Raw genomic sequence first — 52,057 nt, 5'->3', positions numbered from 1 at the left:
ACATTCTTCTTAAATTCACAATATTAAAAAATTTTTTTATATTTAATTTAATAACTAAAATTTAAAATAGTGATTTTCTTTTAGACTGTCACGAATAAAATGTTGTTTTGGTAAGAGTATAATTTTTATTTGGACCGAATAAAATTTATTTGAACCAAATAAAATTTATTTGGACTAAATAAAACTTATTTGTACCGAATAACATTTTATTTGAACTAAATAAAATTTATTTTGGTTCAAATAAAATTTATTTGAACCAAATAAAATTTATTTGTATTAAATAAAACTTAGATGAATCAAATAAAACTTATTTGAACCGAATTAAATTTTTTTGAACCGAATTAAATTTCATTTGAACCGGATAAAATTTTATTTGAACAAAATAAAATTTTACTTGTATATCAAATGAAACTTATATGAACCGAATTAAAATTTATCTGTACCGAATAAAATTTGTTTGAAGGAAATAAAATTTTTTTGAAGCAATTAAAAATTAATTTGTACTATAATTATTAAAGTTTATTTAAATTTTTATTAGGCATCAAGACAGGTACATCTTTTCTCTCGTTTTTTATTTTCACTCCCATCAGTGTTACCCGAGTCAGAATTTGCACCATTTCCATTTCCGTTTATCAGGTTTCCATTGCTGTTGTCATTTCCGTTACTGATGCTGTTATCTTTGTTGCTGTCACCCGAATTATTGATAATTCGGGGCAAAGCTCTTTTATTTTTTGGTCTCGATATATTTCCGGATTCGGTATTGTTGCCATTTCCATTTCCATTTATCAAGTTACCGTCAGAATTATCGTCTCCATTGGTTATGTTGTTGTTCGCGTTGTTGCTACCCGCGTTGTTTATGATAAAAGTTGCTAATGAGGATCCTAGAATTGTAATAAAATTATGTTTTATATTATATCTTATTTATAAATTATTATTATTTGTAAATTGATCATTTGCTTTCGACTTAATGTTAGATGATTTTATTTTTTTTCTTTGTATAAGTGTAATTTTTATTTTTCTTCTATGTACCGGAATCGATGTTTCCAGAATTTTGGTTGTCGCCGTTTCCGTTTCCGTTTATTAGATTTCCACTAGTGTCGTCATTACCATTCAAAATGGAGTTGTCAGTGTTATTGTTCCCGGCGTTGTTTATAATTAATGGCGATAAGATCGGACCCTCGCTCGGACCATCTGTAATAAAAGTATAGAAATGATTGAAAATTTACACTTTTATACGAATTGGTAAATTTTAATATTTTACTTGTTGGATATGTTTCTTTTGGAATTATTTGGTTAGACTTTCATACGAATTGTAAATTTTTTGTATTATTCTACTTGTTAGGATTGTTTCTATTTGGAAATTTTATTTGCAAATTTATTTATTTATTCTTCGCCTTTCGAAAAATGATTTTGAAAAATTATTTCGAAAAATGATTTCGAAAATTGTCCTCTAGAATTTTTTCTCTCTGGATATTTTTATTTTTCTTCATTTTTCATTCACCAAGTTCTCGTTCATCGAATTTTATCATTTCTGTTATGTATATTATTGTTATTTTGGATATTATCGTCGATGTTGTCATTTTCTGTTTTTAGAACATTGCTTATAATTTTGTGAATAATGGCACTTATAGTTGTAATTATTCCACCGATTATGGATTTTTTGGTGTTTTTGTCATCGTTCGTTGGAGTTGATGATATGAAGGATGTACCTGTTGATGAGGATGAAGTGCCATCCGATTGAGAATTTGTAGTAATGGGAGAATCTTCATCTGCAGTAATTGTTGTTTCTAGATTTGAAGTGGTGGTAGGTTCTTCATTTAGAGCAGTTGTTGTCTCCGAAGAAGCTGATGATTCACTTGCCGAGGATGTTGGTGAAGATTCTGCTGGATCTTTGGATCCATTTTGATTATTTTCGGTTGTTGGATTTGTTGATGTAGATGAAGTTGATTGTTCTGATGATGCTTCGGTGGTTGTTGAGTCAGTATTGGAATCTGTTGTTGGATTTGTTGGTGTAGATGAAGTTGATTGGTCTGATGATGCTTCGGTGGTTGTTAAGTCAGTATTGGAATCTGTTGTTGGATTTGTTGGTGTAGATGAAGTTGATTGGTCTGATGATGCTTCGGTGGTTGTTAAGTCAGTATTGGAATCTGTTGTTGGATTTGTTGGTGTAGATGAAGTTGATTGGTCTGATGATGCTTCGGTGGTTGTTGAGTCAGTATTGGAATTATCAGCCGCTGAAGGTGTTGATTCTTGATTATTATTGTCGTCATTATTTCCGGTAGATTGTGTAGTTGAAGGTTCAGAATCGGGATTTGTCGATGATGTGGAGTCATTGTCAGTTGATGTGGGGTTATCATTATCAGTTGACGTAGGATTATCATTATCAGTGGAATCACCATTATCAGTGGGATTTGATGATGGAGAACTTGATGAAGGTTGAAGATCATTTGAGGTTGTAAGATCTGTCAAGGGAGGAGGATCAGTTATACCTGATCGAGGAGTAGATAATGTTGCAGATGACGTTGAAGCTATTGTAGTTGTTGTAGTAGGTCGAGGTGGAGGTTTATTAATATTTCCAGAATTGGAGTTATCTCCATTGTTATTTCCGTTCACTAGATTTCCACTGATATCGTCATTTCCATTCGAAATAGTGTTACCACTGTTTTTACTTCCAGAACTGTTGATGATGAATGATGACCACTGAGGAGATTTTGATCTTTTGTCTCTGTAGAGAACGTTGCCTTGTGCCAAATGTATTATAGAACAAAGAACCTGAAATTGTTTTATATTTTTGAATTTTTTGTTAAGTTTTCTTCATTACTTAAAAGAATATTTATCGCGTACAGTCGAACATCGATTTTCGAAACTAATTCTGACAGAATCCAGTTCGGTTAATACAAATTGCAAATATTTTCGTTTGTAATTTTAGATTTTTTTTGAGTCTTTACACTAATGTTGAATGAGGTATTTATATCTTTTCTTTAGATATTTACATTAAAATCAAAAGATTTTCAATAAAATTGCTTAATTTTCGAGATTTTTGTACGAATAGTTGTAAGAAATTAAATTTTTAGTTAAGATGACAAAAAAGTTCGGACAACAGACTTTTGGGTAATCGAGGTTCCACTGTAAATAATTAAGATCGTAAATTAAATTACTTATTTCAAATTCAAATCTTTTAAAATTCAATAACTTATAAGAATATTATTATAAAACATGAAGAAGTCGATCACTCCGAGTCTTCGACTCGGAGTAATCGATTTCTTCATGTTTTAATAATAATAATTAAAGATTTGAATCCGAAACCTTTTCAAAATTCAATTATTTCTAAATATTCCCCCCTAATGCTTTTAATATTTAATTATCATCTAAAATTTTAACTGAAATTATCAATTTTTAAATCAATTTTTATGACTAAAGTTCTACGAGAATTCAATTAATTAAATACAAAAATAAATAATTTACTCAATAATTGAATGTTTCTCAGAATTTAATTTTTACAAGGAATTTTATTAACAACTTTTGAAAATAATTTATTTCTTTTAAGGAATTGAATTAAAATTTTACTGAAATTTATCATATTATAAAGAATTTTATAACAATTTTTGAAAATAATTGAAAACTTTTTGAGGAATTTTATTAAAATTTTTTAAAATAATTGAATTCCTGAGAAGAATTTAAATAATAATTTATGAAAATAACTGAATTCATGCGAAGAATTTTGATTAAATTTCGTTTAAATAATTTATATTTTGCCAAGAGTAAAATTATAAAAATTTTTGAGAATAATTTTATTCTTGACAAGGTTTTCGCTCTATTTATAAAAAAGGTAATTTAATTTTTAATGGGAATTTTTTAAAAAATTTGAAAATATTTTAATTTTTGGAAAGTATTTTATTAGTTTTCAAAGGAATTGAATTCTTATGATGAATTTTAATATTTATCGAAATAATTGAATTTTGGAAAAGAATTTTATTAAAATTCCTTAAAATAATTGATTATATGTGGAAGACATTGTTGTTGAATTACTTAAGAAATTTTGAAAATAATTAATTTCCGAATGAAAAGTTATTTATGAAAATTATTGAATTATTGCAACGAATTTTATTATTTTATTGAATAATGGAATGTTTCTTAAATTTGAATTTATTTAAAATCGTATTAAAAATATTGGAAATTCTGCCATGAAAATAAAATTGAATTCCTAAATGAAATTTTATTATTTATGAAAATAATTGAATGTTTACGTAAAATTGTTTAAAATTTTTTTTTTCAATAATTATATTATTTGATAAATTTTATGATAATAATTGAATAATTGAATTCTTATGACGAGATATTCGTTCAAATTTTTTTAAATAATTGAATTTCTTCGAAGAATTTTATTACTTTTGAAAATAATTGAATTCTTGTGATGAATATTGTTATTTGTAAAAATAATCGAATTTTGTAAAGAATTTTTTTTTAAATTCCTAAAAATAATTGAATTTTTGTTATTTATCAAGAATTTTGATTCGTTTTTTGTCTCAATTTGAAATCAGCAGAAAAACTGTGTAATTTTTATTATTTTTTTATTTCCCTTTTTGTTCATCCAATATTAAAAGTTTGTTTCATTCCATAAAAAATTGATAGTATATTACTTTTAGACGATGGTAACTTACCAGAAAACCTGTAATGAACACAGTGCACTTCATTTTTGGGAAATGTTATAACTATTTTCTGCGAATAGATCTTTCTAACTTTTCATTATATACATATGCGTGTAATAAAGAAGTAGGTAGGAATTTAAAATTGTGACGCTGATGGTTTGATAAGGGCTTTTTTTCGCATTATAGTAAATCAAAGTTGTAAATTCCCGATAAGCAATTTTCCGCGAAATATATTTAACAACTTAAGAAATTCACTTCCTCGCACACTGGTGATATTGTAAATTAATAAATCATAATCGCAGTGATAGTAAATTTTTGTTAAATTTATTATTAAAAAAAGAATACTCTTCAGGAATCATTTTAAATATTTATCGTGCTTTGAAACATATTATCGATAATGAAAATTCAAAATGATTTTTAATTTTTTTACTTTCATTATATTTCATAAATAATTAATAGCAATGAAAATAATAGTAAGAAAAATATTAATAAAAATAATAATAGTAATGATAATAATAATAATAATAATAATAATAATAATAATAATAATAATAATAATAATAATAATAATAATAATAATAATAATAATAATAATAATAATAATAATAATAATAATAATAATAATAATAATAAAAATAATAATAATAGCAATACGAATAAAATATTGAATTTCGATTAAAATGGTTTAGTGAAAATTGTGCTCGATATTGATATTAATTATAAATGTTAAGAGATTTTTCGATGCATTGAAATTCGACCTTGGTATTGAAATTTACGATTTTTAAAGCCATCGGTAAATTCTGAAAAGCTTATAATTATTTGCCGAAATTATCTTGTTAGTGTATTGAAACAAAGATTCAGAAATAAAACCTTTTCAAAATATTTGCATAAATATTTGCAGTTGACTGAAAAGAAACGCAAGACGTTGATTGATGGACTCTATCTTTATCAGCTTTCTATTGTAGATGTATAGGTCTTGTTCTTCGGTTATTAGTATAGCTACTTTTCCCAATTTGAAATTAAATTTGTTCCAAAATTTTGATAGGGTAAGTCCGGGGGAGATGGCCATAGTTTTTTTAAAGTAGTGTAAAATTTATAAAGAAGCTTTTTTTGTCTAAACTTTTATTGATAATTAAACATTGAACACTTAACTTGAAAATAAAGAAACATAAAATAAAATATTTTCATTGCAACAATCTTAAAATTTACATTTTCGAAAAAGTGCATTTGGCCATTTCTCTGGAATGTCCGGGTGAGATGGCCACTACCTATAATTTTTGGCTTTTATCTTAAATTTAATTTTTAATCGTTCACATCACTTTCCTCTTTTTCTGGTCGCATTTTGAAAATTTTTCATGGGGTTCAGAGCAGTTTTTATGTAGCCACAAGTGTCAAATTCTGCATTGAATTGAATCTTCAATTAATGTCGTTCGGTTGTAACTTTTAGCACAACCTACAAATAAATCTCCATCTCTGGTGTCAATTAGATCAATTATTTTGTTCTCAGACATTTTTAATTTGCTTTTCTTTAATATTTCTCAAGTATCTAACATTAACATAAAAAAATTTTAAATAAAAGTCATTAATGGCCATCTTACCCAAAAATTCATGATAAAAGTAAACATCAAAATATTAAATAAATAAAATAATTTTTCCTTTCATTTTTCGTTTATATCGAAGCGTGGGTTATTGATAAATCGTCCAACGTCCTTCCGGCAGGACGAAAAAGACTCAGGTGAGTCCCTCCGAAATCACTAAAGAAAACTAACATGGATTCAGATAAATAAAAAATGAAATATATCATTGGAAAGGTAACGAAACAAGCTTTCAGTGCATATAAATATCGAGCTTGTAAGTTCAAAACTAAGGGCTGGGTAGTTTGAAGAAGTTACATGTTCCAAAAATTCACATAATTTTTAGTCACAGAATGACGAAGCCCGGTCCTGCCGGCAGGACGCTTTTCGCTTTATTTAAGAGACTACCTAGCCCAGGTTAATAAATTTAAAGACTCGATATTTTCATCATTTGAAAGCTTGTTTCATTACCTTTTCAACGATATATTTAGTTTTATATTTATCTGCTTCCATATTAATTTTATAGAGCAATTTCGAAGGGACTCGCGCCTGAGTATTACTCAGATATACTGAACAATATTAAAAATGAATTTTTTTTTAATTGAACAATTAGGTTTCATTCTTTGAACGTTTCTGAAGAGAAAGAGACTTGTCCGGTCAAAAAATATTGATTTTTGGGGATTTTACATTAAATTTACGAAAAAATGTTTTTTTCACTGTTTAAAAACATAGCAAGTTTGAAGGCTTTGAAAAATGGTTTAAATTATTATTTTAAAAAGTCAAAAATATGGGTTTTTTCGTCTTTTCGTCTATTTTAATCCCAAGGAGTGCCAGAAAAGAAAAGTTGAATTCCCTTTTTTTAAAAGCCTTTTTTTCGGAACGTCCTTCCGGCAGGACGGGCGTTTGGACGATTTATCATTATACACTACTCAATAAAACTTAAATTTAAAAATTATGTTAACAAATAACAATATAGCAACAAGAAATCTGAAATTTTCAAATTATTTTGGACCCATGCAAAAAAAATAAACAAGGATTACACTTACAGCTTCATTATTTTTCATCAAATTATTCCTTAGATTTATTATTAATCACAAAAGGTTGAAGAATAACCCATATAAAGTGATATTTCTTTACAAATTCTGTAAAATATTCGAACTGGCCATCTCTCCCATATGGCCATCTCCCCCGGACTTACCCTATTTAATTGAAAAAATAATAAAAATAAGAAATAGAAATAGATTACATGTCGGAAATATTATTGTGAGGATAGGAGAAGATTAGGGTTTTTCATCTTTAATGACAACATTTGGAATTGTTCTTCTGTATAATAATATATTTTGTTCTATTTACAATATATTTATTTATATATGTACACATATATGTTTCTATATTTAGATATAAGGGAAAATTTTGGCTTTTTCTACAAAATTAAAAATTAAAATATTCCACCAATGCTACGATGATAATTCAATTGTGCATGCTGCGCGTATTCGTAATTTTGATCGTACCATTCTGTGGAAGGTGTAGTTGCGCTACTCGTAACTTGAGCACCGTGAGTTGTGTGGGAAGCTAGTTGATGACTGGCGTGAGATGAAGGGTATTCACCACCTTGGAAATGATTAAATTGACTCCATCCTAGTTGTGCTCTCGACCACTCACTATTACCTGTTAAACAAATCATCATTTTATTTAACTTTCAATTTTTTTATAGTATTTTTTTATTATATACTTTATACTTTATTATAGTTTATTTTTATTATAATTTATTCTTATTGCTGTTTATTCTTATTACGATTTATTCTTGTCACGATTTGTTCTTATAATTTATTTTTATTATATTTTATTTTTATTATAATTTATTTTTATTACGATTTATTCTTATTACTATTTGTTTTTACTATGATTTATTTTTAATACAATTCATTGTAATTTGAAGAAAAAAATTAAATCTGCAAAAGAATTTTATCTGGAACAACTGCAAATTTTACTATATTATCGAAATTTAATGTTAGAATTTTATTAGTCGTTAGTATTATTAGTCAAAATCTTCATTCGTAAATATCGAAATTTGTTGTTTTTTAAATGAAATTCAATGAGCGTGTTTATACGTACCACTGGAATGAGAAAGAGATGTGGGTGCACCATGAGCAACAGGTGGTTGAATCCCAGGAACCTGACCGAGTTGCATTCCATTCGAGTGTCCTGAGAGTGAGCCCAAATGTCCTGAGAGGGACACGTGACCTTGTAGAGCACTGCCCATAGTTGTGGGCACATGGGCCATTGAATTGGCCATTTGAGCCACTGAGCCGGACACTTGATGCAGACTCGTTGGGACCTGATGCAGTGTTGTTGGCACCTGGGGAATACCTCCTGGAATTTGGGGCACTTGTGGGATTTGACTTAAATCGTGACCCGTTGCATATTGACACGGAGTCAAGGGCAGACTGTTCATTGAATGCGATACACTACCCGCGTGCTTTCTCAGTCTTGCTCGTCGATTGCTGAACCAGACCTGAAACAAAATTTTAAAAATTGAATTTTTTTGGTTTTCTTTTTTTATTCTCTGATAAAGATCTGAGTTAAATTTTCAGGGTTGCCACAGGTCTGGAAAACCGGGAATTGTCAGGGAATTTTAAAATAGAAAAACTGTGTCAACCCTGATTTTATTTTGCTTTAATTTGAATTGAATTTGAACTTTTTAAATCTGAATTGTATTTTGATCTTCTTGAATCTGAATTAAATTTTAGTTTTTTGGAATCTAAACACAATAGTTTTTCTAAGGATAGAAAAATTTAGACAAAAAACGTATCAAAACGCAGGCTTCGCACTCATCTACTAAAACCTACTATTTGGGTACTTTTCTTTAGATTTCAGCCACTAAAAGCTATACTATTTCTGTCTTTTTTACAGAATTTTTACTATACTTTAAATTCGCTAATACTAGAAATCAAAAAACTATCCTTAAAAATTATAATCGAATTCTTTAAAATGATTCAATTATTATTTTTTAAAAATATTCGAAATTCAGTTATTTTCAATATCTAGTATTCTCATAAAATTTCGCAAAAGAATTCAAATATTTAATTAAAAAAATTTATAAAATTCATCCAAAATTCAATTATTTTCATACATTTTTCGCAATAATTCAATTATTTTTATAAATAATGAAATTCTTCTCAGGAATTCAATTATTTTTGAGAATTTTAATAAAATTTTTAGCAACTATTAAATTATTTTAATAAATAATAAAATTAATCGCAAGATTTTAATTATTTTTAATACAATTTTACAGGAATTGCTCGAGAAATGTAATTATTCTTAAAAATTAAATTTCAATTCATCATAAAAATCAGTTAATTAAAAAAAATGTTTTCTTTAAATTTTTTTGGAAGATTTCAATTATTTAGAAAAATATTAGAATTTTTTAACAGGAATTTAATTATATGAATAAAATTGTTCGAAAGAAATCAATCATTTTAAATACAATTTTAATTAAATTTTTTTGAAATAATTTAATTATTCTTTTAGATTTTAATAAGATTCTTCACAAAAATTCACTTATTTATATAAATAATTCTTCAAAAGAATTCGATTATGACGATAAATAACAAAATTATTCCCGAAAACTCAATGATTTTTCGGCATTTTGATAAAATTCTTTGCAAAATTCAATTATTTTCATAAATAACAATATTCATCACAAGAATTTAATTATTTTTAAAAGTAATTAATTTCTTCTTGGAAATTAAATTATTTCAAACAATTCTAATAAAATCGTTTCCAAGAATTCAATTATTTACAAAAATATTAGAATTTTTTTTACAGGAATTCAATTATTTTCAAATATTTTAATAAAATTGTTTGAAATAAATCAATTATTTTAAATACAATTTTAATTAAATTTTTTTGAAAAAATTCATTTTTTCTTTTAGATTTTTATCAAATTCTTCCCAAGAATTTAATTATTTACATAAATAGTTCTTCGAAAGAATTCAATTATTTAAAAAAATTCTAATAAAATTGTTCGCAAGAATTCAATTATTTCCATGAATAATAAAATGCTTTTTAGGAATTCAATATTATTTTCAAAAATTTTAATAGAATTCTTGTAAAATTTAATTATTTTTAAAAACTCTTCGCAATTCAATGATTTGCAATGTTTACTATTTATTCATAAAATTTCCAAACTGAATTCAATTCATTTAAAAAATTGTTTGTAATGATCTTCGTAAGAATTTAATTCTTTTCATGAATAATAAAAATTTCTCAGGAATTCAATTATTTAAATTAGAATTTGCATAAAATTAGTCGAAAGAAATCAATTATTTAAACATTTTTATAAAATTCTTCGCAAGAATTAAATTATTTTTATAAATATTAGATTCTTTCATGAATAATAAAATTTCGTTGCAAGAATTGAATTTATTAGCTGGATAAGAAAGAAGTAAATATTTTTGATGAAAATTAGGAAAAAGTCAGGAAAATGAAATATAGAATGGAATTTTTGTCAGTTTTGTGAAGTGTCTAAAAACGATTTTTTTGGTTGTCAAGTTTAATTTTTCGGTAACTTTATTTACTATTTGTTTTAGTTTGAAAGCTATTTTTTCTACTTTTTTAAAATTAATTATCTATAGTGCGAAGTCTGAACAATTTTGATACATTTTTTGTCTTTGACTAATAAATAGTAATTACTAATTTCTTGGTAAAATTTACTAATATTGTCATCTTTGTGCAACAAGAAACAGAAATTAACGTATGTTTATATCTTATTTATTCTCTCGGGTGATAAACATGTTTGGAATTAAACTGAAAATAAAGTAGTCGAGGAAATAAATTTTTGGAAGATTAATGACTTGAAAATGAACTTACTTGTATTCTGGCTTCAGTGAGGCCTGTCCTTTGAGCGAGTTCCTCTCTAGCATAAACATCCGGATACTGAGCTCTTTGAAAAGCAGCCTCCAGTTGTTCGAGTTGTTCTCCAGTAAATGTTGTTCTACTTCTCCTCTGTTTCCTCTTTAGAGGAATTCCTGGTTCACTTTCAGTGTCCGAATCCTCTCCACATCTTCCTGTTGATGACAAGAAAAAAAAATTTGTTTAATAAAAAATATTGTAAATAATAGACATTAAAAGAAATATTTCAAATAATATTTTAGAGAATTGTAAAATTTTTGATTTTGGAACAATTGTAAAATTTTTAATTTTACAATAAATTGTGTTGAATTTTATTCAAGGATATTTTGAACTAATTGTAAAACTTAAGGTGCGATACTCGTTTTGAATATAAGAATTTCTCGTGTAAAGTTGTGTGGTGCATATGCGCATTAGGGATTATAATGAGGCTTTGAGAGTTTTTATTTAGTAATAATACTTTAACTTCATTCGTCAGTTTCATTCGTTTTATAGTTTTTCGAGCGTGCTTCTAATACGTCTGTCTGCATTCAAACATTTCGCTTGAAATTGGTTCCGTACATTCGTTCTACGCTCATTACAGGGATCCATAAAGTTCTCGTAAAATTTGCCCACCATTTTGAATTTGACGGCCATTTTGTCGGTGATTTCATGTATACGATTGATGTGTTTTAACGATTTTAGTCGTTGAATATATACACTATTGTTGTATATACATCATATGCCAGTAATTTCAAAAAGAAAGCTCATTTTCCTTTATTTAACCGAGAAGACATTATCGCACACGCTTAGCACCTTTTTATACGCACGAATTCTGAGAAAAGTCTTTTTTTTCATTCCACGAATGGTATAATGTCATTTTTTCATTTTTTATTCAATTTTTATACTTTCTGCTAAGCATGATAATAATAATTTAATTAAAATAATATTAAAAAAGAATATTAATAATAATGAAAATAGTTTCGCTTTCATTTCGCGATTCTGAGTACAATTCATTCTTCTCATCAACAAGAATATAAATTGTGTATTCGGCATAATGATGCGCTTTTTAATGGACCTGCTTTTCTATTATTGAATTTTTTAAAAAAGCAGTCAACTGTCTCTAAAAGACTCTCATGTTTATTGTTGTTTACTTAGTTGAGCAATTCTGCGATAAAGAGGCTAAAAAAACCACACAAGTACTTTTTCTTTATCCTTTTGCTCCTTCTTCTTCTTTTTTCTTTTTTTTTACTATTTTGTATTTATACAGTACACATATAATGAAAAAGAGGAAAAAATGAAGATGCAGAGAATAAAAAAAAGAAGAGAAAAAAAACTGGTCAGCGAATCGCGTATACAAATATTTGCGCTAAGTCGACTTTGGTCCATTGTCATCTTCTGTCCCTGGTATTATCCTATCTTCGTCAGTTGTTAGATCTCATTGTCCTGTCACTAGGATCAGAAAACTGGACAGTTGTTGTTCCTATTCTCCATTTGGCTTCCGCACTCCCTCTTCTTTTTTTTCCCTTTCATTCATCGTCTCATAATGTTTTCTAAAATGGTATTTAATTTCATGCTTCACTGTATCTCTCGTGTAAAATCAATGCTTGATTCATGGACAATTGGAAAAATTGTCTACACCAATGGCGTAGTCATTTGTTATAGGTATGGCATAGTGATTGGTCCACTTATTTTCCGAACAATAAAATTGCCGATTGGGTAAATTGAATTGTATTTCCATTATTTGATTATTATTGTTGTTATTATTATTTTCATTTTTATTATTTAAAAATATATTAGAATACTAAAAAAAAATTATTAACAATTCAAATGAGTTAAAATTTTAACTGATTTAGATTTAGTTTTTTTTCGAATTTATATAGAAATTTTGTTTGTATTTTTTTGGAATACTTTTTAGAATAGAGACGCTATGCTATTGCGGTGTGGATGTTTTTTTAGGGGCGCAAAATTTTTTCACGTATTAGGAATGAGAATCTTATTTTGACATATAAAGTGTACCTGTTCTTTATTTTCTTTATAAAAGTTTGTTGGCGTATCGACAGTGCGGACAATTTGATAATAGTAAAGCTAATTCCCTCCTCAGGGAGGTAAAACGATTTTTTACGTACACAAACTTTTCGCAGCGTAATGTTGTTCATCGTCCATGTATAAAAGGCTTATGTGCTCATTCAGAGAATACAATTCGTGAAAATAGATTTTAGGGTTCTTTTCATCCTTATTTACGTATACGAATGTTGAAAAGTGAATTCTTTTGTAAAAAATATACAAGTACTCTAAAATAATTCTATATGAATGAAAGTTTATAAGATTCATTGAGTTTTCTGTATTTTTATATTCAAAATTAAACATTTTTAAATTAAATTTATTATAAAAAAATTTAATTTTTTGAATTTAATTTAAATTATACTTTAGTTTTTCTGCGGATATCAAATTGAGACAAAAAACGAATCAAAAGGTTGCTTCGCAACACTTTTGTTGCTTAAATTTGTTAAATTTATTAAAGAATTTCATTAAAAACTTTTTAACAAATGGAATTTTCAAAGTATTTTAATTTAATAATTGATAAATAATTGAATTTTATAAAGAGTCACATTCTAATGTATTCATGTTTCTTAGTGCGAAGATTAATAATTAAAATTTTTATTAGTTAGTTTAAAAAAAGATGCACACTTAAAATTTTTTAATAAAAATAAATATACGCAAAGTTTTTTTTTTGAAAATTCTGAAAAATAAGATTTTTGAAATTTTTTAATTCTGTTGTTTCAAGATAATTGAATTTTTATAAACAAATAATTGAAAATTTTTGAAATTATTGAAATTTCTTTACATTCTATTGAAAAATAATTAAATTCTTTATTTTATTTAAAGAATTTTATTTAAATTTTTCGAAAATAATCAATAGGGAAGTTAGTCACCGTAATTATAATTTTATATTTAAAAATTTCTTCGCAATATATTCAATTATTTTCATAAATAGTAAAACTCATTGCAAAATTTCAATTATTTTTAAAAATTTTAATCGAATTCTTGGCAAAATTTCAATTATTTACAAAAATTTTAATAAAATTCTTGGCAAAATTTCAATTATTTTCAAAAATTTTAATCAAATTCTTGTCAAAATTTCAATTATTTTCAACAATTTTTTTAAATTGAAATCGTGTTTATTGAGAAATAAGAACGAATACATTTGCTATGGGACTTATTTTCAACAATTTTCCTCAATTTATAATGATTTTCAATATTTACTATTTTAAAAAAAACTTTTTCAAAATAATTCAATTTTTTAAAAAAAAATTTAATAAAATTTTACAAAAACATTTAATTATTTTCATAAATTATAAAAATTTCAATTGAATTCTATTATTTACAAATTTATTTATGAATTTCTTTGCAATAATTTAATTATTTACAAAGATTTAAAAAAAAACTCGTCAAAATTTTAATTATCTTTATAAATAATAAAATTCTTCTTCAAAATTCAATTTTGTTCAAAAAATTTTTTAAATTCTGGTCAAAATTTTAATATTGTCTTTATAAATAATTAAATTGTTCTCCAAAATTCAATTATTTTTAAAAATTTTAATAATATTCTACGCAAACATTTAATTATTTTCATAAATATGTAATAACATTCTTTAGAAGGATTCAATTACTATTTTGTAAATAGTAAAATTCTTTGCATAAATTCAATTAGTATCAATACATTTTATTAAAATTGAATTAATTAAATTTTCAATTATAATTATGAACAGAAAAGATTATTTAAAAAAATTGAAATAATTCTTTGTTTAATTTAATTATTTTCCAAATTTTTAATTAAAATTAATAAAAAAAAAATTTATTTTCAAAAAATTTAAAGAAACTCGTCATAACAATTTAATTATTCATAAAAACTGTAATAAAAATTTTTGAGGACACTTCTTGCTTTATTCATGTTTGAATTTAAAGAATTTTTTTTAAATTTAAATCAAAAATTTAAATTTGTTAAAAAAAAACCGGGAAAATTTAGAACAAAGCCGGGAAATAACCGGGAATTTTGTTGAACGAAAATAGTAGACAACCCTATGGCAAAGGCTTTTTTTGTTTATAAATAGTAAAAAGTACATTTTTTCGTGTATAAAAAATAAGAGAAAATATACTTTATATTCTTTTTAAAAAGAGGGGAGAGGGGATTATTCGAATTAACAGGTTGAATATAACCTAATAAATTACTGTAATGAGCAATCATTAAAAAAATCCAACTGTTATAAAATTACACATATAAATCATAATATCATCACAACTATCCCTCAGTTCTCAAATTAATCTCTCCTTTATCTTTTTGTTCCATTTTCTCTTCTTTTTTGACTTTCTTGTATATACAAATGGCCCCATAATGGTGATATTAGTCCCGAGGAAAACTCCCACGTTCATCAAAAAGGAATTCCTCCATTAGCATTATATTTGGTGCCTTTTCATGTATTTTTTTTTTTTTTTTTTTTGACAAATGTGTCCAAAAATTCGATGTATCTACATGTGTATAATAAACTTTTGAGTTTGCTTTTGAGCTAGCTTTTTGAGTATATTTACATAAGGTATATATATAGGTGAAAATGTCCTTGCCCTCGGGGAAAAAAAGGCATCAGAGAGAAACCACATTGAAGCGGTATTTTTATATCGAAAACACTCAATATAAGAAATTTTTTTTGGCCTTCAATCAAATCGATATATTTCCTTCTCTTTCGCGTTATACAATAGAAGAAGAAAACCGCACCTTCGAAGGTGCGGTTATACATTGTTGTGGGACATCAGGTCGTACTGTGCTCGTAGGGAAAACAGGAAAACATTGAGATTTCTTTGATGCTATGCCGACACAAGTTTTGCTTGACCATATAGGAAGAAATCCGGTGAAAAAAAGAAGAAGAAGAAGAAGAAAAGTCGATGTGATTTTGGTCAGAAGCATAGCTCTTTTACCTTAATAGCCCCCGCACCCTATGAAAAAGAGAAGTATAAAAGAAAAACGAGTAAGAAATGAGCTATCCCATGATGCCAAATACAACATGAAACGAAAAGTCGTAAAATAAGAAATTGTAAACATAGTTTTGTCAAAAGAGACCGATACACATATATTACGGAGTCCTTGCGGAAAAAAAATAAATTCGTTTAACAATCGTTTTTAGTGTTGGTCATCGAAATATTTTTCCCACGTTTAATATAATGAATGGTAATAGTGGGAGTGTAGCTGTAATTTTTGTGGTTGCAATGGGAAAAGGAAATAGTATTTCTTGTGTGTTACACTTCCGCGAGGAAAACTTCCGATTGAATTTCGCCTCTTTTTTTATTATTGTAATTGTCGTATTGTTATCGAAGGTAAATATTTTGCTCCGTGAAATTGTTGAAGGTGTCAATACATGTTGTATTATATATATCTTTGAGAAACTGCGTGAGATTTATTGAGGAGATATAATGAACATTTGAAAAATTCTTGGAGAAATTTTTTATTTGAACTAATAGGAGTTTGATGTTTGTGTTGAAAGTTTATTTTATGTTAGAATTTAGAAAAACAGTGATTTATAAATTTCATAAGTTAGAAAAAAAAATTATAAAAAGGATAAAATTTTAATAAAAATCAAACAAGTTATTGCATTCAACTAATTTGTTTTGATTCTTTAAACAAATATTTTGTTTTATACAAGAAAATAAAATAAAATTTTGTTTGTTTTTCTAAGTTTTTTAATATAAAATTTATTATTCACTGTGAAAAAAATTGTTTCAAACAGGGAAATTTTTGTTGAGTCAACAAAACAAATGCATTGCTATCAAATATTTGTTTGGTTCAACTAAAAATTAAATTTGTTAATTAAAAATTTTAGTTAAGTAATATAATTGCGGATCTACAAAACTGTTATTTGGTTAGTGATATAAATATTTTCCCTGAGTGCGAAAAATACCAATTCTTTTTTATATTAAATTAAATGTTTTCAAAAATAGTTTTCAAAACTGAGACATATTTCTTATTTTTCGTAAGTTTCCGAATTTTTATCTTGATGAACGAAATAAACAGATGAGGTATTTCATTTGAATTTATAATTTTAGAAAGTTTATGTCCCACATCTTCAAAAAAAATTTTTTTTTTGATATTCTAAACCAGTTCGACTAGTTTATAATAATTAGGATTTATCTCGAAAAAAATTTGTAAAAAAAAAGAAATATAAATTAGAACAACATCTGTTAGTTGAAAATAAATTTAATTCGTGTTTATTACAAAAATTAGGGTGAGGAATAAATGTTTAAGTTTATTAACAAAGTTTATTTATTCGACATTTTTTTATTTATAATAAATATTTTTTTGATTTCCATAAATGTTTGGATTAGTTTCATAATTTTAATATTTTTCATATTAATAGATTATTTATATTTATGTTTCTCTTTAAAAAACATTATTTGATACAAATTTTTGGTTGAACAACAAAAAACAAACCAAACAAATATTTATTTCACTTACACTATGAACTTTAAATTTTCAAATTGCAACGAATTGATACTTTAAAGACAAATGGGTAAAAAACAGATTTGTAGATTCAATAAAAAATTTGGTTCATTCTAATAATTGCTATTTTGAATTTTGAATTCAAAAACAAATATTTCGTTTAGTAAGAAAGTAATAATGCAAATGTAAATGTTTAAAAAAATTTCGGTATAGATAAATGCATTTGTTGGTTTTCAACTAAAATTTAGTTATTTCAAAGTCGAAACAAATTTTTCCGAGTGAATAAGTAAAAGAAAAAAAAATGACAAAAAACAAGAAGACAAAATTGATTCCTCGGATTGTAATGATATACATTTTAGTCATTCAGCGCGTTTATGTATATAAAGACTCAAAAAAATTTAACTTCTTAAATCCATAAAGCTAATAAATTCCATAAGGAGATTTCAAATGGGAGTGTAATAAATAAAAGGAGGCCAAGTCTGAGGATTACGCATCATTTTAGGGAAAGATTGTATTTTTTCTTCTTTTTTCCCCGCACTGTGTGTGTGTCATATATTTTTGAATGACACAAGAGAGAGAGAGAGAGAGTTGAGAGTGTGACAGGTGCATATATTGAACGCGTAGGTGCATTATTGTATATACATACATATATATATATACCGCTTTTAGGCGTGTTTTGAAATATTGCCAAACATATTTCGGCGTCCTGTGTCGTTGGCTTTTTCGAAGGAGTCGAAAGGTGACAAGAATTTAAAGGGGCCCGCCACCTTTATTGAAGATGCAACTTGTCTCCGAGTCATTCTTCCATTCTTTCGATTGTCATACGAGTAATGTGAACACACATTCAAAAGAAACCGCTTCCCCACGCCTTTTAAAGATTTTTTTTTCGTCATCATCATCATCATCATCTCAAAAGGAAGCTTTGTTTTTCAAAATCATTATAAACCGTTGTCGCATTATTCTTTCTGTAAGTGAAATTATATACTCTACTCAATTGAATAATATATGAGTGTTAACACACTGTTAGTTCATTCGTACGAAAATTGAGTAAGTTTTCGAAATTTAGTCATTGTTTATTAAATGATTGCATTAGTGTCCTTAGTAAATTGAGAAATTGAAGAACTTGAGGGAATGTCAAAGTCGATGCGATTTTTACATATGGAGTTTCAGTGAAAAAGTCGCATCAAGTTTGGTATCTTTAGGATAGTAGAAAAAAGGATAATTTTTAATCTGATTTTGGGGTAAAATTTTGCTGTAACCTAAGATAATTGCTAACCTACATCCGACAAGAGTTTTGGTGTCATGTTGACTTACTAAAAAGAGGATGAAGATGGGTCTATCCTTTTCTAACTAATGTGATTCGTTAGTTAGTCTACGAGATCCTTGCCGGATTTAGGTGAATTATTTTAGCTGTAACGAATTTTCTCTTTTAGGTTTTTAGGTGAAGTTAGGTTTACTGTGAATAATTGAGCACTCGAAGAACAATTGCGTATAAACTCTCAGTTTTTAGAGAATTAGCAACTTTTTTCAAAAATGCTATATGTTTGGAATGCACACGGGCGATTTGAACAAAATATCTGCGAGTGGAAAGAGAGGAAACCGAAACGAAGTTGCATGGTCGATAATCTATAAAGCATTTCATCGAGTGCCGCCCTCTTGTCTTGGAAACTGAGCGTTCTCTCATTACAAGTCCAACATATGAGGCCCCTAAACGATTGCAAGCGGATTTTTTTTCGCGCTCTGGACTCGTGATGAAGAAAGAGAGAGAGAAAGGGATATGAAACGACGAAGTGAAAGTAGAAGAAGAGAGAGAGAGAGATCCCTTTTAACCCCCTTCCCCAACTGGCCCTGAAAGTGTCAGAGGGCGAGCAGAGGAATGCCGACTTGAATCGAGTCCGAACGTCCTCCGACACGTAAGAAAACGCACACCTGGTTCCATCGAAGGTTCACATTTCGTGAAGGGTTCAGATGAGTTTGTGCAGGGTGGGGGGAAAACCGGATGTGAGAGAGCGAGAGGTCACACCTTTCCCGATCAGCCTCCAAATTGCGATAATTGATAATTATCGGCGACCATCAAACTCACCAATTGGCTCTTTGGAATTATTTATTATGCCCCCTTCTCCCTGCGCTCGTTTCGCCCTTTTGCTTTTTCATCTTTGACGAGCTGCAAAAAAATATCTCGCTATACATTTAAAGGGTTATTAAATTATGTGGCCCCGCGAGTTTATTGTTGTGATGATTTGATGACGACAAATAGGGTGAGTTTTTAATATATTTGTACTGCTGGAGTTAAATTTACGAATTAGGATCTTCCTCTGTTTCTAAAATCCCTTTGTGGTTTTTAAAACTACTGCAAAGATTTCAAATGCTTTTAAAGTGGACTTTAATGTTTGATAAAAATTAAAATCTGTAGAATTAGCCTTTTTGATGCTGATTATAAATTCTTGTGTTGTATTATATTTTTAATTATTTATTTTTCAAAAGATGTTTTCCGGCGAGATTGTTAGTTGCTGCTTGAGCGAAGCGAGAGCAGTAACAAACAAATTCGTCGGAAAACATCTTCTTTCGGCTCTTGGTACATAATGTACTTTAATGAATTAAAGAGGAAATCATAAACAATTGAAAGGAGAAAACCAAAAATAACTAAGTACGAAAGGAAGATTGTCACCCAACACCCACACATGAAGAGAAGTAGCCCTCCGGCAATGTTGCCTTCCTTTCCGGAGAGCTTTTCGCGTGTCGAATTGAGGGTTCAGAAATCTGAATGCTGGAAAAAGGTGCCGCACCTCCGAAGGTTATAAATCTAGCCTTGGGCCCTCTCGAATGGGCCCCATACACTCTCAGTTGCTCCACTTGGGGGTCTAAGCGTGTGAGGTCTATAGCTAAATGGTAACAAATGTTACTCCGGATGGGCAACAATGCCAGGCGGTCTGGTTGACATCGAATCACAGTGTGTCGTCCTGTCAACGCCCGGTGAGCAATGACAGCGATCGTTTTCGAAAAAAAAAGACCACCAGCTTCAGTTTTTGGTTTGATCTATTGATTGCAACTTGCAACACACAATGATGATCAAGAGAAAAAAGGAAAGGAAAAAAGAGATGAAGGCATGCCAAAACCACTTGTAATAGTCATATATTGTCACCTGCCAGTGGCAAAAGCTATTATATTAATATACATGGATTTAAAATCCATGTATCATTAAGAGCGTCGATGGTGGTCCTATACTCTTATATATATATGTATGCGATTTGAACGTGCCTCATCCTAGAGAGAAAGATATGTCGACAGTTCGATTCCCTTTCCATTTGGACATATATAACTGTTCCACTGGCACGTAATTCTTACACGTTCTGACGCATTATGATATATTCACGAGCGCATAATTCTTTCAGGTATTAGCAACAGACAATCCAAAAGAGAGAAATGACGGCTTGCTTGATGTCTACTTTGAACTAAAGACTAAAAGGCTTTGTTTCAAATGGAAACAATAGACCGCAACGTGGATGGTTCACTTCCTATTAAAGGAAATTGATCCCTTATGTAATAATTTACATCAATCTCGTACAAGAATATTCATTATGCGAAAAAATTTTGTTCCCTTCTCAAAAATATTACATTGATTTCAAAAATGGACACTGTGGAGAAAAAGGATAGGTTATTAATTTGGGTCTTGATACAGAACTATAACAATAGTGCATTTACCGCAAGAACAGAAAGAAGTTTTCCGACGAGTCAAAAAATCGTTTTTTGGATCAATTTAATATCCCTAGAAAAATTGTGGGCATAAAAATCATGTATAATTTTTGTTTTATTTCTAAAAAGGTATGGTAATAATTAATTTTTTGTTTGTTTCAGGTGTATTCGGTTTCATCTAATAGGATGTACTCTCGATGGGAGAAATTCAAGTGCAAACGGAAAAGTGTTCGGTTCATCGTTCGGTGAGTCATTTTTGATTATTTAATAATACACAGTCACAATAACAAAATGCTTTATTTATATATTTTTATTAAATATTTTCGGGTGGAAATATTCGGATCCGGTCCCAATGGTCCTGATTGTTACTTTGTCCCATTCCGATTCCGGTCAAAATTTATTTATATTTAAACATTTAAATTTCCCTGAGCTGTATTAAGACTACCCTGGTAATGTGGAATAGTTAAATTTAGGAATTTTTGCTCGAATTTCGTTACACAGTTTTCTCGAAAGTATCAAATTGATACTAAAGTATGTATCATATCGATGATAAAAATTTGGATCAATTTTTAATTGGATCCACATTTTTGGTATCAATTAGTTGCAATTTGATACTTTTAAGGGGGTGTCAAAGTCGATGCGATTTTCCCATTGAAGCTCAATGTAAAAATTCAATCAACTGTGGGACCCACTTAAGTTAACAGTGTTAAAAAATTTCCAAATTGTATTAAAAAATTTGGTTTATAATCGTAATCGTTCCCTAGAATTCGTTTTCCCAGTATATTAATTTCCAAGTATATAAAAATGGTCTGACAATTTTTCAAATCGAAGATTTACGGACCACCGGGTTCACTAATGAAATTAACACTGTGAGGACGGCTTTTACAAATCATGTTTTAAGGACACGAGACAGACACAATTCAGATGATGCGTGTATATATGCGAGAGCTGGGTTTTGCTTATATTCCTGATGTCGGATGATGAGCCGAAAAGGTATATCTCTGGCAATAATATTACGCACGACGGCAACGAGCAGGAGTGAGAGAAAAAGAAAGAGATTTTGGAGAATTAAAGATGTAAAAAATAAAGAGAAGAGTTTTGTGTTGGTCGGCGAATCCGACGTTTTGGAGAGAGAGATAGAGAGGGCATCAAAGTGAGCTTTTAACCTCCGGGTTTCCTACCGACGGAGTTTGACGTGCGCAACTCACACGTGAGGTAGAGAGAGAATTTCTCTCTTTCTCTGTCTCTCTTCACAAAAGTGAAACGCTTTGCTCGACATTTCGGTTTGGTTTGTATTCAAGTTAGTATATATGTATATATATATATATATATATATCCCCCAATGAGCTAAATAAGAACCGGCAGAGAACGACTTGCGGGATTTTAATCTCCAGTGGGCGTGATCCTGTAGGATTAGCTTGAGTTGCCCACACGTCCCGACAAACGGATTACAGGAGTGTCAATATCTTAAGATGCAACCATTATCCTTGCTGTCCCCTATGTGATTTTTTTTCGGTTTTGATTTTATTTTATTTTTTTACTCTGACGCAATGAATGAGATCTGATCAACATTTTTCCATTAAGTTTCTTTATAAACTTCAAAGTTATCTGGAGTTATTCAGAGGAGTAACTTCTTTTTTTTTAGTAAGGAAAGTACTGAGAGTACTTGAAATATTGTTTGACAAGATTATTATCGGATTGACTTCCTTTTTGCTTCCTTAGTTTACTTGTTTCCTTATTTTTAAATTGTTTTCAATTATTTTTCTGTTTCAATCATCTTCGGGTTGGAATTTCAAGTATAAAAGAATTGTAGATAGCAGCCATCACAATTGATCCCCTTTTGTGCCTTTATTTCAATTTTAAAATTCTTCGCCAAAATTCAATTATATTCAGGAATTTTTATAAAATTCATTGAAAAATTCAATTATTTTCATAAACAACGCAATATTCATCTCAAGAATTCAATTATTTTTAAAATTAATAAAATTGTTTGCAGAAATCCAATTGTTTTCAAAAAATCTAAAAAAAAATTGTCGTCAACGTTTCAATTATCTTTATAAATGAATAGCAAAATTCTTCAGCAAAATTCAATTATTTTCATAAATAATTATAGTATTCATCAAAAGAATTCAATTATTTTCAAAAATAATAAAATCCAATTATTTTCAAAATTTTTTCTTAATTCAATGATTTTCAATGTTCTACTATTTTAATAAAAATCCCCAGAAGAATTCAATTATTAAACGAAAATTTTGATAATATTCTACACGAATATTCAATTACTTTCCAAACAAATAAAAATTTTACAGGAATTCGATTATTTAAAATAGAATTTGCATAAATTTTTTTGAAAAATTCAAAATGTTTAAAAATTTGGCATTAAATTCTTCGCAGTTATTCAATTATTTTCATAGACTTTAAAATTCTTTTTAGGTATTTAATTTTGAAGAAGTTTTAAATAATTTCAAAAATTCAATTATTTTCAAAAGTAATAAAATTCTTCGCAGAAATTCAATTATATAAAAAAATTTTAAAGAAATTCTTGTCAAAATTTCAATCCTCTTTATAAATAATAAAATTCTTCTTTTAAAATTCAGTTATTTTCAAAAATTTTAATAATAGTTTTGTCAAAATTGCAATTATTTGCAAGAATTTTTCTAAATTCAATAATTTTCAATATCTACTATTTTTATGAAATTTTCCTAAAGAATTCAATTATTTAAAAATTTTTTTTATTAAAATTCTACCCAAACGTTTAATTATTTTCATAAATAATAAATTTAATTATGTAAAAATTTGTAATTGAAGAATTTACAAATATTTAAAATTTTATAAAATTGAATTGTAAACAAATGGATTTGAAACAAGAACTTTTTCAAAAATTATTAAAAGTAATTCATTATTATAGAAGAATTTTAGTTAAAAACACGAAAAAAAATTTAATTTTAGAAAAGTTACAAATTATTTCCGAAATTTAATTATTCTCAAGACTAATAGTATTCTTCGCAAAAATTAAATATTGTTCAAGAATAATAAAATTCTTCTTAGGGATTCAATTATTTTCACAAATAATAAAACTCATCGCACAATTTGAATTATTTTTAACACAATTATTATCAAATTTCTCGAAGAATGTAATTATTCTTAAAAATTTTATTAAAATTCGTCAAAAAATTTAAATTGTTTAAAAATTTCTTGATAACATTTTTTATGAGAATTCAATTTTAAGAAACAGTCGATTATTTAATAAATTATTTATTTTTGTATATTTAAATAATTATATTCTCGTAGAATTTTCTATAATAAAAATTGAAATAAAAAGAATAGAATTGAAATTGAATAAAAAAATTTTAATATAAAAATATTTAATTGAAGAATTTCCGAATAGTCGAAATTTTGTAAAATTGAATAATTGTAAAGAAATACATTTTTGAAAATTCTCAGAATTTCTTTAAAAATCTCTTTCTTAATGTTTTGTAATAATATTCTCATAAACTGTTGAATTTCAAAAAGATTTGAATTTGAATGTTTCGAAAATCTTAATTCCTATGGAAAAATAATAATGATTAAATATTTTTTTTAATCAGAATATTCTTTAAGGTCGCAGGAAAAAAGTCAGAGAACAGTCCGGGAAAAACAAAATTAAATTTTTTTTGGCAACTAATTAAAATCGAATCATTTTTAAAAAATTTTATAGAAGCTATATGATAAAAAATTTGAATTATATATGCAAGTTTTATAAACAAATAAATTTTTGTCCCTTTTTGAGGAAAAAAATTCCCTTTTTCACCTTTTTTGAGGAAAAAAGATTCTGTGGTGTCTGAGATAGAAAAACGTTTGGAGATTTCTTTCTGTTAAAAAAGAACCCTTATTATGGAATATTCCGTTGAGATCTTTGGAATATTTCTTTGGATTCCTTAGGAATATTCGAATATTTTAATTATTTTGTCAAACTCATGAGTTGGAAATTAGGAATAATCTAATTGGGAAAAAGAATATTAGGAATAATCTCTGGACTATTGCTAATATTCCAGGAATGTGAGTGGAATATTCCCTGCGATTTGGGTGAAGAGTGTTGAAATTAATGACGAACATTAGCAAAAATGTCATGTTTTGTGTTTGACTAATGAGAAAAGGAGCATTTAATAAAGTGTCTATTAATAATTGTTGCGGCGATATAAACGATGAGATATAAATTATTTGTCGAGCCGTCGATGGCGAGAGAGCTACTCGTGTAAAATGTTGGTTTCTATCTTGTAAACTGTCTCGTAGACATGAGAGAGGAATGTGTCGGCGTGTTATACAGGTTTGTCGTGCGGAATCCAAAAGGCGGTTCAGAAAACGGATGCTAGCTCGGGAGAGTCGCTCGATCTCGTCGAACGACGTGAGAATGTGAGTAAAGAGTCAAGAGAGCTATATGGTAGAGTTGATAGAGAGAAAGAGAGAGAAAGAGAGAGAAAGAGAGAGAGAGTTATTGTGGGGTTCACATGGGGCCCCGCGAGGGTCCCGCGGAGATCAAACGCACCGCCTGCCACACGTCCACAGAGGTTCTCAATCAATGACCCCCGCAACATCAATGTAAACACTTTTCTGCCTTGTATCTTTGGCGTACACAATATTCATTTGATATTTCACGAAAAAAGAATTCACTGAGATGAAGGGGGCTTTGGATTAATTGTTTACGGTTCAGGTGTAATTGCGTCGGGCAATTGTGGTAATTAATAATCGTCTGCCACAAGGTCAGGGAATTCAGGGAAAAATCAGGGAAAGTAGAATTGGTCAGAGAAATACCACTGTAAAAAAGGGAGTTAAATTTTGACTCCCCAGGGGATTCTATAAAAGTCGCACCCATTTGGGAGTTAAAGCGAAGGGAGTTGAATGAAGGGAGTTAAAATTTACACAGTAAAAATAAGGATCAACTCCAAAAGGGAGTTAATTTAATAATTATTAAGTTATTTAATAATTTAATAATTATGAAATTAACTCCCTTTTGGAGTTGATTTTTAACTTGTAAAATTTCACTCCCAACTCCAGTGACCGTCAACTCTCTAAATTTTTTACAGTGTACTATCAGGGTTGCCACAGGTCAGGGAAATCCGAGGGGAAATCAAGAAAAACTCAGGGATTTTTATTAAAAGTACTGGAAAAAATTAAATGTTTAGAATTTATAAGAAAATTCTGAATTTCTGGAAAACCCTTAAATTTCTTCTATTTCTGACAAGAATTGAAATTTTAAATAAATTAATTCTAATTGAAGAACAGACATAAAGTTATTACTTACACTGTAAAAAAATGGAGTTAAATTTTAACTCCCCAGGGGAGTCTATAAAAGTCGCACCCATTGGAGAGTTAATGCCAGGGGAGTTAAATAAAGAGAGTTAAAATTTAACACCCAAATGCTAACTCCCCATGGAAAAAATAACTCGCGCGGGTGTTGAATGAAGGGAGTTAGAAATTAACTCTCTTTTGGAGTTGATTTTTAACTCGAAAAATTTAACTCCCAACTCCCGAGTCCGTTAACTCCCTAAATTTTTTACAGTGTATTATAAATCATTTCATGAAGTACCTACACTGTAAAAAAAGGGAGTTAAATTTTAACTCCCCGGGGGATTCTATAAAAGTCGCACCCATTGGGGAGTTAATGCCAGGGGAGTTAAATAAAGAGAGTTAAAACTTCACACCTAAATGCTAACTCCTCAAAGAAAAAATAATTCGCGCGGGTGTTGAATGAAGGGAGTTAGAAATTAACTCTCTTTTGGAGTTGATTTTTAACTCGAAAAATTTAACTCCCGAGTCCGTTAACTCCCTAAATTTTTTACAGTTTATTTTTTTGAAAAATTTTTCATTCAATTCTGTTAAAATTAGTTTCGATTTTAAAAATTTTAACGCAATTCTTCGAAAGAATTCAACTATCTTAATAAATATTAAAATTCTTTCCGGAAATTCAATTATTTTCAAAATTTTTTTTTTTAATTCTCGTCAATATTTTAATCATCTTCACAAATTAGAAAAATTCTTCTCCAAAATTCAATTATATTCGGAAACTTTTATAAAATTCATTAAAAAATTCAATTATTTTCATAGATAACGCAATAATATTAATCTCAAGAATTCAATTATTTTCAAAATTAATAAAATTCTTTGCAGAAATTCAATTATTTTCAAACATTTTAATAAAATTCATGGCAAAAATTCAATTATTTTCGAAAATTTTAATTAAATTCATGGCAAAATTTCAATTACTTTCAAAAATTTTAATAAAATTCATGGCAAAAATTCAATTATTTTCGAAAATTTTAATAAAATTCATGGGAAAATTTCAATTATTTTCAAAATTTTTCTTAATTCAATGATTTTAAATATTCTAATATTTTAATAAAATATCCCAAACGAATTCAATTATTTAACAAAAATTTTAATAATATTCTATACACGAATAGGTATTCAATTATTTTCCAAACAAATAAAAAATTTTACAGGAATTCAATTATTTAAAATAGAATTTTAGCATAAATTTTTTCGAAAAATTTAAATGTTTTACAATTATCTTCAGGGATTTAAATATTTTTATAAATAACAATATCCATCACAAGAATTTAATTTTTTTTAAAAAGTAATAAAATTCAATTATTTTTAATAATTTTAATAAAATTCATTGCAAAATTTCAATTATTTTCAAAAATTTTTCTTGATTCAATGATTTTCAATATTCTATACTATTTTAATAAAATTTCCCAAATTCAATTATGTTAAAAAACAATTTTGACCAATTTCTATTCAATTATTTTATAAAATAATGATAACTTCACAGGAATTCAATTATTAAAAATAGAATTGCATAAATTTTTTCGAAAAAATCAAATGTTTGAAACTTTTTTTTAAAAAATTCTTCGCAATAATTCAATTATTTTCATAAATAATAAAACTTATTGCAGAATTTCAATTTTAATACAATTTTAATCGAATTCCTTGAAAGATATAATTATTCTTAAAAATGTTATTAAAATTCGTCGAAAGAATTCAATTATTTAAAAATTTGTTGATAAAATTATGTACAAGAATTGAATTTTAAGAAGCATTTAATTACTCAATAAATTATCTATGTTTGTATTTAAATAAAATGTTTTAATATAAATTGATTTAAAAATTAATTTCAGCTAAAGTTTTAGATAATAATTGAATTTTTGAGAAGTTACTAATAATTGGAATTTTTGGAACTAATTCTGAATTTTGTAAAAGTTTCAAATTAAAATATATTTGAAAAGTTGAATTTTTTCATACTTTTAATTATAAAAATTCTATGGAACTAATTTTTTTAAAAAGCTTAATCGAAAATTTTAAAAATTATTTCAAGTTTTTATTTTCTAATGTATATTTAATTGAAGAATTTCCGAATAATCGAAATTTCTTTTAGGGTCAGGGAAAAAGTCAAAATTTGGCTAGAAATCAGGGAAAATGAAAATTAAATTTTTGTGGCAAACCTTGATGACTATTCTTATCAAGAAATTACTTCTGAATGTATTGATATTTTGTAATAACAACTTATTTGTTTGTTGCTAATAGAAATAGCATTTTGTCGTTAGCGACCGTATTATAAATGACTAGGAGTATTAAGTACATTGTAGATAGGTACCAATTACGATTGAATGGTACGATATTTGTTCGCTTTTGATTGATACATATGATTGCTTTTTTATGTGCGATTTAATTATAGACTTTCATTTCAATCATTGAATTATTATTGTCCGCACATTGAAATGTGGACTATAGGAAGTGAATTAGTATAGCTGGTTTTTGCTTATGAATTAGTTACCTCAGCAGCATCCTAATCCAATTAGATTTAATTTTGGTTCATAGGTATAAAACAGTATATTAAAATTAGATCTAATTTTAGTAAATAGATAAATTGGTTCTAATTTTAGTAAATACGTATTAAAACTAGATCTAATTTTAGTAAATAGATAAATTGGATCTAATTTTAGTAAATACGTAAACAGTACATTTATTTATCAAGAAAAAAAAATTGATGATAGTAAGAGCACCTCTGGTGAGAAATAATGTCGTATCAAGGTATATATGTGTATATATATAGCGGAAAGTGTCTGTTCTGTATAGGTGGTGTCGGCGAGCGAGAAGGAATGACACGTAGCCTGTGGCTTTCTTATTCCTTCTTATTCCCTTTCCTTTGGCTTGGACCGCCGACGAGGGATTAGCCTAATGGGTCCTGCCGCGATCCCCCTTTCTTCATCTCACTACTCAATCCTTCTCTCTTCCTCTCGCCCTACAACTTGACCCTTTTTCTCTTTCTCACCTGTATGCATGTATATTCCTACATCTGGATTTAATACTCACATGCATACAATTCGTTAAGAAAGCCACTCTCACACACTTATTTTTAGAGTACAATTCTAACAGCCGATGACCACTAAGTGATTCACAATCGGGATTATTGATTGTATCGATCCGTCGCGAACACTTCTTCTTCTTCTTCTTCTTGGCATATGATATCGATAAGTATACAAGTGCACTATTCAGGCACTGACATTTATCTGACGAATTGTATATATATTGTGTGATGGAGAAGGTATTTTTATTCGGGAGGTTCTTCTATTGATGGAAAAATCATCTTTATATTTTTTATTTGGATCCTTTTATTTTTGGAAATGCATTTGACTGTTTGGTGAAAATTTATTAGTTTTGAGGATTTGGCCAAAAAAAGTTGTAAAGCATTGTTTTATAAAAAGTATTTTAAGAATTCTTCGATTTTATAGTATTAGATCATTATTCTGATCAATAAGTTAAAAACTCTGGTAGTGTGACATTCTCGCTTGGGTCCTGTTTTTAGTAAACTTTTAGAAATCATTAAGTGACATTATTTAAATTTGAGGACAGTATTAGATGCGAAGAATAATTGAGTGGGGGAAAAGAAATGACTTTCTTTTCACTATAATTATTCAGTTATTATGTAACTGAATTGTATGCGCGATTCATAATAGCGAATATCCTTTGATTGCGATATAATATATTGCTGCCGATCTTGATTCTTCTTCAACTTTTTATAAGTTTACCGTTGATAGGCACAATCAATGAGGCACTCAAGTTTTGAAAGGCACACTCGATTGGCCGAATAGATCGCGTGAAAAGATGCGTGTAATCAATTAGAGGTGCCCGCAGAGTAGAGAGCAAATATCACCTCTCAAAGCATCGTCATCCAGAAATGTGCTAGTCAGCAACCCCGCTGAGCTTAATGCAGAGAATCTTGAATGCAAGTACCAACTCGCGAGCGAGTGGCGCAATTTCAATATCATCAAAATCACTATTAACGAGGAGAGTGAGAGAGATGGGACCTTATATAGGAATCATGTGACAAGTGACCCCATTTTGGAACTGTGTTTTAGAATTCTTGTAAGTGGTGAGAATTATTCTTTGGTTCTTTATTTTTGTGGTTATAGTTAGCTTTTAATTTTTTATAATTAGCCAAGTCCGGTTTGGAGTTTCTCTACCAGATCTTCTTTTCATTGTTTACTAAGTTCCGATTTTGTTATATTTTACAAATGTTTGATACTGTTTTGTTGCTTCGCAACAATTTTTATACGTTTTTTGTCTCAATTTGACATCCTTAGAAAAACTGTGCGTATTCATTATTTAGATAATTCTTATTTTATTATATTTTGCAACTGTTTATTTACAAAGAAGGATAAGAATAGAGGATGCGAGAGGTCGATAGCCTTTTGTAATTAGAAAATAATATTTGAAATTGATAAAATGTACTTACCACCTCCGAGAATTCCATCGATGGTGTAATCCTTCTTTCCATCTTCTCCCGGTCTTCCACCACGAAGTAGTCGACTTATGGAACTCACGCTCGGAGGGTCGGAGAAATTTTCCTATTTGAAAAATTTTAGTATTTATTAAATTACTTTTATTTATTACTAAATTGTTATTTTATTTATTATGTTTAAACATTTTTATAAATTCTCGTCAAAATTCAATTATCTTTAAAAATAAAAAAATTCTTCTCCAAATTTCAATTATTTTCAAAAATTTTAATAAAATTCTTTGCAAAATTTCAAGTATTTTCAAAACATTTTCCTCAATTCAATGATTTTCAATATCTACTATTTTAATCAAATCTTTAAAAAAAAAATCCAATTATTTAAAAAGAAAATGTTGATAAAATTCTAAGCAAACAATAAATTATTTTTATAAATAATAAAAATTTCACAGGAATTCAACTATTTATAAATTTTTTATAAATTTCTTCGCAATAATTCAGTTATTTTAATAAATAATAACATTTTTTTTTAAAAATTCAATTATTTTCGAAAATAATAAAACTGATCATAGAATTTCAATTATTTTTAATACAATTTTAATTCAATTCCTCAGAAAATTTAATTATTCTTGAAAATTTTAATTGAATTCCTCGAAAAAATTCAATTTTGTTGATAAAATTCTTTATGATAATTCAATTTCGAGAAACATTCATTTATTCAATATATTATTTATTTTTTTATTTAAATAATTGAATTCTCGTAGAGTTTTCTAATTAAAATTGATTTAAAAATAAATATCATTTAAAATTTTAGATAATAATTGAATATTAAAAGCATTATAGCATGAATTTTCAAAAATAATTGATAATTGAATTTTTTCGAAGAATTTTAATAAAATTTTTTGAAAATAATTACATTTTTCGAAGAATTTACTTAAAATTGTATTAAAAATAATTGAAATCCTGCAATGAGTTTTATTATTTATGAAAGTAATTGAATTCTTGCACTAAAATATTTAAAAATTTTTTTTAAATAATTGAAATAATTTAAAGAATCTTATTATTTATGAAAATAATTGAATTCCTACAACGAATTTTATTACATTTTTTTTAAATAATTGAATTCTTTTGAGAACTTTCATAAAAATAGTAGATTTTAAAAATGTTTGAATTTCAACGAAGATAATTTCATTATAATCGTGAAATGTAATTAAATTCTTGCAAAAAATTTATAAAAATAATTCCATTTTTCTAGGAATTTTCTTTAAATTGTATTATAAATAATTGAAATCCTCAGAAAAATGTTATAATTTATTAAAATAATGGAATTATTACAACGAATTTTATCAATTTTTTTTAAATAATTGAATTCTTGTGGAAAATGTTATTACACTTATAAAAATAATTGAATTCCTGCAACGAATTTTATTACATTTTATTTAAATAATTAAATTCTTTTGAAAACTTTTATTACAATAGTTGATTTTGAAAATTTTTGAATTTCAGCGAAGAATTTTATTATTTGTGAAATGTAATTTAATTCTTGCAAAAAATTTTCGAAGATAATTTTATTTTTCGAGAAATTTATTTAAAATTGTATTAAAAATAATTGAAACCCGGTGAAGACTTTCATTATTTATGAAAATAATTGAATTCTTGCAGCGAATTTTATTATAATCTTTCTAAATAATTTAATTCTTTTTTGAAAAATTCTATGGAAATTTAAATTTTTATAAAACATGAGAGATATTAATTACTCTGAGTTTTCGACTCGGAGTTTTTGATATCTTCATGTTTTATAATAATATTCTTATAAGTTGTTGAATTTTAAAAATGTTTGAATTTGATAATGCTTTGAAGAATTTTAATTCCTATATGTAAAAATAATAATTAAATACTTATTTAAAAATTTAGTTATTGTTTGCGAATAATTTTACAATTTAAGAAATTCGTGAGTATAAATGTAATATAATATTTTTTTGAGTAATCTAATAATTTTTAGAGTAAATCAGAATATTCTTTAGGGTCAGGGAAAAGGGCAAAATCAGTCAGGAAAAAGTCTGGAAATCAGGGAAAAGTCAGGGAAAAACAAAATTAATATTTTGTGGCAACCCTGTTGATCTTAATTATTAATTAATTAGTTAATTAATAATTAAGATCAATGATATATGATTAATATTAATTAATTATACATTAATATTAATAATATATAATTAATATTAATGTCTATGAAAAAATAACTTCGTAAAATTCTACACAATATTTACTTGAACAATCGAATAAATAAATGTTTAAATTCATTTAATTATTTCATTTTTGCATTCTTGTACTCGCTAAATTAAGTAGGCGATTCTACATTATTATTCAGATTTAGAGAATATTTTTTGAAAAGAAGTGAATTAGCACACACGTATAGTGCGAGAAACAATTGATATTGTAAACACGTTCGATGAATAATAGGATTACGTACATATACATAAGTAATGTGTATGATAATACTTTGTATTTTTTCAAAAAAAAAAAAAAATTACACTGCGGACAGTGGAATATAATGATAGAATAATATATATAAAGAAATTTTCTTATTCGTGCAATATTTTTCAAGAATAGGCTACTGCTTAACAATTTGACGTTATTATTTTCAAATATATAATAGTGGGATGATATTTTGTTCATATACTACTATTATTGTCTGTACGCGAATTATATTGCAAACTGGCATTTTTGCATACCGTTATCTATCTTTATTTCCCAAGGGTATATTCGAAGAATTTGAATAATCATTGGTTATTGTAAACATTACGTTACTGGCCAGTGCGCGCACGTATATACATGTATACTGTCATTTTGCATTTTATAGATCCTAAATGCATCAATGATTGCCATATTGTTATTTTTCCTCGTAAATTAAAGGAGGATTTTTTTTCCATTTTCCGGGGATTCCAGGCGGAAAATGGGATTGTTTTTGAATTATTCAATAAATATATTTGATTCAAATAAAATATTTTCCTGGCTATATAGAGAAAAAGTTAGTTGATTGCATAAAATTAACTAAATGTTTGTTTACACCCAGGAAAATAATTGCATTACTTATTTACTCGATTCAAGTATAAAATTTGCTTACTTCAAATCAATTTTTTGCGAGTGATATAATCGCGATCTTAGTTTAACGTTTATTTATATATTGCAATCACACTGAATTTTTGAGATGGCAACAAAGATTATTATATTAAAGACGGGAATTTTTAGCATATAGAAAAATAAAGGAGGGAAAAGAGCGCGCCTCATACAAAAACAATATAATTAATGATGACCCATAAAATACAAATTGACGGCGTAAGTTTGTTTGGTACTTTTGTGGGACTCTGCAGGAGAGAGAGAGAGACTCCGTTTGGCGATTCCTATACGATAAAGAGATAAATTGCATTCCTAAAAACGAAGAGAGAAAAAGCGAGAATGAGGGACGGAATTTATGAATTAAGAAAGCGAAAAACTTTTTTGAAAATATATTTATGGTGTTTATATGTGTGTGCAGAATGTGCTAGAATAATACACGTGATGATGCAAAAAAGAATGGAATGGAAAGGAAAGTAAAGTAGAGAGAGATCCGCCCGGTAAAAGCGTATAAGGCGAGCGTGGCGGGCATTAATACGGCATTTAATGTTGGAAGGGGGCGTTTCTGGGCCCCGGGGCCCTTTTCTCCGTCTCTCTTTTCCTGTCATCGCCCGGGCCTTACTGCGTGCACCCAACGGGGTTTGCCCTGACACACAGGATCGTTATTGTTTCTGAAAGATCCGCGATCGTCGATCCACACGAGATAACGATCGGAAATATGTGTATGCATGTGTGTGTGTGTGGAGTTTCGAAACACGCCGCGTGCCCAACAGGCGTTACATTATACTTTACTCATATTTTGCACTCAATATATTTTTTTAAACTTTCGAGACTTTTAATTTTTATTGCTGAGATGCAATTTTTTATTGAAATTATATGTAGTTGCATAAACTGTTTGGAATTTGGTTTTTTTAAATTAGAAAGTAAAGGTTGTAGTTTTAAATATTTAGGTTAATTTAGTTTTAAATATTTATGTTAATTTAGTTTCAAATATTTAAGCTAATTTAGCTTAAAAATATTTATTGTAAAATTAATTTGTTTAACTATCTAAAATGAATTTTTTTGATGCTTTTGTTAGCGAAAGTTACCTTCAGCAGAGGGTATAAGAAAGAGAAGCGGCTCCCCACCAAGTCCTCCTTAAGAAGACATGGTGGGGGGCCGCTTCTCCATAGACTTGAACTCATTACCTCTGCGTTATAAAATACTAAAATATTATTATAAAATATTTTCGTGGTTTTAACAGAAACACTGAGCAGAAGAAATAAATAAAATCAGGAAAGAAATTTTATTTATAAATTTAACAAAAAGATTATTAAACTTGGGCTATTGGATGTTTGCTAAGAGAAGCGGCCCCCCACCATGTCCTCCCTCCCTCGGAGGGAGGGAGGACATGGTGGGGGGCCGCTTCTCCTAGACCTGCACCTAGCTCAGTAGTTTTAAATTCTAAAATTAAAACTAAACAGAGATTCGGTCATAAAAAATAGAAAAAGTCAGTTAATAGTTGAAATAATAAAGAAATAGTTAAAATAATAAAGAAATAGTTAAAATAATAAAGAAATAGTTGAAATAATAAAGAAATAGTTGAAAAGTAAGACAAGTATTAATAGTTGGGTGCAAAAAGTAAGTGATACTTCCGGTGGGGTTTGGGAAAAATGGAAAAAAAGGAAAAAATGCAGAATGTATATGTGTGGGTGTAGTCGGCGAGAATAATGTATTAGAGGACACGCAAGTCGCCAAGGGCTACTCACGTACCCCGCTACACGCCTCTTATACCGCGCCCCTTGCTTGCAATATTAAAAATCATTCAGTGTGATCGCATTGCGAGATATAAGTATTACCTATTGCGGTCTGAGACGTTCAATTGGATCGAAAGGTCAAAACGTTGGCCGCCAGTACTCACGGATATAGAAAATATAATAATGCGCCAGGACGAATACACCGAATCGTCCGTCCTCAGGGTTGTTGATGCGCGCAAAAGGAAGCTATGCGCTCACCGCTCAGATTAAAGATATTCCGATTCTCAAATTGACGTATATATTTCTATACTGATGCTACTAAAAGATCTTCGGCGAATATAATATATCTTAATATTTCGCCACTGACTGCGCAAAAGAGCGTTTATATTGTACTCGCTTAACTCTCGAAATCTGAATTTCACTGAAATTAAAAAACTAAGACTAAAGATTTTTATCACGCATATAGAAATTTTTTTTTTTTAATTGGACAATCAGTGAAAAATGACTGAAATTTAAATAATTTTTAACTGATTTTCAGGGAAATTTCACTGATACAAATCGCGAGAATAGAGTCACTGAAAATCAGTCAAATTTCACTGATTCAGTTTTAAAGAGTAAATTTGAATTACTCTAAATTTGAATCAGTTAAAAATAACTGATTTAGAAGCAAAAAGTCAGTCACTAATTCAATTGATAATATTTCTACTGACAATTAGTTAAAAATAACTGATTGATGTCAGTTAAAAGTAACTGATGTTTCAGTATATTTTTTTGACTGATTTAATTAGTCAAGTTTAACTAATTTTTCAGTTATTTTTTTTTTACTGAAAATCAATTACTTTTAACTGATTCAGAAGCAAAAAGTCAGTCACTGATTGTCAGTCAAAATCATGATTTTTGACTGATTCAAATAAGGAGAGTACTAAAAATGTTTACTAATTTGAATTATAGATTGACTTTATGTTTTTGAATTAATAAATTTTACTATTAAATAGTAATTTCTAATAATTCATTAGTAAAATTTTCTAATTTTAAAAACGAAAAGTCTACTCTGTAAATTTGAATCAGTTAAAAATAACTGAGAAGCAAAAAGTCAGTCACTAATTCAAATAATAGTAATATTTCCACTGGCAATTAGTTAAAAATAACTGATTTTCCCATAAATTTTTTTTGACTGATTCAATTATAGTCAAGTTTAACTAATTTTTCAATTATTTTTTTTTACTGAAAAACAGTTATTTTTTACTGAAAATCAGTTATTTTTAACTGATTCAAATTAAGAGAGTACTAATAAATAGTAATTTCTACTAATTTCTTAGTATAAAATTTACAAATTCAAAAGCAAGAAAAGTCAGTCATTAAATTAGAAAACATTTTTACTATACTCTCTAAACCTGAATTAGTTAAAAATAAATCATTATCAGTAAAATAGTGTACTGTACATAAATCTAAATCAGTGAAAATTTTACTGATTTCAATTAAAATGGCTTAGTTTTCTTTGATGAATCAGTGGAATTTCACTGAAAATCAGTGGTTTTTTTTTTTACTGATTTTCAGTGAAATTCTACTGATTAATTGATGAAAACTGGGCCACTCTGAATTGAAATCAGTGAAATTTTCACTGATTTAGAATGGCTGCGATTTTTTGCTTCAGCAATTGGTAAAAAATAACTAATTATTTGTTTATAAATTTTTTGTTCAGTATTTGCTTTTTATTGAAAAATAAAATTTTTTCTTAATTTCATTTCCAAAAAAAGTAATAATAATTTTTTTTTGTTTCAGGTGTGTCCGATTTCGTCTAATACAGATACGGAGTTCACGTCGTGTATAATTCTGGAAGGACGAAAATTTAAAGACGGCCAGACAATCAGTTCATCGTTCGGTAAGTCTTTTTTAATTATGTTTTATTTATGTAGCGACACAAAATATTTTCATATATTTTTATTCAATATTTTCGTGTGGAAATATTCGGAACTGGTTCCGATGACCCCAACATGGCCCTGATTTTGGAATTTTGTCCCTATTCGCGGTCCCGATAAAAATTTATTTGTTTAAACACTTAAATTTGTTTGAATTGAAAAGCTTAGATATTTAAAATTTTTTTTTACTTTTCTTGATATACTTATATATATTTTTTTTAATTAATTACCTCTTTTATTTTCTAAATGTCTAATATTTTATAAAAATATTGTTAATTAATTCTTGTCAAAAAAATTTGGAGAAAAATATTTCGGTATTTAATTTTTCATTCATTTTTCTGTTTTTTTGTCTATTAATTGATTGGAATTTTATAGTAAATTTTAAATATTTATTTATTGATTTTTTATTGTTTACATGAAACTTTATAGTAAATTTGATTAAAAGCAATAAGCAAAAGTTTTAGGAGTAAAAGTTAGCAGAGTTGAAAGGAATATATATTAAATTTAAATAATTTAAATAGTGTGATATTTACAACATTTATCGGAAAGAAGGTAATAAATATTATATTAAAAATTGTAGTTTAAATAAATGTACGAAAGTTATAGTATATAGGTACAGCTGTATTAAAATTTGATTAATGTATTTGATATTTGTCGTTTTTTCTCCCCAAATTGTAAAATATTATAAGATTTAATTTTTATATTTTTCCGTTTAACTCACACCTTTTTACTTCACATTCAAAAGGGTGTGACTATTATATATTGAATCCTATTGGGGGTTAAAATCCAGCCCCCCTTATTTATTACTTTTAGTTGAACTCACATTTATAATCGAAACGATTTAAAAGAAAAAATAATTTTTCTGTTAAAATTTTTCTTTTAAAATGTTTAACAATACTTTCTTGATCAATAGTTTTTAAAAAGAAAAATTTGCCATTAAAAAATCATATTGTTTTTCTTGTGAAAAATATTGTTTTCTTTCATTAGTTCTAATTTTTGTTTTAAAATTTGTAACATTCTTTATTGATCAATAATTTAAAAAAGAGAAATTTGCCATTAAAAAATTATTATTGTTTTTCTTGTGATAAATATTTTTTTCTTTCATTCGTTCTAATTTTTGTTCTAAAATGTGTAAAATTCTTTCTTGATCAATAATTTAAAAAAGAAAAATTTGCGAACAAAAAATCTTATTGTTTCCATTGTGAAAAATAATTTTTTCTTTCAATCGATTAATATAAAAGTTCGAAAATTCAGTGTCTTTGTTTATTAGTGTTAAATATTTTGCATGTGTAGTGTGTCGCTATATTAGCTTATTGTTTGCATGTGAATGTTTAGTTAAACATTTTGGGAGTGAAAAATATAGAAAATGAGTAAAACTTTTAATATTAAAAATCGAATCTAAAATGTCATATTCGGTATTTTTACTTTGCGATTATTTTTTAATTTATAAAAATAATTTTGTAATAAATTAAAAATATATAAGAATTAATTATATATTTTATTATAATATTATATTATTTCATAATTTTTATTATATTATATTAATACCCGTGTGGAAAAGTGAGGTGGGCCCACGGTGGGTCCCAGGTGGGCTTCCCAGGTTCTAGGTGGGTCCCAGCAGGGATGGCCCAGGTGGGCGATTCCTTGGCTTGTAACGGTGAATCCAGCCACAGCCCACCTAGGAAAAATCCAGCTGGGGCCCATAGATTTAGTGTTCATTTAAATTAATGAATAAATTGTTTATTAATAACAAATAAGTCGAATTATAAATAAATAACGTTATTATTTAACGATTTTTACTTTTTTTAATGAAATTGTGACCAAAAGCAAATTCATAAATAATGTTAGCATATATGTGGGAATTAATATATATCCTTTCATTTATAAATTAAAAATTTATAAAAAAATTAGAAATTTGTTAATTAAATTATTAAACGGTATATATAATCACTAAATTGCATACTTATACGAATACAATGCAGAAAAATCGGAATAAACGCAAACCTAAGAAACAAATAAAATTTAACGCACGCGGGGATTGAACCTATGACCTACGGACTACTAGACTAACGCCCTAACCACTATACTACGGAGACTAACTACTGAACACCGACGTTTTATTGTCAGTGACTTGTTGATCTGCTGTAATGATTCAATAAAGCACTTACTGATACGAATACACCGTAACAAATAAATAGTTTAATAATAATAATAACAATATTAATAATGTAATAATAAACGATAAATATTCTTAAAATAATATTTATATTATTATGAAAAAAATATATCAATACATTTTTATTAAAAATGTGTTTTTTATTGTTTACAATCATTATAAACATTAATTTGTTGGTCTAAAAAAAAAAATTTTTTTTAGTTGTTTGGACTTAGAAATTTTTACTAATTAATTATGTGGACATTACATAAAAAAAATATTGTGAATACATTTTTGTTAAAAACACGTTTTTTCTTAATCTAAGTCATTATAAACATTAATTTTTTGTTGAAAAAAAAATTTTTAGGTTTGGACTTAGAAATTTTTGCTTATATAATTATTGATGTGGGTCCTCAAAAACTGGGAAGCCCAGGTAGGGCCCAGCTCACGCCCACTTACAATATTATTTCGCCTGACCGGAACCCACCGTGAGTGGGTCAATAGACAAACTCTAAAATGCTTCCGTAAAATGTTAACATGTTTGTCAATTGTCAATTCATGTACGAAGATGACCATAATTACATCAAAGTTTTATTATTAAATGTTAAAGAAAAACTAAACTAATTAATAATTTTCACTGTAAACGATTTTTGTTATTATATATAATAAATTTTACTAATGTTATATTGCAGTCGTTATTGTTTAAATAAATAATTGTTGTTAATTAGTAACTCCTGACACTAGCTTCCAGAAAGATGCAGTTTTTTTCTAATTTTGCAATTAACTAATTCGAACCACATGAAATAAAAATAATTTAAGGTTTTAACAATTCAAAAATTGTTTAAACAAATGATTGTTGTTATTTACTAATTTTTGACACAAAGCACCTAAAAAAATGCAGTTTCTTTTTAATTTTACATTTAACTAATCTGAAAAGTATGAAATAACAGTATTTTATGATTTAAACAGTTCAGAAATTGTTTAAACAAATAATTGTTATTGTTTATTAACTTTTGATACAAACAATTCAGAAACTTGCAGTTTCTTTCTAATTTTACAATTACTACTACTCTGATTAACTAATTGCAAAATAAGAAAAAACTTCATTTTTCTAGATGCTATGTGTCAAGAGATAGTAAATAACAACAATTATTTGTTTAAACATTTGATAAATTGTTAAAATTAAAATCATAAAACATCTGAATGATTTACTATTTACATTAGTTAATTGCAAAATTAGGAAAAAACTGCAAGTTTCTAAGTTATGTGTATCAAAAGTTAATAAATAACAACAATAATTTGTTTAAACAATTTCTGAATTGTTAAAACCATAAATTATCTTTATTTTATGTCGTTCGTATTACTTAATTGCAAAATTAGGAAAAAAATTGCAAGTTTCTAAGTTATGTGTATCAAAAGTTAATAAATAACAACAATCATTTGTTTATACAATTTCTGAATTGTTAAAACCATAAATTTTCTTTATTTTATGTCGTTCGTATTAGTTAATTGCAAAATTAGGAAAAAAATTGCAAGTTTCTAAGTTATGTGTATCAAAAGTTAATAAATAACAACAATTATTTGTTTAAACAATTATTAAAATGTATTAAAAACCGTTATACCTTGATGAGTTAATTATTAAATAAATAAATTCAGCTGGAACAACTTTAAAATTTCAATAAAACTAAATGTCTGTTAGTGTAGTACAATAAAAGTTTATAATTATTGACAATAATAAATTGTTTAAAATAATAATGATTATTATTATTATGAATTAATTGTAGAATGATTTATTGTGAATAGTTATATTTAATTTTCAGACTTTTTCTATTATAATGTTAATATTTTTATGAAAATGGGAAGCCCAGGTGGGGCCCAGCTGGCTCCCAGTTTTTAACTGGGCTAACTTGGGCAGATTTCCACACGGGTATAATTATTTTTATATTATATTTTATTATAGTAATTATATTATATAAGAATAAATGATTGACAATTGTTTCGTGAAAAATTCCGGGAAAATTTAAATTAAAAAATGCAGATATATAGAAATAGTTTAGTATTTATATTTATCCGATTATATTTTCTCGCTAAAATGGAAGAAATTTATATTTATGTATTAAATACTGAATTATAGAGTACACTAGCTTTGTTGCAGAAGCTATTAATTATTAGACATAATGCTTGAGGGTATATATGAAAAAAAAAGCATTGAGAGTTGTCATGGAAAATTAATGAAGCAATCATAGGACGTTCATAACAGTTATTTGCCATCATCGTGAAAGTATAAGCTAGGAGAGTTTACTATGATCATTTTCGCTGTTTAAAGGTATCGTTCCCTGAAGAAGCAATTATTTTCTTCTCATGTCTAAGAAGAATTGATTGACTCTTCAATTTGATGACGATGATGTTTTGCAACAATGCAATTTGGATCAGTTTTAATGTCAAAATTTATTTCCTATATAGACTTTCCACTGCTTTTTTGCTGTTTCTATTTCTTTTTGCTTTTTGCATTGTAAATACTTGTCATTTGGGTGATTCGTTGTTTATTAAAATGCTGTGTAATTTAATCCCACTTGTCACGTTTTAGTAGATTTATTTTGATTTACAGAGGCTTTTATTTTTGATTTAGTTATTTGATTTTTTTCTTCAATTTCCTTATTTTTTCTTACAGTTTTTCTAAGGATATCAAATTGAGTCAAAAAACGAATCAAAAGTGTTGCCTGGAAACACTTTTGATTCGTTTTTTGTCTCAATTTGTTATCCTTAGAAAAACTGATGTAAGAAAAAGTTTTAGATGAAAATTTACCGAAGTATTTTTGAATATAGTAGCTGATCAAATTGGTACTATTTGGATCAAATTGATACTATTTTGATGAAATTGACACTATTTGGATCATAATATAATATTTTACCTAAAAGGATTATAGATTATATGATAGGGATTAAAAATTTTACCTTGATCAGTGTTTCTCGAATTTCCCAAGAGAAAACACCGGGATTTTCTCGTTTTATTTCCTCAATTCTGGCCTCAACTTCCGGTGTTGCGACTCGTGGCTTACTTCCACCTATCACTCCGGGTTTAATTGAACCCGTCTCTTGATAACGATTCAAAATTTTCGATACACAACCATGGCTGACTCGTAATTGTCTAGAAATCATACATGGTCGTACACCGTTTGCGGCAAGTGTCACTATTTGTCGGCGAATGTTATTTGGCAGTGGTCGTCCATTTATAAAAACTCCACCGAGTTGATTCATTCGTCCCTGACCTATAAAAAAGAATTTCATTCAATTAGTTGTTGTATTCATTTAATTAATTTGAAGTCTATTTTTTTGTTTTGTAATAAATTCGAAAAATATTTCTCGAATGGAAAATTCGGTGTTAAAAAACGATTAATATGATCAAAAGTGTATGTATATATTACGCACAAAATTAAAAAAAAGAAAAAGAAAACATCGAGAGTGCGAGTGAGGTTTTTAAAAGAAAATTAGTATTCTTTATTTAATATTATAAATGTTCGTGCAATGAAAATTGATACGGTCGATTATTTATTTAGTCTTGAAATAAGTCGCATATGCGAATGCGAGTGCAGTTGAGAAGACGACGCGATGCGGCGACGATTCGAAAAAACAGCGGCAGTGATTGAGCTTGAAATTAGCGCGCGGGGATCCCCAACTAAAAACGTGAAATCAGATAACAGGGATGAGCATGGAAGAGGATGAGGCCGCGGATTTCTCGCCGCGCTCGTTCGAATCACCCGAAAAAAAGGCATAAGAGGCGTAAAATTGGTGGATTTATGCTCGCGGGTAGGCGTGTTCTTGGTCGTTTCCCGAACTAACGAGTATAAAGTCCTATTAGTCGAATTAGCCGCCCTTCGTACGTGGCACTGCTACCTGTATCATCGACCTTCTTGTGTGTATATACATATATATGTATACGATGTTCTTCGACATAATTACTGTGTTTATGCATTATGTACGCCTTCTATATACATATATATATATATTCTTGTGTGTCAGACTTGAAAAAAATTTCTTCTTTTTCCTCATTTATATACTTTCAAAGTTCCATGAGAAAAAGTGCGTTTAGTTTTAAATTTAATTTTTCCATTAGGAAATGTTTGTTAGCAATTTTTATTGTTGGTTTCCTTAATAGTATTCCATTCACATTTCTGGAATATCCGATTGGAGCATTGGGAATATTCTTAATATTCCTTTGGAATATGTTGTATTCTCATATATATTTTAGGATTATTTGAATCTCGCACTGAAAATGGTTTGTAAATATTTTTACTCATCCAAAATATAGCACAAAATACTCCATTTAGATTTCTGGAATATTTCATTGGAACATTGAGAATATTCTATAGGAATATTTCAGTGGAATATTCCATCCACATATTGTACGAATATTAAAATATCTGATTTTTAGACTTTTTCTTTAGAATAATGTATAAAGGAATATTCAATTGGAATATGCGGTATATAGAAATATTTCATTTGAACATTGGGAATATTCTTCTAGAAATATATTCCACCTTTAGAATGTTCCTTTAGAATAATTTAAATGAATATTTCATTGAAATATTAGTTGTGATTGGAATATGGTATATTAGGAATATTTCATTGGAATGTTACTTTTTAAATTTACAACACTTTTAGTTCAGAATAAATTGATAAATTTATAGTAAATAGGTGCGTAGATTGATTAGTAATTATATTAACAAGCGGTGTTCAGTGATTCTTTAAAAAAAATTCAAGGACTTTTCAAGGTTTTCAAGGTCCAAAATAATTTTTTTCAAGGTCCATTTTTAGGGTACTAATTTTCAAAATAATTGTTATTTATAATCGAGTATATAATAGTGTATTTTCAAATAAATTTTTACTGACTCTCTAAATTTGAATTAGTAAAAATGTTTACAAATTTGAATTGGTGACTGACTTTTTGCTTTTGAATTAGTAAATTTTACTAATAAATAATCATTTCTAATAACTTTTTAGTGAAATTTACTAATTAAAAAACAAAAAGTCAGTCTTTAATTCAAATTAGTAAACATTTTTACTATAGCTCGAATTTAGAGAATATTACTTATAAACAATTTTATAATTTCTATACATACAACAGTTATTCATAAATAACTTAAATACAATTTATTGATAAAATATTAGAAATATAAAAAATATCGATTTAAGAAACATCAATCAAAATTGTTTTAAAATAATTTAATTCTTTTGGGAATTTCTATTCAAATAATTGATGTACAAATTATTGAATTAAGAAAAATTTTTGAAAATAATTGAAATACAATGAATTTTATTAAAATATTTGAAAATAATTGAAATGCAATGAATTTTATTAAAATTTTTGAAAATAATTGAATTACTATGTGAAGAATTTATAATGACAAATTTTAAAACAATTGATTTTTGCGAAAAAATTTATGCAAATTGTATTTTAAATAATTGAATTAATGAAAAAAATATTTTTTTGAAAATAATTGAAAGTTTGTGTAGAATTTTTTAAAAACTTCTATTTAATAATTAATAAATTCTTTCGGGAAATTTTATTAAAATATAGTATAGAATATTGAAAACCATCGAAGTAAGAAAATTTTTTGAAAATGGTAATTGAAATTTTGCAATGAATTTTATTAAAATTTCTCAAAATAATTAAACTTTGTAGAAGATTATTGTTATTTATTTATAAAGATAATGTAAATAAAATAAATAAAATATAAATAATTTGTTTGGGAATTTATTAACTTTTTAAATAAAATATTATATTTTGTTAAGTATTTCTACGTTTTTGTACTATAGTTTTAGTGAAAAATGACTAAAAATTAGTGAAAATTAATAAGAATCGCAGTAAAAGTTAGTAAGAATTAGAAAAAATTATAGTAAGCACCGAAAATTGAAATCAAATTATGATTTGATCCACGTTTTGGTATTAATTCGTTGCAATTTGATATACTTTTAAATTAACAGTGTTTTTATTTAGCTCAAATAAATTATATTTGATTCAAATAAAAAATTTTTCTGCGGGTACAGGTTTTTTAGGATTAAATACGCAGATCTTTAGTTTTGCTCGAGCTAAAAAATTTCTTTTTGAGAGAATTTCCCTTGCTTTATTTTTTCCAAAACTTAAATTGCTTCTGTTAAAAAAGTAATAAATAATATTTATTTATGACATGAATAAGAAGTGCATGTATTAAACGGAGAGTGAAACTTAAATTAATTTGCAAGCAAACATATTCAATTCTTAGATCGTATATTGAAGAATTTTAATAGACAACTTGTATGTTTCTTGACGAGTTATTTCAATTTATAAAATAACAAGCGTATAATCGATTGGGACTGCCTTATTATAATATAACGATAGTATTAGGTGATATATATACATATATATCTGTACAAATGACGACCTAATAGAGATTAGAAATCAGGTTCGATACTGTAAATTTATTATTAAATGTAAACATTTGTTTTTTTTCTTTAAAAAAATATTTACGAACAAGGAAAGATAAATAAAATTCTTGTTCTGTTATGTGATGAGCTTTTCCTGATGTAGAATTTTCTGTTTTTCTTTTAAATTATAAGAGGATTTTTTCTTTCTTTCATGTAACTTTTGCGTTTTGTTGTCTTGAAGCAATCAATCATTTCGTTGAAACAAAAAGTTTAAACTTAAGCTATGAATAGGAGCAGAATTTGTTTTATTGAATGTCAAGTAATGCTAAATGGTGCTAAAAAGAAGCAAAGTTTGTGTCAATCTTAATTTTAGGGTTAAATTAAATACTCTTTTTGTCACGGTATTGAGAACAATGTATACGGCATTTTTCAGTATAAATCTTACAATCGTATAATATTATGTTTAGAACTTAATTAACAAAATTATTTCTTCCTTGAAAAATGCTTCTTGGTATTGTTGCTATATTTTTCTTCTTCTTTGGAATGAATTTCCAGTTTTTAAAATTAGAACTGAACAAGTGAATTGCCGAATGATTTTCCAGAGACATTAAAATTAGGACTGAACCAGTGAATAATTTTTTAATTGAACATTAAAATTAGGACAGAACAAGCAAATCAATTGCAGAATAATTTTCCAAGATATTAAAATTAGGACTAAACGAATTACTTGCGGAATAATTTTCCTAGTAGACATTAAAATTAGGATTGAATTAATTATCAATTTTTGATAAATGTAAATACTGAAATCGAAAACGGAAAATTTGAGACTAACCTTGAAAAGGATATCCCCCAAAAATGGGCCTCATGCCGCTCGTAACGTCCATGTTTCTTTTCTTTTTCTTTATAATCCAATTATAAACTGACACTCACTTTCAAAGGCATTAAACAATTTTAAAAAATTGTCACTGACACAAACACTTATTGACTGATAAATAAAAGTCTGATTAAAATTCTCTTATAAGAAAAAGAAAATAAGACAATAATAAAATAAAAAAGGATTGTTGATATGGATAATAAAATAAGTTTCAATTCTTTTGGCTATTTATTCAATTCAATTTAAATGAATCCTCTTACTATAGAAGATATCAATATTGACTCATAGGATTAAGGAGTCAAAAAAACAAAAACAAAAATTTGTTGAAAAAAAAAAAACAAAACTGAAAAATGCCGTGTGGTTCTCGTTGCGAGAAGTTCCGAGGCAATAATGTGTCGGTGAGGATGCTTCTTCTCGTGTCTCTGTTGGTAACCTGGTCAACAGGGTACACAAGCTGGGGGACACCAAAGGGGGCTGATTGTTGGGTCTGAAATGTGTTCAAGGGGACCCATTATAGGCTACGCCCTGCCACGTGGTTGGTAACCAAGAGCTTTACAATGGGCGTCTCTGCCCACGGATCCGCCTACGGAACGTGCCCGGCTCTGTGCAGATACCACACAGTCTTAACATGACATTAACTGTAAACAACTTTTATGAATTTTTCTTATTGCCATATGCGCACAGAAATGAAGTGCACATGACGGAGATTTAGTGAGTTCAATGCTGCTGATAACGTCTAGTGTGAATAATTCGAGTTGAAAATTGAATGGAGTTTGATTAGATATGAGAAAGAGGGGCCACAAATTTCAAGTGGTTATGATTTTTTTTTAATTAAATACAATACAATGGGTTTAAAATTGATTTGCAAGTGATTGATTATTGGATGCGGAACTGATTTTTGTTTAAGGTCAATGTTTGTTGATTTTTGTCAAACATTGTTTTTAGGCAGAGTTCTTTTTGGTTTTTGTTGATGTTATGCTGTATATAGATAAAAATTGGGTTTTTGTAGTCGAAAAACACTAATTTTTTTGGGCTGTATTCGAGAAAATTGTTTTTAGAAAAGAATATTCTTTGGTATAGTATTTTTGGTAGGAGGATTTGTTGGTATTTTTGGTTTCTTTTTCGTCTCTTGTTCTTTTTTGGTATCTTTATCATCTTTGTTGTCTTTGTCATCTTTGTTATCCTTTTGTTGTTCTTTTACTTTATGTTCTTCTTCTTTTTCATAATTTTGGTTTTCTTCCTCTTCTTTATTCTTTTGATAATTTTTTTGAACTTCTGTTTTTATTTTTCTTGTTTTTTATTTTCAAGTTTATTGTTTGAGATTTTTTATGTTTCTTGTTTTCCTGTATTTTGTTTCTTCTGTTTATTTTCTTGTTGCTGTTTAATTTTTATCAGCTTCTTTTTCAGATTTTTGTCCTTTTGCTTGTTCTTCTTTTTCTTCTTCATCTTCACCTTTTTTATCATGTTGTTGTTCTTTTGCATTATTCTTTATCGTTTTACTCTTTTTTTAACAGTAGCATTTTCCTGTTTTGCTTCTTGAAGTACAAAGAAGAACTTCTTGTTGTTTTGTCTTTATCAGCTTTTTCATGTTTTTTAGTTTCTTATTAATAATTATCTTATTGTTGTTCATAGCTTCTTTTTCTTTGTGTTACCTTATTGTAGGAAGAAGATATTTGTTTGCTTGATTATCTTTGATAATCTTCTTGATTTTTTTCTTCAACTTTATATCTTATACTTTTGTTATTCTTCTTGTTCTTTTTTATTTTTATCTTATTCTTAATAAAAATTAAAAAAGAATTGTATGGTAAGAAACTTAGAACCGAAAAAATTAATGGAGTTCATAAGCCAGAATTCTTAATTTTCTTTAATAATTACCTACGAATTTTTGCAAATTGATTTGTATTTTCTTGATTTTAATGGAGATGGAACAGGATTTTGTGTTTCTATTTTGCTGTGACGAGGCACTATATTTACTTATTTCGGTTATTTTTGTTATAACTATATTTAGATCAAATAAATATCTATACTCAAAATGATTCTACAAAATAAATGATTAATGTATAATTAAATGCTTTTGTATGTTCCATTATTTTTCTTGTTCTTCTGCTTCTTATTAATCTTTTTGTTATTCTTTTGTTTCTGCTCCTTCTTCTTTTCAAATTTCGTATAGTCATCTTTTTTGTTTCAACCAGAATCTGCATCATCAACAAGAATTTAGATTAACAATTGATTTAGATCAACAAGTATTTAGATAACAAGAAACATAACAAAAGATGACTAAAAAAGTTGAAAAGAAGGAGAAACAGCAGATGCAGAAGAATAACAAAAAGATTAATAAGAAGTGTAAAAAGAAGATGAAGAAGAAGTTGATAAATATAATTTTACTTTATTTTGTTGAAATTCCTTATGAAAATTCTTTGACATTAATTGTAAAGCAAACATGATGGTTCATTTTTCACAGCTTCTCTTCAGATTTTGCTCCTTTTGCTTATTCTTCTTTTTCTTTTTCATCTTCTTGTCCTTCTGCTTATTATTTTTTCTCTTCTATCATCTTCATCTTTTCTATCATGTTGTTCTTTTGCATCTGTTATTCTTCATCGTTTTATTCTATCTTTAACGGCATTTTCCTGTTTTGATTTTTACAAGATCTTCTTGTTGCTTTATATCTTTATCAGCTTCTTCATGTTCTTTATTTTCTTATTTAATAATCTTATTGTTGTTCAGCTTCATTTTCTTTGTGTTCCCTTATATTTTAGGAAGATGTTTAGAAAGATGTTTAGGAATAAGCTATTTGTTTGCTTGATTATCTTTGATAATCTTCTTGATTTTTTTCTTCAACTTTATATTACTTTTGTCATTTTTCTTGTTCTTTTTTATTATTACGTACCTTCTTAAATTGCGTTTAGAAAAGAATTTTGCTAACGAACTTAGAACCGAAAAATTAATGGGGTTAGTTTTCTTGATTTTCTATAATAATCCGAATTTTTGCAAATTGATTTGCTTTTTCTTGATTTTCAATGGAGATTTCTTAGTCAACTTTTCTTTTCAATTTTTTGTTTCAACCAGAATTTGTATCATCAACAAGAATCTGTATTCAGATAACAAGAAACAATAGATGACTAAGAAAGTTGAAAAGAAGGAGGAAACAGCTGATGCAGAAGAATAATAAAAAGATTAAGAACAAGAAGAACAGTTGATAAATATAAATTTACTTTATTTTGTTGAAATCCTTTGAATTATAAATCAAACATGGACCATCATGTTTGCTTTATGCAGACATGATGGTCACATCATGTTTGATTTATATTTAATGTCAAAGGATTTCCATGAGTCACAAATAAATTGAGCAACTTTTCTGCAAACACATAAAGAATGGAGGCATTTTCCAACAATGACTCAGAAAATACGTGCACCCCAAAGAATTTACGAACTAAATTCCTTCACTGTTAATCAGCAATCATTACAAGGATTCTTCTCCCCATTCATTATTTGAAGGAACATCCTAAGGACCAAATGCCCTTTTGCAGACAACAGAAAAGAGAGACTTTTAACTAGTTGCTAGTGTGTTGAAAGTGAGCAATTTTCCTTATAACAATGAAAAGTGTCTACCTAACATCCCAAAGGGGGCCAAGAAGTGCGTAAACCAAGATTCCGAGACAATTCCAGGTCGATGATGTCTTGGACAATTCGGAAAAGAGCAAACTGCGAGACAATAACATTTGACCTCGTGCCTCAACTTGGTGTAAATTTTCCAAGGAACTTATAAGGATTCCCAAAAAAATGAGAGAAGGGAAGAAACAAGTTTCTGAAGGAGATTCCATTGCGTGAAAAGCGTCTCCTTGTTACGACATACTGTCCCAACCTTTCGATTATTTACAACTCCCATACTGTGCGAGAGCAAAATAATAATGGGTATATGATGGGGTCTTATAAATTTTATGGAGGTTTCCTCTTGTGTTCATTTGTACAGTGTAGTTGTAAATCTCTTCTTGGCGCACGGTAGCGAGGTGAGTGGTAGCTTGGAGTTTGGGAAATGGTCCAGTGGACACCATGGGAGGTCGTGTGTTCTACTGGTCTTGTGCGAAGGGTGATGCAGCATCAGCAGAAGTAGCAGCAGCAGCATCGGAAGCAAAAGTATGGCATTTTTGCTGGAAATATTTGAAATGTCTTTGCCATGAGACACCGGGACAGAAATATGCCCCCTCGAGGGAGAATTCTGAAATGTTGGACTTTTAACAAGAGAGTGACAATGAGACCTCCAGGGCCTGGTTACAAAAATATTGAGTTAGTTCGGGTTCAGGGTGACGACTGCTGCCTGCAGCGTTTTAGCATTACGATGATTATATTGTCGAGCTTCTAAGTTTCGATGCGGATTAGCTGGAAACGATTATTATGCACACTGCAGGAGGGTGGTTGACGATTTTGCCCCATCAGTTATTTTTGAGTATTCAAGTTTGAGTCTGGTGTGGTGCTCCAATATTGGGAGCTACTGGTATACATAATTCAAGGTCTCAACACCATTGCCCTTCACTTTAATGATCATTAGCGTCACTTGTTCGGTTTCTGATTTACGATTTTGCAAAAATTGTCATTTTTCATTTTATTAAGTTGCAAACAATTTTTTTTGTATTATGCTGTAGTTATTTAGTTTAGATCCGGAGAGAAAGTTTTATTTGAAGCTTGTATGATTTCTTTGGGATGAATAGAAGTATTATTTGTCTCAGAGACTACTATTAGATTGTTATCAGATAAATATTTACTTGAATCAAATAGTTTTTATTTT

At 27.6% G+C, this 52,057-nt stretch overlaps 2 protein-coding genes across 3 annotated transcripts; both read right to left on the bottom strand.

Moving 5' to 3' along the window:
• Nucleotides 1–512: 512 nt before the first annotated feature.
• On the bottom strand, nt 513–4,816 carry LOC122510478 (cell wall protein IFF6-like). 2 transcript variants are annotated; one of them, XM_043625161.1, is made up of 5 exons: nt 4,662–4,816; nt 2,226–2,772; nt 1,710–2,069; nt 1,030–1,191; nt 513–881 (listed from the first exon to the last, which is right to left on the bottom strand). In XM_043625161.1, exons 1-5 carry the CDS (start codon nt 4,692–4,694, stop codon nt 535–537), a joined length of 1,449 nt encoding a protein of 482 aa, XP_043481096.1. In that variant the 5' UTR covers nt 4,695–4,816; the 3' UTR covers nt 513–534. The 2 variants fall into 2 exon arrangements, with proteins under 2 accessions (XP_043481096.1, XP_043481095.1); XM_043625160.1 differs by having other exon boundaries at nt 1,710–2,772.
• Nucleotides 4,817–7,574: 2,758 nt separating this feature from the next.
• Nucleotides 7,575–47,750, bottom strand: LOC122510479 (protein gooseberry-neuro-like). The gene is made up of 6 exons (XM_043625162.1): nt 47,233–47,750; nt 42,951–43,264; nt 31,072–31,183; nt 11,096–11,292; nt 8,339–8,738; nt 7,575–7,891 (listed from the first exon to the last, which is right to left on the bottom strand). The coding sequence occupies exons 1-6, from the start codon at nt 47,282–47,284 to the stop codon at nt 7,662–7,664; spliced, it is 1,305 nt and encodes a 434-aa protein (XP_043481097.1). The 5' UTR covers nt 47,285–47,750; the 3' UTR covers nt 7,575–7,661.
• Between the last annotated feature and the right edge of the window lie 4,307 nt (nt 47,751–52,057).

Source organism: Leptopilina heterotoma, unplaced genomic scaffold (genome assembly GCF_015476425.1).
Source record: "Leptopilina heterotoma isolate Lh14 unplaced genomic scaffold, ASM1547642v1 Lhet_68, whole genome shotgun sequence".
Lineage (NCBI taxonomy): Eukaryota > Metazoa > Arthropoda > Insecta > Hymenoptera > Figitidae > Leptopilina > Leptopilina heterotoma.
This window is presented reverse-complemented; position numbering and strand designations above follow the sequence as displayed.

Bases quoted from the DNA above. Each gene is read 5' to 3' on its own strand.
- LOC122510479 (XM_043625162.1), bottom strand. From the start codon at position 47,284: ATGGACGTTACGAGCGGCATGAGGCCCATTTTTGGGGGATATCCTTTT. The intron at 11,293-31,071 runs GTAAGTACATTT...TGTCATCAACAG, and splicing joins CGATGGAATTCTCGGAGGTG to GAAGATGTGGAGAGGATTCG. The intron at 7,892-8,338 runs GTACGTATAAAC...TTTGTTTAACAG, and splicing joins ATCTCTTTCTCATTCCAGTG to GTAATAGTGAGTGGTCGAGA.
- LOC122510478 (XM_043625160.1), bottom strand. From the start codon at position 4,694: ATGAAGTGCACTGTGTTCATTACAGGTTTTCTG. The intron at 1,192-1,709 runs GTACATCCTTCA...CTTTTATTACAG, and splicing joins CACTTCATCCTCATCAACAG to ATGGTCCGAGCGAGGGTCCG. The intron at 882-1,029 runs GTACATAGAAGA...TTACAATTCTAG, and splicing joins TTCTGGAAACATCGATTCCG to GATCCTCATTAGCAACTTTT.